The following is a 72,089-nucleotide window of genomic DNA, read 5'->3' on the forward strand; positions in this document are numbered from 1 at the left end:
TAATTTTCTTGAAATTGTCAACTGCATTTCAGACTTGTTCAGTGGAGTAAACAGACAGACATAGTCACATTGGAATCATATAGGAAATTTGGCTAAAAACTGAATAGAAAAAATGCCTATATATGCAGTGATATAAATTACCTTGACCATGAGTTCTAACCAGAATAAATGGCAGTGAAGATCAGATAGGAGGCATCTATACAGGCAGGAGTAGAAAATAACACTGAGGCCATTAAAAAGTCAGACATGTGTCTCTTATTAATGATGAACAAAACAGAGTCCTGCTCCCCTCCCACGGTGTTACCATTGACATCTGCTGCTCAGCAGCTTGGCATATTAAAGTCTGAGTGCCATTTTGGGAGGAACTGATTTCCAGAAGGAGGGGTGAACCTTGGGTGGAACAAAGCAAGATGTTTTCCATTGCCAAACCCCAGAATAGAATTTAATGTAATTAACAAGCAGTATAATCTGGTGTGTACAACTCAGGAGGAGTTCTTCCTCCTACTCTTTGGCTGGACTGTCTATTTGTATTACAAGGGCTTCAGGAGGGGACTGTCTTTCGGTATCCACTGGTAAAATGCAAAGCACCAAGGTGTTTGATTTTAGCTGGGGTTAAATAATGTCAAAAGGCAAATATGTTCTTTGCTGTAATATTACAGCTCTCTTTTTCTAGCATCTGTTTGACCCATGGAAATTGGTGGGCCAGGGTACAGCTGTATCAGGGCTTGACTACCAAGAGAATCTTGCCATCCCTGGACAACAGCACTAACTCCAGCAGTACTGAATCTTCCCATCTCCTCCCCTGTCATATCCTGACATTTCATATAGCATTGCTTTGCCATAACTGGATATATAAAAGCATTCACGCTCATCATATTTACCCACGTGTTGTATTTAGGATACCTGTGCCCCCTTCGCACCCCTGCTATGGCCATTAGCGTGCACTAAGGGGGGCTGCTAAGGGCTCACAGAGGGGAAAGGCACAGCCTGCCGCTGTTCTTAGGGCCAGTACTGGCACCATATGTCCTCAAGATCTTCACATCCTTCTACAGAGTGAGATCCTTCTGGTCAGAAGTCACTAGGAAGGTCTCTGTGCCATGAACCTTACAGAAGTTTGGATAGCACAATTTGAAACGTGATCCTTTGTTAGTAGTTAGATGGCAGATGCTAATTTCATAGTTGACATCCTCAGTGTGGATGTGCAAACAGGGAAGTAAATATAACCATTATAAATTTCAATCACTATAGCACAATAGGAGGAAGAAACTCAAATATACCTGGGGGAAAAAGGCAAAAATCTGATACAGACCCAGTATTTTCTCTTTCTAAGCCACCGAGGAATAAGAGAGAATTAGGTATCGGTAATTGAGGGGCCTTTTAAATGAAATGTGAACTTATTTGTTATTTTTATTCCTTGTTTATGTTTCATGAATTGGATTTCTCTGATACTAAAGCATAGAGATCTAAATAAGAAATAGTGAACTGATTTGGAGAAGTCATCTTTGAAGCTTACTAAAGGCAGAATAAGTGTTGTTTTCTAGATTTACAGGGCTTTGGTTTTCTTAGTACTACTTTTTATTTTATTTTTACCCTAGTTCACAGATAGAAAACTTTCACAGAACAGGGTCAGCAGCTCTTTGTGAAATGTAGGCTCAGCATTTGCCTTTAGTTCCTCAGTCCTCAGTAGGCAGCATATGAATAAGCTATGAGGAGAGAATGTTCAGACCTTGAAAATTATACAAGTAGTTTGACAATGCAAATATTAGCAGAAAAGAAGAAAACCCAGGTGTAAAGACGAGTTAAAATACAAATACCTCGATAAAATAATTTACCAAGTATCACTGTAACCTTCATCCCTAATCTGAAAGAAAGACAACGGAAAAGTACCCAAAGAAAAATTCCATATGTCATGCCTACTCCTCTTTCTGTTGACTTCCACTACTTAGTCATCATATATATCATAGAATGTCTGTAAAGATTTGGAAAGCACAGAAATCTCACTATGCATGAGATCTGGCCACTAGGGCTACAGCTAATCTCCATAATCCACATAAATTTTGGGAAGAAAGGGCAAGATAGGCTCCTATCTGATGTAAATTGGCAAAGATCTACTAATGTCAGTGGTGCTGGGCTGATTTACACCACCTGAGGAAGCAACCTTGCTTAGCCATTGACTAAACACCACTAATGAACAAAATGAGCCAAATAAACTGTAGCTAGGACTCACCACAATTCACTGAATTCCTTACAAAGTCATGATTCTAGGTACATGGTCCCATTACAGATAAATTTAGAGGTAGATTTATCTAGGAAATGCCAGCAAGCTTCAGATGTATAGGTATAGATTGCTATAGATACCACAAAATGTCTTAACTCTAATCTTAGTTGCAGTGCTGGAAATCCAGCTGGATTCTGCTGCTGTTTATGGAGTTGATTTTAGCCACAGAACCAGAACTGGAAAGAAACTTTACAAGTAACAGGTGAAAAGGTTTTCCACCCATGTTCTCCCGTCTTGTTCTGGGAAAATTTGCTATCTCAGTATGTTTCCCATGCTCAAGCCTTAAGCTTTGAAAATATATCCTCGCTGCTGAGCCAGCACTGCCATCAAGCCTGCTTTTCCTGTGAGGATAATATGTTGCAGTGGCACACCAGACTTACAGCACAGTCTGCTGCTATCGTCTCTCTCAATGTGCAGGGAAGCTCAGAGTACTCCATTGCCTTCAACCCACTTCTTCAGATAAGTAGCCCGCGGCATTCAAAAGAAAATCTTCCTGGCTTTCTTTGCCTCAGTTCCACAGACATCTCCAAGTACCCACAGGTATCTCACCCATTTCCTCCCTAATCTCTCTGCAGTCTACAGTCACCTCCTAAGATACAAGAAATTTCACAGAGAATTCCTCACAACAGTGACTGTTACCAGAACAGTGCAGGTTTTGGGTCACACCAAATTTCTTCATTTCTTATTATACTGTTACAGCAAATGGTTACAAAATAAACTGCATATATTTATGCAACCACAGTAATTGCATTTAAAGATGTCAGGTAATTTATCTTTTTGTTTTTTTCCTGGTAAACTTGGGTGGGTTTTTTTCTGGCTGACTACTGATCCTTTCAAGATATTCAGCCAGCTTCTGGCTCCACATAATGTTTAGTTTCTAAATTAGTATAGACCATTAAATCTTCACCACTTAACTCTTCCAAAGTCTTGATTTTATCAGCCATATTTGATTGATCACAACTGTTTATAGGTTATATTTCTGAGTTTAGGGACACAATAGACCTCAGCAACAACCCAGGCAAAGTTCTGACCTAGTTACACGTCAAAACTAGTATATTATGTCTGAGATATAAGTTACCCTTCCTGTCCACCTGTCTCATTTCCACTTGGTTAAGCAAAGCTTTGAGCGTGTAGTAGAGTGTGCTGAAGTGTCAGCAGCATTGAGGGTTATGCAGGTAAAGCACACCGCCTGATGCAGCACTATCCTACAAGGAAAACATTGCAGTCTATGTATGGACTTAGCTTTCCTGCATGACCCCAGTTCTGGTTCATGTTTCATCTGCATCCAAGAGAGGAGGCTCACACTTTAGGAGCAGAGTGAATGGACCAGCAGGTACACCTCCCTTTAACTTACTGAACTCTTCTGTTTCCTTTCCATAAAAGCAGCTTTTCACAGGAACCCATACACCATAAATCCACCTGTGATGGGCTTTACACTTTGCATGACACCAACAGCCCACCAAGACTTGAAAACTAATAGTTATATGGTAAGATGAAGGACTGACTAACTTTCCAGTAAACAAACAAGAGCTGATCGGTTTTCACCAGTTTCCATCCTTCCTCTGTCAGCTATGGCTCTTTGGAGTTTGAAGCTAAACTGAACATTGCTTATTTGATATCTGTCATCATCGCCATGAAGACTTTCCCTGTTGTCCCACACACATGCACTGTTTTCAGGATTTGCAGCCAAAATTTAACATTCTCTCTAAGTACCTTCAACCAGAAATTTGTCTCAGGTGTCAATAATACTGGAGATAGTTTTTCAGGGCTTTATCTACAAATTGTGCTTACAGGAGAGATCTTCCTTCAGTAATTACCAAATATATAGTGTATACACACACTATACACTACATAAAACCATATCTATAAAACTTTACATATATATATATCTAAATATGTAAGAGTGTAGCTCTTAAAATACACAAACAATCACAAAGTGCCACACTACAACACCTGAATCCCTTTAATAATTGCTTTTAACTGTTAAACAGATGAATACGCTATGATCCATTAGGAAACTCCTGACCTATTCAGATATTATTACATTCAATTTAATATATCTCAGATTAAATTTAGATGGGTGTGGCAACAAATAAATCTCAATTATCACAGTTGAGCAGAACAAGTAATAATAAAAGAGGGGGAAAGACAATGACCTGATGTGAAATAGTTTTTTTTCAAGCAAGTTATTGTGCCATGAATGGTTCCAAAGTATTTAATTAGTGAGGTCCATAAAAGATATCCAAATAAATTTGTTCTACTTGATTTGTTACATGCCTAGTTTGTCAAAAACAATCTAATGGAATGTTTTTGCTAAATTAATAATATTTCAGATTGAAAAAAAATTGTTAGATGATTGGAAATTTTATACATTCTATAAAGGGGCATATTTTCCATTTTTAGGAGAAAAATGGTTCCAGCATTCACCAGTTTACTCAGTATGAGCAAGGTTTAAAGATGTTCAACCATGTGCATCTAATAAAGTCGTAAGAGCGAGCTGGACAGCTCACAAAGAAACAGAATCTCTTGTCTGCAAATGCAAGCTTTAAAGGGAAAGTTAGGTGTATACTTTGCATCTCAACTAAATGGCATGGATACAGAATGCAATATAGTAGAAAATACATTGTTATGTGAAGCTGCAAAAATCTATCCTGCACAGTCAGTCATTAAACAGAGATTCTGTGGAGTATGTATAAACTCCACATTCTTGCCAGCAGATCAAAGGCAACTTGGTGAACGCAGAATTGCCTGCCTACTTTATCTTCATACAAATGAGCTGAAGTGCCCTTGGCAAAGAATGCAAAGTCATGCCAACAGAATACAGATTTAATACTGCTGTAACCAGGTATTTTATTAAAGCTGCAGTGGAGTGTCTGCGTGGACAGAAAATTCAGATGAGCAACATTTCAAACAAGTAGTACCTATGGTTTGTCCAGTAAATTACTTTGTTATTGTGATAAGACCCAGATGACCACTAGGAAAAGTAATTTCTTTTAAGAAAGCCACCGAACAGATTTATTTGTAGGGAGCTAGGAGACATAATTCATTAAAATTTTGTTACTGTGAAATTCTTAGTCAGAAGAAATACCAAGCAGCCAGGAGAGTCTTTTTTGCCTCTTTCTCATCGTTATATAATGTGATATGACCCAAAGAGCTGCCAGACCTTAAAAAAAAAAAAAAAAAAAAAAAAAGTGTATACAGCTTTGACCCTAATTCAAGACAAAAATTTTAAGTCCTCTCTAGTCAAGGCATGCAATGAGTTAATAACAGATTGGAGGAAAGCAGAAATACCTCTTTTTTGCTTTTTTCTTCATGTTATATACAGGTGATCACTTTTACTACTATTAGACATACAGCCAGCTAAATGTTCCTAAAATGCTGAAAACAGAAATTACATGAGCAATAGATGGTAAGAAGTGGATTCAGCAAATGTAAAGCAAGAACTACCATAACATTTCTCATGATGGAGATTGCTTTGATTTGGATTGAATTTATCCAGCAACAGAATATTTAATTTGGATTTCCTAATGATAACTTTCAAACAGCCTTAGAAAAGTAGAAATTTAATATTTTACTTTTAGAAAACAAAATCTGAATTTACCTTTAAAGAAGAATCAATATTGATGGAAAAAATCCTGTTCAGCTTTATTAATAAGTAATGTATTCCTAAGTCACAGTCTAAATTTAGACTAATTTAGGGGAAAAGGTACAGGAATCAAAATGCCAAATTTGTTGGTGTGCTCTTTTCAGCTTCTTTCAGAAGCTGTGAGAATTTTGCTCCCTTGATCTGGTGGGTTGTGCAATTTTAATCTACTGTTTAAAAAAACATTACATACTGTAGATCTTTAACCACACAACTCTGAATGTCTTATGAGTGTTATCTTTACATGTTTTACCAAGAATTCCTGTGCATAAGGTTGGCTTATCCATCATAAGAGGAAAAAAAAAAAAAACCACACAAAAAACCCACACAGCAAAACAAAAAATAAAACCAGAAAAAAACAACAAAACAAAAAAAATACGGAATGGAATCAAGAAAACCTAACCTGTGACCTAATAACTGTACAGACTATATAAGTGCATATATCTGAAGAGGAAAATTACCTTAGAGTGTTCTTGTTTTCAACAGCTTCCCTTCTCTGCCCCTCACAGCCTACTCCTTTTTTTTTTTTTTTCAAACCCCTCATGCCTCACTGCTGAAATGACCTCAGGTCCTCCGAGTTTTCTGAGGACCTATCATGGGGACAAGACTTTTAGAGGGATTAAAGTTATCTGAGGTGCAGGCTGTACATGAGAAAATATAGCAATTTAAATAAGATCAAAATCATTAATCCCTGCAGGTATTCAGAACTGCCTATCACATGATTGTTGGTCTTAGTATTCTCACATGAACTCTTCAATATACAGTAAATGCTTACTGTGCTACCATATAAATAACACTAGACAGGTAGTTTAAGACAAATACCTCTCTTTTTGCTTTAGTGACAACTATACAAATCATTAACAGTGCCTAGACCACTCTATTGCTGTGAACCCTGTGAACAGGAAAAATAATGGTATGGGATAAAAATAGTCTTTAATTATCTCTACAATGAATTTGCTGCCCCATAAACCGTGATGGCCTTTTACACTGACCAATTACCCCAGAGTACTACCATGAGTGTCTGTACATATTTTCAAAAGTCAGGGTATGAAAGCTATTATAGAAAGATGCAAGGAGGAGGTGCAAGGTAACCTTGTAGTAGTTGGAATAGAAATGGGGTAAAAAACTCTGACAAAACCCACAGGTGATTTATTTTAGCAGTATTTTTCGGTAAGAAAAACTGGACTGTCACTGCTCTCTATGTGCATGTGAGAAGCTCAGCATCACTCATGTTTCTGCACAAGCATTGCCACACATTTTCTCCGTGCTTTCAGAAAGGTCAGAAAGCAAAAGAAAATTTTTAAAATAAGAAGTTTCAATTAAAAACATTTTGAACTTTTGAAATTAATTTTTTTTCTGAATTTTCTGAAGCTTTCATTTCTTAGCCATGATTTCATATGTGGTATATATACATAATATGTATTTGTAGTAAAGCAAGTATGCCTACTGTGCTATTAGTGGGAGAACCCCACAGAAATTAATAAAAGCTTTGTCACTGGCCAGAGTAAAATTGGGATTTCATCCTGAATATTTCATTCTGGCATTGAACTCTTGACCTTCTCTGCTTTAAAATTTCAAATGCAAGATATAAATGAACTCGATTAATCCTACAAATTAAAAGACTCCAAATCTTTTAGCCTATTATACCTCCCAGAAGCTTCTTTTAATATTATCAAAAAGTGTGTTGGCTGTAGGATGTTATTTCAAGAACATCTAATTTTAAATTTCTGACATAACAACTCTGATCTTAAAATTAACAATGTAGAATAGTAATGACTGGAATGTTTCTGAAATTAATACAAACAGTCTGAAAAAGAGGGGGTTTTCCTGATACACTTTAAAAATATAAAAATGTTGTGCTCACCCGTTTAACCCATAGAAGCAACTTTAGGACCTACAAATAAGTAAGCAACTGCACAAAGTCCTCCTCATGTGTATACTATTTAGTGAGACAAATGCTTCATATCACTCAATTCAAAATGTAAAGTAAACCAAGGAAAACACTCATTTTTCAAACAAAAATGTTTGATGTATTTAGTTATCTTAAAAAGTTTATTTAACAGGATGTTGAATATTCTCAAAGAAAGTTTTAAGAGCAATCTTCAGTATTCATACAGCTTCATTATAAGCCTACACAAACTCTAAATGTTAAAAGCAACACATCCAACAGTTCACTGAAATCATTAATGGCATGAAAACCCAAATTTGCCCTGCTTGCCAGTCTATAAGAACGTAATAAATGCCCTACTATGTCTGACCAAGCATCCATCTAAGCCTAAGATTCTACCTAGGACAGTGGCAGAGGAGGTTCTGGAAAAAGGAAGCCCTCAAGCCTCTCCAGTTCCTGGGGTCCCATCTCCTCAGCAACTATTGTATTAGGAATGCTAAAGGTACATCCCTGCTTAGCCCTTTTTGTACCCATTTATGGATAATAGTCCAAGAATTTGTCTGCTTCTCTATCAAGATACTTACCTGCTGCCACAGCCTTCTGTGGGCAACAATTTCCAGATGCCATAACCTCAGAAACCATTTTTGCTATGCTGATTTTATCTGCTAGGATTCTTCTAGAAAATAGACAGATTTAGAAAATCTAACTACACATGGAAAAGCCTGAGCATTCTTCCTCAATGATTTTATGTTTGTTTTTATGTTTGACTGTTGATAATTTCACAGTTCTTATGCTAGAAGTACCTTAGAAAAGTGAAAATCATGAGAAACCAGAAATGTTACCAGAGTAATGCCAACATAAAATCAGTACAGTTAGTCACAATGTATCCCTGAGATACCTTCAGGCAATAAACCATGTGACTAAAGAGAACTTAGACCAGTGTAAATTAATCTTTGAACACTTTCCAAAGAGAATTTAAAAAGGATTTCTAAAAACTAAATTATGGGAGTTATTCCCAGTAAAAAGTAAAAACATGTTTCTTTGCAAAATAACCACGGTTCTCAAAGCTTGAATCAGAACAGAATTCCTCACTGTGGAAAGACAAAAACCACCACTGCTGACCTTTCAGGGCAAACCAAAACACTCATCATTCACAAGGAGTTAATAAAAATGGCAATGACTGAGTTCACTACTATGAAAAAAATTCCATTCAGAATGTAAAAATCGTATTCTCAAAAAAACCAGAAAATAAGTTGGTTAACAATGACACGGCACTGACATACAGAAAACATCAGTATTTTCAGAGCTCTGTAATATGATTTCTTATGGAAACTAAAACCACTTAGAAATCACATGATCTGAGTTTTCATTATAATGAGACTGAGCTGACTTTTAGTGAAAAGTACAGCTGGATTTGAAAAGTTATCTTCCCAAGTAAACATGGAATTTCATTGGTGTTTGTAGCTATAATGCAAAATTGTAAGAGCAGTTTGGACTGGCTTGGGTTCCAAGTGCCAGTCCAATTGCACTGAAATGATCAAGCCAACTTCTCAAAACTGAAGTCATGGTCTTAACTAAAATCTACTTCTATTTTGATTTTATTTTTGACAATTGCATTTTTTAACAGATAATTACTTGCAAATTGTTCTGGCAGTCTAGCATGTTGCTCCAAAATTGTCTCAATATACTTGGCAGTACAAGCATTTGGGGAAAACAAATCTTGTTGAACTGCAAGATGGCTCATATGTATCCAATAGATTTCACAGTGATATGTAGCTCATAACACTCACACAAAAAAAACTGGTTTCTCAAAGTTCCCTAGACCAGTGGGTAAGCCCACTGCAGCAGTCATATTAGAGGTGAAAATCCATGTCTTTAACCAAATGGCACCATTTCTCGTTGTTTTCATAACCTTAGCTAGGAGAGCAGAGTGATGAATAGTGAACACTGGTTTAATTGATGACACATGACCAGCAAAATTTGGAGGTTTGCACAGCTGATGGCATCTTAAATAAAAGAACTGAGTTCTTTAATTTCAAAACATTTTTAAATACTTGTTATTAACATTCCTGGAATTTGATTCTTTTCCCTTTCACTATATTAAATAGCTTTTTAAGATAAAGATTTTCCTGTGAAATCTGCTGGAACAGGCCAGCAACATCCTATACAAATACAGAATGAAGACATATCTCTGAGAAGAAAGTCCATTTTATCTACAGTGGTTTACCTGTTTACAAGTCTATCCTCTTTCTTATTTGAATTAAAAGCTTTGTGGGAGAATCCATTTTAACAGCTTGTGGATACTGTAATGTCTACATTAGAGAGCCAATGTCTTTGCAAATATCAGTACTTCAGATACTTCACAACTGAGGACTAAGTGCCAGAAATTCCTTTCAAAGTTATACTACTAATTTGTTTCCCAAAATACCTGACAATGTTTTTATTTTTCTTCACCTACCTTTTCTCCATTACTCCACTTTACACCACGTTCCATTAAAAACGGACCATTTTTCCGATCTGTTAAGCTTCAAGAAAAATCCTGATGATCAAAACCCCATTGTAAACCTTTTTCCTGCTTATCCATCCTGTAAGACATCTGATATAATTTCTGTAAGATTGTGCAATGTTGTAATTCAAGATTTGCAGGCTGTATTGCCTCATAATTGCAGTCCAACAGTGCCATCCTCTGCTTCTTCCAAATAACATTTCCCTATAACTCCAAAGATAATCTTAAGGAATTCTTATAATCAGTAAGCTATAGTTTCACCCTGTAAGCTTACTGGTAATAAAAAAATATCTAATCTTCTAGGTGTAAGACCAAGGCATTGTTTTTCTGGTTGCAAAATATATTTAAAAAAAAAAAAAGTGTATTCATTGACATTGTGATGGATTAGATTTATGAAATTTATTATTTGTGTTTTAAAAGTTCATTTGTACACTACTATATCCAATTCACTCTCCAGAATGTTGCTGTATAATTTATTTGATCTTTAAGTAACCCATACATAGACCAGATGCTTATTTTCCATAATTTCTAAATATTTAAAAAGAAGACCACCAGCACCCCAAAAAAAGCTTCTAATTCAAAATTAAGATAAAAGAGAATATATAGATACAAAGATGAATAGAATACCCAGAAAGAGATTCATGTGAGAATCAGAAATTATAGCACACAGACTGATTAATCCAGTATTTGTCTTCAGTGGTCTAAAAATACCCTGGCACAGGTGGATTTTAGGAAACTATACAGACGTGGATTTTTATACATTCATCTATTTTAAATGTGAGTACAAAGAAACCTTGAAGGCACTTGCTATATTTTATATAAAGAATCAATAAAAGCCTTGTTAGTAAAAACACGCCATGTGAAAATTAGTGTTAGGAGAGGATTAAAGCTCAAAGGTTCCAGATGTGACAGAAAATGGGGAATCAATGCAAACAGATATGAACACACAAAATTATTGTCCTAGCTTTTTTCTTTTCTACTTCAACCTACTTCAGTTTTCTCATTACTATAGCAAATATTTCTGGGACAGGTGCTTGATACCTTAGTTTATGGGTAAGAAACAGGGGGAAGGCCAACAAGGTGGATATCTTGTTGGGAGTCTTATAGACCACCCAACCAGGATGAAGAGACAAATGAAACATTCTACAAGCAACTGGGAGGAGTCTCAAGTTCTCTAGACCTTGTACTCATGGGGGACTTCATTCTACTAGATGTCTGCTGGAAATAGAACACAGTGGAGAGGAAAAAGTCCAGGAGGTTCCTGGAGTGTGTAGAAGGTTAACTTCCTGACACAGCTGGTCAGTGAGCCAACCAGGGAAAATGCCCCACTGGACCTACTGTTTACAAAGAGGGAAGGACCGTTGGGAGATGTGGTGGTTGGAGGCCATCTTGGGCATAGTGATCATGAGATGTTAGAGTTTATGATTTTCAGAGGAGTAAGGAGTGAGATCAGCAGAACTGCTGCCTTGGACTTCCAGAGGGCCAACTTTGGCCTGTTATAAGAGCCTCGTTGACAGAGTCCCTTGGGAGGCAGTTCTGAAGGTCCAGGAAAGCTGGACATTCTTCAAGAAGGAAGTCTTAAGGCCATAGGAGCAGACTGTCCCCATGTGTCAAAAGATGAGCCGGCAAGGGATAAGATTGGCCTGGCTGAACAGAGAGCTTTGGCTGGAACTCAAGGGAAAAAGAAGAGTTTACCACCTTTGGCAGAAGGGGAAGGCAAGTCTGGAGGACTATAAGGATTTCATTTGGTTATGCAGGTTGAAGATTAGAGAAGCAAAAGCCCTGCAGAACTCAGGCTGGCCACTTGTGTAAAATATAACAAAAAAATGCTTTTACATCCAGTTGGTGGGTGGTCACAAGTGGTGTTCCCCAGGGCTCAGTATCAGGGCCAATTCTGTTTAATACCTTTGTTGACCATCTGGACAAGGGGATTGAGTACACCCTCAGTCAGTTTGCAGATGACATCAAGTTGGGTGGGAATGTTGATCTGCTTGAGGGTAGGAAGGCTCTGCAGAGGGGTCTGATCAGGCTGGACTGATAAAGCAAGGCCAATTGTATGAGGTTCAACAAGGCTCAGTGCCAGGTCCTGCACTTGGGTCACAACAACCCCACACAACACTACAGGCTGGGTCAGAGTGGCTCAAAGCTGCCTGATGAAAAAGAACCTGAGGGGTGCTGGCTGACAGCCAGCTGAACATGAGCCAGCAGTGTGCCCAGGTGGCCAAGAAGGCCAACAGCATCCTGACTTGTATCCGAAATAGTGTGGCCAGACTGACAGGGGAAGTGACTGTCCCCCTGTACTTGGCACTCGTGAGGCTGCACCTCAAATACTGTGTTCAGTTTTGGGCCCCTCACTGCAAGAGGGACATTGAGGTGCTGGAGCATGTTCAGAGAAGGGCAGCAAAGCTGGTGAAGGGTCTAGAGAACAAGTCTTATGAAGAGCAGCTGAGGGGGAGAAAAGGAGACTTACGGGGACCTTCTTTCTCTCTACAACTACCTGAAAAGAGGTTGTAGGCAGGTGGGGGTCAGTTTCTTCTCCCAGACAACAAGTGACAGGACAAGAGGAAACAGCCCCAAGCTACACCAGGGGAGGTTTAGATTGGATCTTAGGAAAAAATTCTTCACTGAAAGGGTGACATAAAGGGATTTTTTTTCCTAGAAGAGTAATTTAGCACCAGAAATTATGCCCACACGTGTGGTTGGATCTCTGTCCCTGGAGGTTTCCAAGACCTGATTGTAGAAAACCCTGAGCTGAGCAGCCAGTTGGACTAGGGACCTCCTGAGATCTCTTCCCAACCCAGCACCTCTGTGATTCAAGGTTTCTAAAATATCACATCAGCCTTATAAAAGTTACGTTATCTGAAGTGAGAATTTATAGACCACTTTGTAAGTCACTGCAATCACCTTGTGTGAAAAACCTTTAACATGTAAGCATTTATGTGAAAAGAAAGACAAAAGGCTGTGAGAGAGAAAATTAGCAGTGCTAAAACATCAACTACAGAGCTAAAAGCAAGTGATATTAGAAATTCTTCTTTTTAAATTAGATTAAAGCTTCTAAAGCCAAAGTGCAATTGAAATCAAGGGAAGAAAAGGAAGCTTTAAGAACTGTATAAAATCTTCTATAAGCACTCCCCAGTATCCCTCCTCCAGGAACTTTGAAATTATTGAGTTCCTTCCCACTGATTTCAACGAGCCTTTCAACCTATACACAGTTACAGGCTGTTTCACACCAACTGCTTAATCTACACCATACTTACAACAACGTAGCATTGTATTGTTCAGGAATCAGTCTTTGCCTGTCTTCCTCCATCATACTGCTGATATCAGGTTGGCAAATACAATAACAGTTTACATGATACTGACAGATTGCAGCTGCACTTGGATCATGTGTCAGAAAAGCCATACAAGTTGCAGGCAAAGATTCACATTCATGCTTCACCTGTCAGACCATAATTTTTTGTTACTTGGTGTAAGAGTCAGTACAAAGAGAACGATATTATCTCAACATTGGTGTATTGCTTGACATAAAAGATGGCTCCTTAATCAACCGAGCTTGGAGATCTTCCCCACCAAGGATCACGACGATTGGAAGGACCAGCAGGACATTGCCTGGACCTGGGACCACAGGGACACCTTGGACGCATGGTGGTAGCTATAATCCTCTTTCCTTTTCTTTTTACTTCACCTTTTCTTCCCTTCCTGTCACTCTATCTATCGCACGCCGCTTTACAGGCAAACAATAAAGTTGTGCTGTTTGATCAAAGCATAGCCCCTTGGCATGGTCGCCTTGATATTTTGTGCTTCGAGATCATAGTAAATGAATTATCACGAGTCCACTGAATGGACCGTGACACTTGGGAACTTTGTTGTTGACATTAAACAGCAATAACTGATCCTCATTATGCTTCTCACCTGGCTAAATGATACTTAGGGGTACAGGTGAGGTAACCTCCTTCTTTCAAATACAGCTCATGTTTCTAAGCTCTCACACATAATGCATTTAACAGCGCTGGATACACTGTGTATTTATTCCATGCTGGTAACATAAAAGCACCCCACAGTGAGGGAATTCTGTACAAGAGCCAGAAGGTCACACACAGGATCTTCATTCTCAGAAGCAAGCAGCTCAAGGACTCTGAACTCAAGGGAAAGACAACCACAAATAAGAGCAGGCAAACCAGGATCTTAATGTCTGTTTCCAGGACATAAGAAAATTCACCCTGCACAAAAATACTACAGGTTCCTGTAATAGAAATTTGTGACCTTCAGCACCAGTAGTCTCTGGAAGAGAAAGAGAGCAGAAGGAAGTCGAGAGAGGGAAATAGGCATATGTGAAAACCACTTGACCTTTCTGCCATTTAAACTAGCTAGCACCACTGCTACAAGGCTACTGCACTACCTGTTTTCCACTCCTTGAATATCCATTTTTCTTCTCAGCCTGCAGAGCAGGTGCAAGTCACCCTACTATGTTTTTTCCAGGGTGGAGTTCCCTTCTATCTGGAGCAGGTCTGCCCCATCCCACTTCTCAAGGCCATATTACACGACTGGACTGCAGACAGATGTTCATTTCTGGACTTAGTAGTGATGATGGAAAAGAAGTAAACTCCTCCTCAGGGACTCCCTGACTGACTCCTGGTCCGTTCCTGTTGCATGGCTCTTCAGAGCCACAGATCTGATGTTACCATTGTCTTCTTCAGAGTGAGCTAGGTAGGAAAGATCTGCTGCTTAAACTGTTTTGAGCTAATCTGGTGCATTTTTACTTACAAAGATGCAGAAGCCATTGTGGAAATTTCTATGATGACAGGATGTCAAGGCAGGGAGTCCCCTGGCACTGCCTGTGCCTCTTCCACAGTCACAGTGCCATGCAAAAGAGGGCATCTGTCAAAAGCCTTATTCAGAGGACATTTTGCTCACATAACAGAGGTACTCAGGAATATTTTCTCTACTGATTTGAAATATTTCCAAGGTCTTGGGGGAGGGGTGGGGTGGGGAAGGTATTTTTATTAAAAAAATATTTATCTTTAGTCATTATCTCAATAAAATTACTCAGCACACACTAATAATTATATGTATTGGGTTTTGTTTCATTCTTATTCACTGAGTTTCACTTATTCACTTATTTCACAGATTGAAGGGGTTTTCAACAAAATAACTGATTATATAAATCCTTTTCCTCTGACATTCCTCTTAGAAAATTCTGACATTATATGATTAACTTTAAAATTAATCTCTCTAAGAAAAATTTTAAAATCCTCTGCTGAAAGCTACCAAGTTACCAAGCTGAACACCAACACCCAAATCATCTATACATAAAAAAATATCTCCCTCACATGGTAACTTCATATACATTTTGATTATGCAAGGATTTTATGTGTTCTTTTTTTCCTTGCCATCATGGACAATTTCAAATATGAATTGATAGCGCAGTAGTGATTACAGTTGGTAACATTATTTAGAGACATAATTTCAAGGACCTAGCAGTGAAACACCCTTAAAAAGTGACACTGTTGAATGTGAATATCTGATTATTAACTGTTTTTAAGTGTGTCTATATTGAATATCACTAGAATGTCTTGTTAACATATTTATAAGACATTATTTATTCTCTTTATTGGCAATTATATTTCAAAATTATATTATATTTTAGATTATTCACTATGTAAATGAAATGTCACCTATCAATTCAGCTTCAGAAAATGGCTCTCAGAGCCATTCAATGCAACTGTTCTAACAGACTGTTATAGCTCATTTATGATGAAAATGTTCAGTCTTTTTTACTGAAATTGTGTTTCTATATTCAGCAACCAAAGGTATATTCATTAAGGTTGGCACAGTCAGATGTACAATACAGACATTTCTAAGCTACACAAAGAAATGTCAAGGTCCAGAACCTGGGCTTTATGCCAGATAATGTCCTAAACTGGGTCGAGACAGTTTAGGTACTTTACTACTTCATGGAATGAGTAGTGAGATGCTTGTGAATGAAGGTGATTTGTTGCCTTATTTTTTTTTCTCTATTTATCTACTCCCAGAATATATTCTGAGCATTTATTATTTGACTAAGCCAGGATTCAGGTATTTATTTATTTTCTGACATCTTGACAAAAAATGTAGGTAACATATCCTGATCAGCGGCATGATAGCATGTGGGCAGGGATTTCCAAAAGAATTGTATGCTGGTATAATTTCAAGTTTGTCCATTGGTTCTGATAGTGCATATATTCTGGGATTGCTAAACCCTTTTGAAAATCCCACTGGTAATACTCTCTGAATAGCAGCCACTGTGACAAAGTTTCCAGTAGGTTATTTAGGTGTACACATAAAGAAGCCTTGGTGTTAAGTTCACAGTGGACTATGTGATGGCCAAGAGTTCTTTGTTACACTTCCTATAGTCCCTTTCCAAAGAATTAGTTAATGCCACATGCTATATTAGAAGATAAAAAAATAGTTCTAAAGAAGCGTGCCTAAAAACTTAGTCTGACCAATACAAATGTGTATATTCCATTGCTTTCTCATGCATTCTTTTCAAAAACTCCTAATGGCATAGCGAGGAAGAATGGATTACTGCCCCAGTGATCTTCTGGCAAGTCTCTGTGGTGAGTGCCATCCCCATTGCCATACAGAAGCAGAGGTGATTCTGCCTAATGTACAGAAAGAATAGAGCAAAGTGCTCTGCCATCTCATACATCACCTTTGTTACAGCTCTGTGGCAGATTTCAGCCTAAGCTGTTATTGCTGCATGTCAGTGAAGTCAAGGGAGATCTTCTTAACTGACATAGCCTGGTCTAAGAGTAATAGTCACAAAAGATGTAAATATTAATTTAGAAGATGAGCTAAGTGGTTTAGAAATGACATCTTTGAGGCTAGCCATGCCCTCATAATTCTTGAACCACATTATAATTTGTTAGAGCAACCCAAAGCTGCATACTCTTCATTGATTGTATTAAAATAGATGAGCAAGCAAATATTAATTTAAGGCAGCTAATTATGAAGCTAAAGTATTACAGTTTTATTTAGTTAATTAGGGATGGAACACTGCACTAGTAAAATAAAGGTCACAATTAAAGTAAGCTCAAGAAGTCTAAGGTCTGAGCCACCAAGTAGAACAAAATGTACGTACATTGAAATGTGTCACTTTCCAAGAAGGTTCCATCCCAGTGAGCAGGAAGTCAAGCAAGAGTGGCAGGAACTCTGCATGGATGAACAAGGAATTCCTAGTAAACCTTAAACGTGAAGGCGAAGTGTCTGGCAAAAGCTGGGACACGTGGCCCAGGAGGAGCATAGAGGCATTGTCTGAGGGTTCCAGAACACAGTTAGAAAGGCCAGACCTCTGTGGAGTTGAAGGTGGTGAGGGATGTGAAGGGCAACCAGGACTTCAGCAGATACATCAGCAGCAAAAGGCATACTGGGGAAGACATGGGCCTGCTGCTGAATGGGTCAGGAGACCTGGTGACAAATGACACAGAAAAGACCAAGGTGCTGAATATCTTTTTTGCCTTTGGCTTTCAGCAGTCCCAGGCCTCTGAGACCGAAGGTAACGTTTTGCCCTCAGTAGAGCAGAATCAGATTAGGGAACGTTTAAACAGAATAGACAGGCACAAGCATATAGGACCTCATGGGATGCATCCACAAGTGCAGAGGGAGATGGCCAATGTCACTAACAAGGTCACTCTCAATTATCTTTGAAATCTCATGGTGATTGAGGGAGGTTTGTGAGGACCGAAAGGATGTAAATGTCACTCCTATTTTCAAGAAGACAGGAGGAATACCTGGGGGCCCACAGACTAGTCAACCACACCTCAGTCCCTAAGAAGGTGATGGAAAAAATCCTCCTGTAAAGCCTTTCTAAATATATGAAACACAATAATGTGATTGAGAGCCATCAGCGTGGATTCTGAAGAGGAAATCATGCTTGATCAACTTGATAGCTTTCTACAATTGGATGACTGGTGGATGAAGAGAAAGCAGTGGATACTCTTTGTCTTTACTTCAGTGATGTTTTGACACTGACTTCCATATCATCTCCACAGACAACCTGATGAAGTGGACAAGTCTAGTCTAGATAAGTGGAAAGTGAGGTGGATTGACAATAGAAAACAGGGGGGAGTAGCTGAAACACCAGATGGGTACACAGCCAATTAGAAGTACCTGAACAGGCTGGAGAAATGGGATGACAGGAACTTTATGAAGCTCAGCAAAGGGACATGTCAAGTCCTGCCCCTGGGAAGAAATAAACCCAGGCACCAGTATAGCCTGGGGGCTAACTAGCAGAAAAGAAGTTTGACAGAAACGGCCTTGGAGATCCTGGTGGACATGAAGTTTGACAAGAGCCACCAATGTGCCCTGGTGGCAAAGAAGACCAATGGTACTCTGGGCTGCGTTAGGCAAAGTGTTGCCAGCAGGTCAAGGTAGATGGTCCTTCTCCTCTGCTCAGCACTGGTGAGGCACATCTGGAATGTTGGGTCCAGCTCTAGACTCCTGAGTATGAAAGAGACATGGGCATACTGGAGGACATCCAGTGCAGGGCCATGAAGATGATTAGAAACTAGATCTGTCATATGAGGAGAGGCTGAGAGACCTGGGACTGCTCAGCCTGGAGAAGACAAGGCTCAGGAGTATCTTATCCGTGTGTATACCCTGTTGAGAGGGAAGCAAAGAAGGCAGAGCCAGACACTTCTTAGTGGTGTCCAGTGACAGAATAAGAGGCTGAAGGTACAAACTGAAACAGAAAATTCAAATGTAAGAATGAACTTTCTTTGTGTGAGGATGATCAAGCACTGGAACAGGCTGCCCAGAGAGGATGTAGAGTCTCCATCCTTGGAAACATTTAAAACCCAAGTGAACATGGCCCTAGGCAACCTCTCACTGAATCTGTTGGACCAGATGATCTCCAGAGGTGGCTTCCTCCCTCAGCCATTCTGGGAACCGGCAATTCTTTTTAATTTAAATTAAATTCTTTTTTTGAGTTCTATCTCACAAAACCTTAAGAAAGGCTTATTCATTTTGCTCTACGATCCCAGATGTGATTCCAGCTAATAAATTACATTTACTTCCATGGATGAAGAAGATAGCAGTGGGCAATGTAAGGGTAAAGCTTTGGATAACTGGCAGAAAAGAATTCATTTAACATATTAAGAAATATATATTTATAGGTTGGTGTTTGTCTGACCTTTTCTTGCTGTCTACATCAACTTGGCATGAAGTATATCCTAGAATGCCTAATACTCTCCTGCTGGCTATACAGCACAAGTTGATGGTTTGTTTTTTTTATTTATTTTATCAGAATAAGTGGAAGATAGTTTTCATAATGATGTATTTGCAATTTTTCCAAGTTTATCAGTTTAGTATTTATGGTTCACATATGACATTCCTTCCGCCCTCAGCCCTAAAAGAACTCCTAAAAGAAATTATTTCCTTGCTGACCTGTACTAGTCCTCTAGAAAAGTGCCATCTGTTATTTATCATCCTCACTCTGTCACTCATCCTCACTCCCCTGCTTGGCTGTAGAGTTTTATTTTATTTCTTCCATTTGGTGTCATGATGTTATTAAGGTTTTAGGCATAGCAGCCATAAGTAATTGCCCCAGAGCAAATGCAAGTATTGAATCTGGTGCACACAAGGCTGTGAGCATGTTTTCAAAACCTAAAATGCTGTGAGCTGTCAGACTCAGTCATTTGTTGTGTACGGTCCTTATAGTATATAACAGAACTGGTGATATTTGTATAGCTCTACAAGAAGTGTTCAGAAACTGGGTAGCTGCCAGTAGTAATTCAAGATTTAAAATATTCTATTAAAAAGAAAAAAATTACCTGTTTTGATAGATGCTAACACTAAAATGTGTTGTCTATCTTGTCTTCTTTTATTTTATCCAGAAACACAGACATGTTCCTGACTGCCAATTTAAAATGTTTACTTTCATTGGTCAAAGACAATTATAAATTATGCATTGGTGCATTGTTAATATATAATTTGCCTATGCAGGGCTGAATTTTCATGCACTGAATTATTATTTCAAAAAATCATTTTGTGTATTGTTAGTTAACCCTATATACATATTGACATAACAGAAGACAGACTGTAAAAGAGATGCTAAAAGCATTAACAGCTTTGCAAGATCATTGATAGGTTTGAATCTGATAGCCACCCTTTTCAAAAAAAGCTACTCAAATTCACATTAAGCTGATCTAGAATAGGAAGCAAAACCACTTCAATTTCTTTGTATTAGAGACAGGCTGCAACCCAAAACTAATTATCAAGTAAAGTTACTTGAGTTAATCTTCTGATCTTTAAACCCTGAAACCCTGTTCTATCAAGTAATTACATTAAACCAACTCAGAAATGGTTTTCTCTTGTTAATCTCCAGCCAAAGAAGCCATTAAAAACAGAATAATTAACCATAAACGATTTTACTTGCCTGATTATATTTAAGCTTCAGATGGACTGTTTTAAATGCTAGCAACATATGGATGCATCTTACCTCTTACCCCAACCCTGAAAGGCAGAATTCAGTGTTTTGATCCCAGCAGACACAATGTTTCCCTCTTCTTCAGATTCTTTTTCTAATACTTCTGTTTTCTCATTCACTGCATTTGTTATAATGTATCTATTCAATTTTAGCACCATGTTATTCCAGTACTCTCCAGGAAGGAAACGAAGTTCTGTTCCCCTCTGAAAGGGTCTAGATTTCTAAGGAGATTTTTTTTTTTAAAGGTCTGCCCATAATGCAGTGGGAGGCACAACAGGCTGACAATGACAAAATAGAGAAGACAGAAAAAAAGATCAGATACATACATTATCTGTACAGGTCCTCCTTGTGTTTTAAACTATCCATGTGAAAGAGATTGAATGAAGAATGACTACTTTATCGCTTCAAGTGATCATTTTTGACATAAACTGTGATTTAGAGATTTCTGCCCCCAGTTAAGTATGTTTATGTATGAAATGACTTTCACACAGTTTAAAGGGTGGAGGTAAAAGAATCCGTACTACCTAAGCATATACTCCCACCTCAATGTTATCTTTCCTGTGTTCATTTTCCAGTTTACTCTGATTCTGTTTCTTTTCCTTATGCACATTCCTCATCTTTTTCTTCTCTTTTTTGTACACTTTTTCACCCTCTGCATCTCCCACTCTACCAATGGACATATAAAGGTGTCAAACATGTTGTCAGAATAAATGTATTTTTGTGGGTAGGAATATCCAGCAAGAAAAAAATGAGGTACATAACTGATTTTAAGATCAACTCTGCTCCCTTACCTCCAACTAAATCAAAAACTTCAGAGATTTTCCAAGTCAGTCTTAATATATGATACCTGACTTCAGATCTCACCTTCTTTCCTCACAATGAAGCTGAGCTGCATCAGAACATGCCTGGACTGAGCCCTTTATATCTTTAACAGGGCCTGTAAAAGTGTTTTATCAGCTTCCTTGGCTAGTTTTGCTTTTAAAAAAACATTGCTTCAGCCAAGTTTTGCTTTTAATTTTCCCATCAATTCAGTCAAGCGAGTCAGAATGAAACTCAAAGAGCTGGAACCAAAGTTAAAAATAATCCATCATAATTCCACTGTTCTAGTCAAAATTACCACATAGCCCCCACTGGAGTAGAAGCCTGGTTTGTTATGACAAGAGGAGGTGGTATTAAGTGTCATTTAAAGTTATGGGAGGCACATTTTTAAGTTTTGAAGTATTATTTTACACTTTTGAGAGGGAGGGGAGGGAAGAATGCAAATCACTGTGATTCAGTTCAGGAGCCAAAGGTGAAATGCAGATTTTTTAAGTTTAGCTCTGTGATATTAATTGTTCCACTTCACCTTTTTTCTCCAAAGTCTAGGTAGTTTTAGACATTTTTAAAAAGAAAACATACTGTGGATCGTGGATCACGCTTAAAACAATATAAAAGGGTTCTCTGTAAGCACTGCTGTTACTAGGACCACTCACACCCAGGTATTTCCTGCCCTGTGTAGTTCCTGACAATTCAGCAAGGGTTACAAGAAAGAATTATTCAAACACGTGTTTTAAGAGAACTGGGGGTTGATTTTTGGTTGACTGTTCTCTTTTCTTTCTCCCCATCTTTATGCACCTACATGATACTACATGTAAACTGAAAAGTAACTCTTTTCCAGCTTTGTTGCTAGGAAGAAGTTAACATCATTTTTGGTCTCCATTTTCCATTTCCAAGTCAGGAAGGCGAAGATTATTATGTTAAGGATAAGAATGGGATTGTGTTTGTTTTTGAACAGAGTGAAAAATAACCATTTTTCTTCTTTACAGCAGTGATAGGAAAGACATCTGTCAGATTCAACAGGAATAGCCCCAGGCTGTCTATTTAAACAGTGTCCCTTTTGCTACCCCATTCCTTTGTCCCCTGAGATCCACACAGTCTTCTCTGGGAAGGATTCACTTCATCTATCTGTGAAAGGCAAGGGGATCTTCTGGTATCCTGGAAAGAAGGAAAGTCAGGATTAAGATATGTATTTTCTCCACTCCCTTGAACAATGAAAACAACACTGAAGATTGTGATACGAAGGAAATCCACCAGTAATTTTAACAATCTGACTCTACCAACAGGTACGGAAGAATTTCCTGCCTCTTGGTGAGTTTTACAAATGTAAAAATTAATCAAAGAATGCTCTGGACCAATAATAATACCAAAAAGTAGAGCTAATAAATCCCATTAATTTAGCAATATATACATACCATAAAGTATCCTAGGAACTTCTGGGCTGACCATCAGGTGACACCAGCTAAGAATTTGACTGTTTATTTTTGCAGCCTGTTTCATATTTGAGACAGTAAATTCTCTTATCTTTAATTTTTTTTTTATTTTTAATTAATTTTTTAAAATGTATGCAACAGTAAGATTTTGTTCCTGTGAACTAGCATATATATATATGCCTAAGGCAGGGCATCTTCAGCTTTCTCTAGCATCATAAAGATGGAAGCAAATGTTTGGCAAATCCAGGAAGAGGTGTGGGATTTTTACAGGTAAAGTGACTGTAGTAGTTTCCCGACACCTGAAACAAACTGCTATTTAGTATTCACAGCCATACCTGACTTTCCTTAACCAAGCATTTGGATGAGAGAAGGCTTATCTTCAAATTAAGGTCACTCTCTGGCCTAACCAGCTTTCCCAGTGTACATGTAATCTTCAACAAAATGCTGGTATATTTATAGCTTAATCTCAGCAGTCCATTTGAGAGTTCAAAGTAGTTTATTGAAATGGAAAAGAGCTTAAGTTTTGTTCCCTCTGAATATCTGTTGTGTAATGACCATTCCTACATTTCCAAGTCAACTCATAACAGAATTATACTTCATGTTCCCTTTTTTCCTCTCCCTCTTACTGACGATTTGGTCAATTAACATGTCCAAGTATTACATCTCTTAGAGAGTCAGGAAAGTGTGAAATTGCCTTATAGTAGTGACAAGGATGAAGAAATCTTCCAGAGTCATTACTACAGCTCTAAATCTGGAGTCAAAATTAAATATAGCATATACTATGAGCTAAAAGCCAAAGAAATGAGGAAATATTTGAGTCATTTGCTCCAAATTATTCAATAGCCACTGATACAAAAAGATTTAGGTCAGAATCGCAATATGAAATTTGAGTTGCGCTTCACCTTGTCTCATTGTTCTAAGAGACAGTTAATTAAACTAATTTTTTCCCACTAACATTATATTCAGTCCTACCTTTTCTGTATCATTGTGGTTGGGAAGGTGTAAAAGAGAAGCAGATATGCAGACCTGAAATAATTGGAATAATCTGAATACTGCTTACGCCGTCTTTGTTAAAACTGCTGCTGCATAGCAAAACTGAGTTATTAAAATGCCTGCTATAGGTATATGTTGATGTATTCCAATAGCAAAGGTGCTTCGGGAAACATTTAGAAAGGCAACACAATGCCTTTTGATGAGTAACTTTCCAATATGGAGAAAAATAATGTTCTTATTTAGCTGCAAAGCAGGTTCTTCCAAGCCACATTTCTGTTTTTTTTTCCATTATGGAAAAAGAACATATGAAAAGAACACCACTTTTAATTGAGATCATAGAATCATAGAATCACAGAGGTTTAAGTTGGAAGGGACAATTAAAGGTCATCTAGTCCAACCCCCCTACAATGAGCAGAGACATCTTCAACTAGATCATGTTGCTCAGAGCCCTGTCTAGACTTACCTTGAGTGTCTCAGGGATGGGACATCTCTGGGCAACCTCTTGCAGTGTTTCATTGCCCAGGTAAAAAATTTCTTCCTTATAACTAGTCTGAATCTACCCTGTTTTAGTTTAAAACCACTACCCCTTGTCTTATTGCTACAGGCCCTATCAAAAAGTCGGTCCCCATCTTTCTGATAGGCCTCCTATAAGTATTGAAAGGCTGCAGCAAGTTGTCCTCAGAGCCTTCTCTTCTCCAGCTAAACAGCCCCAGCTCTCTCAGCCTTCCCTCATAGGAGAGGTGTTCCAGCCCTCTGATTATTTTTGTGGCCCTCCTCTGGTCCATGTGCTTCCTGTGCTGAGGACTCCAGAGCTGGATGCAGTACTGAGGGTGGGGTCTCACCAGAGCAGAAGGGCAGAATCACCTCCCTCATCCTACTGGCCACACTTCTTTTGATGCAGCCCAGGATGCGGTTGGCTTTCTTCCAGCTCACGTCCAGTTTTTTATCCACCACTACCCCAAAGTCCTTCTCCACAGGACTCTTCTCAATCCCTTTATCCCCCAGCCTGTACTGATACTGGGGGTTGCCTCAACCCAGGTACAGGACCTTTCACTTGGCCTTGTTGCACCTCACTGAGGTTCACATGGGCCAACTTCTCAAGCTTGTCCAGGTCCCTGTGAATGTTATACAATCCCTCAGGTGTGCCAAACACACCACTCAGCTTGATGTGATCTGCAAATTTCCTGAGGGTGTACTTGATTCCAATATGTCATTGATGAAGATATTAAACAGTACTGGTCCCAATATGGACCCCTGGGGGACACCGCTCATCACTGATCTCCATCCAGACCACTACTCTCCTGATCTAGCCACTTCCTTATCCACCAAATAGTCCATCCATCAAATCCATATCTCTCCAATTTAGAGAAAAAGATGTTGGGGGGGGACCATGTCAAAGGTCTTATAGAAGTCCAGATAGATGACAGTAGCTCAGTTGCCAGCAAGAAAATGGAGCATCTGTCAAGGAACACGGTGATTGAAACACTGGACTTAAGAAATCATCTGAAACCTTAAAATCTTCCTAAGCTTTCAGATATGGCATACTTCAGTAAGACAAAGATATGTACAGTTTATTTGTGCATGTATGGGGGGGGGGGGGTGTCTAATGCCTTACTGCATTCCTAATGCCAGGGTCTGAAGAAGATTTCAGGTCTCTGATTTTAACATTGACCATAATCCCAAAGAAAATGTTTACTAAAATGACGCAGAGAGATGTGTTGGGTTACTGGGAGGGTACATAGATTATCATGCAAGACATAAATAGGGAAAAATCATGGGATTCCACTTGCACAAAGATAAAGACAACTAGAAAGCAATCAGAGGTATGCCAAATCCTTTAACAACAACAGAGAACTGGGTATAGCAGTGACATTAGACTGTGCAGAGGCAGTAGATATACCTGTGTCTTGAGCACAAGTTGTGGAGCCAAATGAGCTTAGCATAGGGTTAGAAGATACATGGATGATAGCAAACACCACATCTTTGTTTTCCTCAATTGTCTTACAAACAGAAGGAATCTCTGTAAAATAAGCGGTCAGAGGAAAAGTTCTCACCACTTTCTGTGCATGAGGGAATTGGTATACCTTTTGGCAGTGCAATGGTTCACTAGTTACACTGTAGCAGCTCTTTCTCCCGTATATGACTTCTTGCTTAAAACCTTTTTACAGAAATTCATTAATTGTTCCCTCCTCCCTGAGTTATGACACATCATCATATGCAGGACTACGCTAACACATTAGAAGGAAATTTGATGTGTTGCATAAAGTTACTACCTGCGAATTTTAGTGGAAATCTCCATAGAACCAATATCATAGTGAGTTTCCAAAATTTTCACTGTCTTTCAACTTGGTTAGCAAGTACAGAGCCTCATTTTCCATACTGAACATCGTGTCAGCTTTGGAATTTCAGTTAACAGCCTTTAGACAGAACATCTGAAGAGGAAGACATATTTTACTCTGAAGGACCTTAATACAGTCAGATCAGGAGTGTCAGGATCTCAAATGTTTTACGTCTTGCTTGGTTGCATAAGGCAAATGATGCATGTGAAAAAGACACAGATTCTAGATACAGATACTGTGTGAAACTTTTGGCAATTTGTGAGTAGGCTGGATGCAACATTAATGTAATTTATTTTTTTATCTACTGGGCATGCAGTTGGAGCAATATATTATTGTGAAAATCAGAGAAGAATTTAGAAGATGTCACTTCATTAAAATTGCAGTCACTCATGGCAATTTGATAGAGAAAAACCAAGAAAAATCTGAAGTAGATGATATCCAACAGAAAACTTGAATTTCACTTCAGGTTCCTGGTGTTACCTCCTTAATCACCTGGACAAAAAAATATTTGAGGCTAAAGGAAAAAAAAACAGGAGAAAAGGTGAATAAATAACCCAATACGTAACATGCATTTCCCAGCTATGATAGGGAACTGTTCTATCCATATTTGCAAAGTGTTTTCTCAAGAATCTGGATGTGAGTAAATTTGTCTGAAATAATCCAAGTAATTTTAGATTAACTGGTCCTTATACATCATTGCTCTCCAGTAGAAAGCCTCATATCTAATGCTGTCTCAGTGTTTCACCACCCACTGCTCTCCTAAGTTTCTGTTTTAAAACTGGTATAAGTTACTGCAGATAAGAAGAGCAGATTCTATTGGTGAAGGCAACATCATCTTCTCTTCCATAACTGGTAACAAAACTGATTCCTATATGAAAGGCTAAGATGTTTGGCCTGGCAGCTATATAGAAAGACATTGCATTGGTGCCATGTTTTTACATGTCTTGAGTTCTGGTTTTATACTGTTCCAGTTAGTAATTTCTTGTTCACACATTGCAATCTGATTTGAAGCAATTGTAAAAAGCTTTTCCCATAATTCTTCTTGACTAAGTGGTTAATTAATGTTCATACTTTTCTCTATTTTATATATGCTATAGTCTCATTCTCAGGAAGGAGTATCTTAAATCATAACACTTTTATCACTGGTAAATTTAGCTAGTAGAGCTTGCTGCGGAGAAAAAGAGCATGAGTTATTTATATTCTTTTAAATGTTTGAATTTGGCAAGAAAATAGAATGAGATAAAGAACAAGCTTTGACTGATGACAAAACTGTGTAAAATGCAACGACAAAGAGACTAAACTCCATTCAACAGGCTTGTAACAAAAAATAGTTCCGCTTGTTCTAATAAGATATAAATTACAAGTTTCATCACACTGCTAAACCCTCATAGATGCATAGTCAGAATAACCTGGTTAAACTAATAATTTAAAATCTCTTAACTGAGAGCTATAGCAGTAGCTTAGAATAAATATAGGTAAGACAAACATTAAGACTAAGGCTGCTTCTGCTTTGAGAACAATCAGGCTGAAGCAGAAAACCATAGTAGAATCCCCCATAAATTTGAATTGTCATGTTTTCTGGCTTCATTATCAGACAGAAGAGAACATTTTCTATAAAATGGGTAACTAAAATCCACATTATCTGTTCCATCAGAGCAGAAAGTAAATATTCAAGGTTAAGGGAATATTAAAAATACCAATATGTTTCATCTCAGAAAACCATTTTTGACCAAAATACTTTATGTTTAATTTTCTCTGTGTATGTGTATGTAATGTATATGTAATAGATAAACAAAACACAAAATTATTTTGGCAATTGGATTACTGTGGTTTAATGCAACATAATCAATACCATGGTTTTGTTTTTTCCTTTAATAATTTACTAAACATGTTTATTAGGAGGATTACTCATAGAATTTGTGAATTTAAAATGGTATTGTGTGTGAATTCCTAATTAGTAAAAATGTGAATGCACATTGCAGAAGTATGACTGAAGTGTCATCTGACCAAGAAAGATCATAGATATTGTAGCATATGCCTGCACCAACTTGAGACTAACCAATATAGTACAAAACGAACAGAAAATTCTATGAACTGAAGTTATATGGGGCAATGGGAAAACATCCAGCAGCAAGCATAGTTTATTTTTCTGAGCAGCACAAGGACTCGGGACACACTGAGATCTGAAAGTATTTCTATGAGTTTTCCACTGCTGTAAATGTAGGAGCAGCTGAGGGCATACATAAACCAGGGTGCTAGTAGGCTTGTGGATGCAATTGGGCTGGTCCATCCGCCCTAGCCAAGGTACGCCAACAGTGGCCACCCTTGCCATAGCATGCCCTGGCACATCCCTTCCCAGCTGGAGATCAACAGCACAGAAAAAGCTACTTCTGCTCCATGGTGCATAATTTTTCAGGTTTATGTCCCTAGAAAACATCTTCTCATCCTTTTTTCTGCAGCCCTCAATACAAACCGGGAACAGTGATCAGAGTATCTTTAGGTATCTCTCTGCTAGCAACACAGACAAGGGCAGTGCACATGCAGGCCTAAGCAGTGGCACATGGTCATCCATATAGATTTACGTTTTTTCAGCTGGGCCACCTATTAGTCCCCAAACCACATCCAGGTGTTGCCAGAGTGCTAGTGTAGACCAAGGACCATTCCCTGTGGGCAGCTGTATGCAGTCCTCTATTCAGGGGGTAGGGGAGGACTGGGGTGCATACAATCTGTGACATGCTACTCATGCCTTATGCCCTGGCCTACTTGTTTAGTAGAATCACTTTATCAAGGACCTTGCTCAGTATGTGATACCTATAGCTTTTAAGTAGTAAGATCAGAGAGACCTCAGGCACTGTATCTTAGGGAGGACAGAGGACTGGAAATGCCCTCCTCTGATTTTCTTTGGGCCATTATAGAACTGCTCCCTTGATGAAAAAGTTGGGGTATTTTACCAGTACTTTAGAAAAGACATTTATTTGCTGGTGTGAACTATACCTTAGGATTTAATATTAGCTTTGCAGAATAGACAAAAATAAATTCTTATTCACTAAATTTCAATATACATCATACAGTGAGTGAATTGTTCTGTGTCTACAGACTTTTAATTCTGCACCTTTGAAAATATTCTTATAAGGAGCTATCCATGCTCAAACAGGAATAAAAACAGGGAACCAATTTCCCCATGCTTGTAATAGAGGATGGCACAACTGTAAGCAATTAACACTCACCACATTCTAGATTCTTAGTTTAAGAGATGTCTGATGTAAAGTAAACCTATGCTTGCCACCAAACAGTTCTCAAAAAGAAAAAAATATTAATATTGTTATAGCAGCAATTTGTGAAATTTATGGGTCTATTAGATCAACATATATCTCAAGGGAATTCCTGTAGATTCTCAAAATATTTTAGAAAGACTCTCTTGCTTCATCTCTTTAGATTATAAACCCCAGCAGAGTATATAAAGTATTGTTTATCCCTGTTAGCTCTCTAAAACACACCCTTTGTCAGTGAGCTATTCTAACTGTAATTAAATGTTTCCTAGTGAATTTATGAACAGTTAAGCAGACTGTTACTGGTTCAGCGAAACAGCTTTTCATTTAAGAAATGTGAGACATCATCATAAAGCACCTATTTAAATATGGTAAAACACATATTTGAAACACCTATATTTGTAAGACCTTGGGCATATGTTCAATTGAGTATTGTGTGTTTACACAGCAGATATTAAATGTGGGTTTTATCTCACCGGGCTTGAGACAGCCAAAGTGAGGAAGACTACCTCAGCAATAGTCAACTTTGGCTTTCTTAAGAGAGCAGTAAGCATGTTTTTTAAAGACCAGTTTGTGGGATCTTTGCTAAAAGTCTTTACTTGCTCATATGAATCCCACCAGAAAAGACAGTGTGTTTTCAGTAACGTTCTGACCTGTTTTCAGGCTTTGCAACATTAATTGAAACCAAATCAAATCCTTATTAACCTTTTGCAGTGCACAGTACTTTTCCATATAAACTCAGAAGTTTTGCCTACTTATTTTATTCCTTTTGTGATTTGTTTTATTGTGAATATTGGACAATTTGGAGTAAATTGTCTAGCTAAAATAGTCAGAGGGGAAATGGATGCCAGAGATCAACTCATCCAGTTGAGTTAAATGAGGGATAAGATTTTCTTTACTAGTTTAGTTAAACCAAATAACACCTGAAAGAAATACCTACCTACCTACCCTTTAAAATGAAGTGGCACGTATGCAATAATAGGATTAATTCCAGGACTAGCATCAAACCTTACGGAATTCCAATCAAAATGATAAAAGTTACAGTGCTGTAAAATAGGTTTGCATGCATATATTCTGTGATTTCTATGCTTATAGATATGGGAAACAGCACTTTTTCTTTCAAAATGGATGTCTAAAATTGATTTTCAAAGCTAAAACCACAAAAAAACACAGTCATGTTATATACTGAGGCTTTTCTGTTTACAGGGATAGAGATTAAGAGAATTTGTATTAATAAAAACTTCTAAAAATACAGAAATATCTATTTCTTTTTCTCAAGCTCTTCTCAAGGTGAGGGGACCTCATTTTCCTGCTCTGTATGTACTACTCTTAGAGTACGCAAAAACTAAGCAAATGAACAAATATATATACTGCAAAAACATTTGGTATGCAAAATTTCTATAAGTATACTTCCCTGGAGTCAAAAATATGTTTTTTAATGGCAATTTTATGATGTTATTGATGCAGATATAAAAAAATAAGAAAACTAACCTATTAGCTAGAGTTTGGGGAGGAATTTTGTGGTCACTTTGTATTACAATTCTGAATTCTGAGTAGCTCTTAGAAGCACATTTTGCATGTTAGCAGTATACAATACGCTCAGTTATAAATATACTAGATAAGACCATTCTATTTGCTTACAAGCTATTATAATAAGTAAGCTCTTTCACTGTTGCTCCCTATAGCAGCTGATTTTCAATAGCTGACCAATCATTAAAACATATATCTATAGTAAATTATATATATATATATACATATATATATAATTTTTTTACTAATTTTAAAGTAGTAGTTTTCCAGGTAGTTCCTAGTGGTACCTAGCCTAGGTACAACACATTGCCACTCTGCCTAGTACATATTGCTCTTAATATGAAGTAAATTTCTTGTTTGACTTACTGGCTGGAAAACCACTATGTTTCTAATAACCATAAGGAAATAGTTTTGAAATTTTCAAAAAAAAATATATTTATACTGAGAGATCTGACCTCAGACACCAGACAAAATATTCTCTATCAGGTATGCCTTCATTTTTCTTTGCATATGTTCATTCAATGTGATTGGGTAGATCTTGCAAAGCAACATAAATGTGAAAGAACTATAGAGTATATATTAATATGGGTGTGGGTTGTTATAAAGAAAGGAACATTTTACCATAAAAAAATATTCAATGCTTTTGAAATGTTTGGCACATGCCAAAAATGCAGCCTAGTATGTCTGATGAAGCAGATTTCATGTTCCTATAAGCCTATCCAATGAATGAGCTCTCACTTTAAAAGGAAAGGTACTGTGTTAAGAATAGTTTATTGTTTTTTCCTAAAATACCAAGTCCATCAATGACCTAATGGACCAATGTTTGCTTTTTAAAAGGTAACAGTGGATGTCATGAGTCTTCCTTCTAGAAAACAAAAATCCCAGCTTCCACCCTCTACTGTCAATGACCTCTCTTCTGCACTGCATACAGCACACAACCTCAAATCTAATTTGAAATGGGTTGCAAATGAACTCAAGGAGAAAGATAGTATCAAGTTAAAACTGACAAAAGAAGCCATTCTTTAAACTTTGTTGATAAGAGAATCAATAACTAGTTGGAATCATTCTAATTTTCATTGTGAGCTGAATCATGAAAGGAAAATTCTCTGAAATCCAGCTGCTTGCAAAGTAAGTTACATAAAATGAATAGTCATACAATTCTGATAGTATATGTTAATTTACTTTTCTAGTAAGAACCAATACTGCTGCAAAGCAACCTTACAGTCTTAGATGTAAAGATCCGTGGAATAGTTTGCCAGATATTTTGAAATAGCCAGGAAATAGCTTTTAGGAAGGATTTTCCAGGAGATTATTGCAAAGACACTATATATCATTCTCCTTCTAGCCCAGGATGGATAAAACTAAAGAATACCTATAGAACATGTATGGTATAGGTGGATAGTCACACTGCTCAGGGAAGTTTGGCATACTTCCACGTTTTCTCTTCTTGTGTGGTATGTAGCACACAGAAATCACACCAGTGGTGTAATATATTGTTACTCACCTGGAATAATAGCAATTGCTTCATTACTCAGGAGTTTTAAAGTCAAACAGCTGAAATACTTAATTTTCCATTTTAAATTCACCTGCAGTTGGTAGTTTACAAAAGACAAATTCTCCCAAAGTACTGATGACATCTATAATAACGATTTTGTGACCAGACACAGCAGAACATGTAAACTCTACTTTAACTTTCTTGGACCTGTAAAACATTATTGATAAAGGAGCCATTTTACCACCTAAATCCTAAGAAAATCTGATTAGAGTTCATATTGTATGCCACTTCTCTCAGCATGTGTGCACATACTTTCGCATTAATGTGTTTTTAAACATAATACTGACGGAGGTACCCAGAGTAGCATAACTATGGCTTAGATGGTGTGTGTCACAGAGGCCTGAAGTTCTTTCAAACTGATGAGACTCCCACCAGAAAGACTTAAGATTTTCCCTAACTGTTTGATAAAAAGATTAAAGAAATTACCATGGAAGACAAAAATTTGAAGTACCCTTAAAATCAGCAGCACCCTAACTCCAATAAAGCTAAAAAGAACTGAGAAGCAGAGTGATACTTTCTTGTGCAACAGTTGTATTTGGTAACTAATAACATTAGTAAGAAGCTTCTGAGAGTACTCTTTCTGATGGAAGACACTTTCTCTAGCAGTATTGCAACAGAACATCCGACATGCTACATTTTGCAGTATGCTAGATTTCACTACTGTAAAAGGTTTTAGGAGACACTCAAAACATTTAGGTGTTTCATACAATGACTGAGTGGAACCGTCCAACTGGGTAACAAAGTGCTTGTTATTCCAGTCATTTCACTAAGTACCTACAAATTTGAGTCCTTCCACAAAGTGACTGTCTGAGAAAGTAATTTTACAGTCACAGAAAATTTTAATCGTTAGTGAAGTGACTCATTTCACAATGTAACTGCAACATAAACCAAACATGAGACTATGACCACATTCAAGTAAAAGCATATTAATAATAAACTCAAAGAGGTAAGAATATCATCCCCTGTATATGAATCTTTATTTGTCTTAATGCATATAAACTTAAGTGTATATACAAATAAAATTCATGCTTGTAAAAAAATGGAGGCAGATACACAGAACATGTTAATGTCATACAGTACAAAATGTCTCTGGGCATACAAAAGATTTCTGGACATACAAAACTCTTAGCCCATAACTTGGGATAGCTGGATTTAAAGGGAAGTAAAGTGACAATTTTTGTCATCTCCATTCCATATTTAATAGTGTGGTTTCTATATGACTGGAACAAGATGGGGACATCAAGAGACATGCTGCATCCAGCACAAGGGGATAGCACCCTCTATGTTCCATTGTATTGCATCAGGTTTTGTTCCACCATTCTGAATGCCAAACTGTAAGGATGAAAATCCTAAGTAACTCCATAAAATAACTCTTAGGTACCTTTCTCAAATATGTTTTTCTGCTCTTTTCAAAATAACCGCAGGAAAATCCAAACTCGGCCAGCAACAAAACAAGCTTTAATATAAAACAAAACACTTAATACATATGGAATCACAATGTTGAAACTGCACATCAAATATTAAGTTTTCCAACTTGGAAGAAAGGGAGAATATACATTATAAGAAGGTTTTAAGTATTTGAACAAGTGTTATTTATCCTTCTGGAACTATGACATATTGTGATCCTGTGCCAGCAAAGCACTTAGGTATGTTCTTCTCTTTAAGCCCAAAAGCAGACCACTGAACTATATATCTGCCTGCCTACAAATTTTTAAATTAACAGAATGGTCTCAGTGTAAATTTGGAAGTTTAGTTTAATGCTATCCATATAATAATGAACTGGATCATTTCAGCACATAAATGTAAAAAAGTGCCAAATGTAATGACATATGGCAACCATAGCAGTACTACCACAGAGCCAATGACTTGAAGGGAATAGCTCTTATAGTAAAAATTAAATGTATTCTCAAGCTGGTTTACGAACCCATTCCATCATTACACTGTCCAGACAACATGCAGTGAAAGTAAGTCAACAGGCCTCAAATCCCTGATTCAGTGTTGATCAAATCATACGAACATTGCTACCAGGGCTGATTTAGAAGCAGTTCACAGTCTCTACCTGGAACTATACTTTGAATTGAATATTATCATTATGAAATCTGGTAAATGAATGTAGGTACACAAGGTTTTGAAATGTTCATAAACTCATAGAAGATGTGCTGTATACAGGTTGAAATTTTTTTTCATTATTATATTAAACCTATTTGTTGTTCATATATAGTCTACTCTGCAATGAAAGAGGCAAGATTTCTGAACCAATGTTATTCTGAGGTTCTGCAATTACCATTACATTGTAATAGATGTGCTTTAAAAAGAAAAGGTAGGGTTATGAGAAAAGTGATTTTTCTAAGCAAGGGAGATGTGTTAGATATGCACTGAGGACTTTCAGTGATGCATTTGATGATGTGTCTTGTAGAAAGCTCTTGAAAAATCTGCAAATGATGGAAGTTCTAAAGGAAATGTATGCTGGGTAAGAGACCAACAAAAATGAGGAATCCAACAGAAGTGAGACAAAATATCCTACTCAAAAAGGATACATACATTTTTTCAGGAGCATTAATGGAGTCATTCTTGCTTAGTGTTTTATCCATAGCCTTGAAGTAAAACATAGGAGTATGCCTAGGACATTTACTGGTGACATGAAACTGAAGGTGGATGTCAGTACAAGGCAAGATCAGGATACCATACTGACAGACTTTGTGATTTTAGGACTTAAAAAAGAAGAAAAAGGATGAAAGTCAATGGGAAAATGCAGAATTGTGCATTTAAATATCTCAAAACTTTTGCAGTACTCTGGGGAGGCTTGAATAGCACAGAGAGCTCAGTGGATCACTGAGCTTCCACAGGAAAGCAAATTATTAAATACTGAATGTGATCCTAGGTCATAAGCAGAAATTTTTTCAATTAGGAAACATAAAAATGAAGGAAGAAATAATGAAAATAGGCAACTGATAGAGGTATAGAACAAGGTAACTATGAAAACATTGCAAAAATTTGGTATACAACTCTGGCCACCGATGCTAAGGAAAAATTTACAGAAGCTAACTGACAAAGATAAATGAGTCTTAGGATGGTCAAGTGAATGGCAGTCCCAGGCTAGGAAAGCTCAGCTTTTTCAGTCCAAATTAGTTGTTTCAAGGGGACATGACTTTTTCATAAAATATATCAAGAGGGGAAACATAAGTCCAAGAAAACTTTTAAACAAAAAATGCTATTTTTCGCTTATGAAGAACTTACTGTATAAAGACAAGCAATATACTTAGCCTAGAAATTACAAATTTTTCTAACTCTGGAGCAGTAATGTTCTGTAACACAGAGCTACTAACTGGAGTGAAAATGTGCACCTTTGTGTGAAAGCTTCTTAGTGAGATCGCGTATCTCTCTTTCCAGTTGTGTGATAACTTTGCATGAGCAAAACTTGAAGAGGCAGCAAGTCTAAACAGTTTTAAGTCCAAATTGGTAAGCTCCTGGAAGTGACTGGGGCAAGATATCTCTAATGAATACAATGGGTTTTGAAACAGAAGATCAAACCCAACATTGCATTTTTAGTTATACTTCCACACAATTTGATACTTTTTAAAATCACAATTTTAGCATTCTTGTGATGCGTCTATACACACACACACAAATAAATAAAAAAATATAATATACTTAGCTATATTTTATATTTTAGCCAGCTTTACACTACTTCAGATACTTCATTATCATGATTATGCCATCAGGTAAGATCAAATAAAACTTTTTCAGCATTTCCAACTTAGAGAATTGATTACAGGATCAAATATGACTAAATCAGAGACAGAAAGGAGTAAAATTAATAGCTCAGGTTGGGTTTATTTCACAAAGCTCAGTTCAGCAGTTTATTTTGCTTTCTGTTGAATAGGTTTAACCAGTACAGTGAAATTAATAATAAATTAATTGATTTTTAAGTCTTGTAAGCAGTCTGGATCTCACACACAGGCATTGTTCTTAATTATAAAAGGTTATAGTTGAATTCCTTCAATATATGTGACTAACACAGAGCAGGCTTAAAAAGTAGGTCAACTGTTCTTCCCAAGTACAAAGCAATGTTCATATTTCAGTACAGTGTGAAAAACAGATTAATTTATGATGCAAAAAATCTGCAATCACATACCTGACAACTGAGTGAAACTGCACCTTATTACTAAAAATTAATTTTAGGACTGTAAAAACAGCTTTTTTCACCCATGTTTGATCACCATATCTCCAAACCTAATATTTTACATACAAACATAGGATGCATTCTTAATAGTTATATATGCATAAGACAGTTCTTTTATCTAAAATTCTTTCATCAGCAAATAAAGTAAAAGTACCTGTGCCTGTACTGCTTTCCTCATAGATTCATCTTGAAGAAACTGTATTTTTAAAAGTCTAAATGTTTAAATACATTCTTACATAAGGATCTGGCTTGCATTTAGCAAAGCTGATTTTCTCAAAAACATTATAGGTAAGATTATGCAGTCCATTATAGACTTAGTAAGTGGTTTGATATGTTTTGTGCTCCCTGTGGTTGTTCATTTTTTTGACCACTGTGTGGTTGATCTTGGTGGCTAGAATATTAATTTAAATTTGTGTTTAAAACAGTAAAGTTTCTAAAAAGATGTCTTCAAAACATAAATCAAATTAGAGAAATGTTTTTTATTTTAGATTTCCTAAAAAAAAAAATCATTCATTTCATCTTTTTTCCATATTATTTTCATATTTAAAACTACTTCATTGTGAGTTTACAAACACTTCTGGAAAACCCATGTGCACTGAATTCAGCCTTCTGTCAACTAGGATCTCATGCTCTCCACTTTCTGCAGGAGATGGAGCTTAGAGTTAAAGCTGCTTTTAGTCTTTATCCACAGTTATTTATGCATTTTTCAACTGATTTAACTCTAAATGAGTGGAAATCTCTACTCCATTCTCTAGGCAGTTATAAGATTTAAAATATTTTCAAATTTTTTTATATGTTGCTTTTTGTACTGTAAATGCTGGCTCACTTAGAAACATTAAGTAAAATTTAACTGTCTGTCTAAGAATAATGTGTGACTATATGAAGAAGAATGCTTGGGTCTGATTATGCATCCTATTAGAGTGAGTTTAGGATGATGAAACTTCAACAAATCCAGTTAGACTACAAATAAATTCTAAGAATTTTGATTAAATTCAAAGGCAGAGGGTGGGGTTGGGTGGCTATCCTGCATTATACAGAACTCTCTGCTATTTATTTTATGGTATCCCTGGAAGAAAAGATGACACCTGTCAGTTATACCAGTCTTGTATTTACCTGAAAACTGTTGATAACCTCATGTCCAGCATCAAGCAGCTGTCAGGCTTTCAGTCTTTTCCAGTGTTTGCATCAATTATGGCAATCTGCAAAGTGATAATGAATGCACAGCTCAGTGGATGAAGACCTTTCATGCTGAAAGGTGTATATTGAGCCTCCAAAATCGGTGGAAGAAGGTGGGGTTGGGAGTTGGCAAGGTGGTTTTACCCCTCATTAAAAATGAGTAAAGCAAGTACAGGAAATAGTACCTAAACTGACAAAGGAAGTGATATGGTATTTCAGTCCTCAAGACTATGTCCTCAGTAAATTACAAGTAACTGTGTTTTGGGAGAGGAGGCAGGCAGAAAAAAAAAAAAGGGGGGGCGAGGGGAGGGGGTCGGGGGGTAGAACGAGAGAGAGAGGAGGAAGGAAGGAAGGCATAGGAAGAAAAAAAAATGGAGGGAAACGGTCAAATTTGTATGGTGTCCCTGGAAAAGTTACAAAGGGAAGTTACCTATAGACACAAACAGCTTCTGGCAGCAAGGAGAGTCCTGTTACGAGATGCAACCTATACCATACATACTGAGGAAGGATAGCATCCTGCTAAAGGCAGTGTTATGAGACTTCTACATCAACAGTGAGACATGGTTGTTCTGATTTAATTTAGGGCCACATACATTAACTGTGGAGGGTTTGCTTTCTCTTTTTTATTTTATTGTAGGTGTTTTAACAAACTCTCAGAGTATCATTGTTCACTTTATATGTTGTAGACAAATACCTTATTTGCATGAATTCATAATGACTCCAGAGAAAATGGCTATCAGTGAGCAATGCCTCCTCACTTTCATATGGAGAATTTCTAAATCAGGGCAGTAGGACACCCTAAGATTATTAGTGCCCCAGGATATTACTCCAGGTATTAGAGTAAAGCTGTCTGACACCAAAGACAGCTCAGGGATGTTTTTACACCTTGTACCATGAGAGTCTGTCAAGCAAGCAGTGTCTTGCAGCAGTCTGTCCTAAGTTGGGATGCTCCCTTGGGTGGGGTAAAATGTTGAGGAGCTTGCTGTATTCTAGGTGAATGTTCACACAGAAATTAACCTGCTGTTATCTTCCTTTCCTGATTTTTTTTCTTTGTTTTGACTCTTAACTCATTAGCTATATATTACTACCTAGTAACTCCATAGTTTATCAATTCTGTAATCGTAATTTCCTGCAATCCTCACTGTATTTCTCCTTTTATGCAGTATATACAGGGAGATATGCCAAAGATCATACAGACAGAACAACATGAATTAATTGATCTCAAGAGTTTTGACTCTCTTGACCAAAATCTCATCCTTTTCTGCCCAGTACAGATGGCTCTTACCAAAAATCGCACTGAAATCAGTAAATGCCAGAAAGCAACAGCATGGTGCACATTTTTAGTTCCAGATCCAATGAAAAAGCAATCAAAAGACATAAAGCTCAAAAAGTAAATGAAGCTGTAAACAATGAAAGGAAACATTGGGCCCCAAAGCAGTTAAGCAGTGAAGTCAACATTGTAATGGCACTTAAGCCACAATAACAGTGCCAAGCATGACATTTCCTCAGTTTTAACTTTCAGTTTGCCTTTGAAAACTAACCATTCAGCTGTACTTCAAAAAAAAAAAAAAAAAAAAAAAGGACAAAATAATCTGGGTTTTCTCATGTGGGTAGCTGAGGTATCTGGTAGTGTAATAGAGTTTCTGAATTGAGGCTGTACAGGAAGAAACAGAAAGGGTGCAAAACAGAAAAGCCAAAGAAGCAGAATGAGAAAATAATAGCAAACAGAAAGGTGAGGGTATCTGTGATGTCCAATGTGGTCAACTTACCAATACCAGCTTCAGGCTTGCTAATGACGACCAGTAGAGTTATACAACGTACAAAAGCCAAAACTGGGCACCCTGAGGATGTAGGCAGGTTGTTTGCTGTGGACTGAAGACTGTGCTGCTGAGCCAGCATGAACCAGGAGCAGGCTTCTTCCTGGACAAGTTTGTGGGCTTCATGGAGCTTATCTGCTACAGCTTGACCTATCAGCAGCCTGAGCAGCCAGCGGAAACTGGCTGAAGAGAAGTCAGAGAAAAAAGATGGCTGAGAGGCCCTGACTGCACGCCTGTATGCAGCTTGTAAGTGGAGTGCGTGAGAAGTTTCTGTCTTTCATTTGAACCAGATGGTCTTAGGTTTTATCTTTAAGCAGTGCCTTACCCTTTTTCAGATCTTCCTAGAGGAGTGTTCTGTTTTGTCATTTCTGATGACTAATTCATGTTGATGAGTAATAATTTCAGGAGAGTCACATGGGTTACAAAGGTTTTCAGTATTGCCTCTGTGAATATCATAAATTTGTAAGTCATTTCACAACACAGAATCTGAGACTGGGTAATCAATAATTCAAAGAGGAAAAAAGCTGAAGTACATGAATTAAAAAAAAATCCTTTTATTTAGATACTGTTTTCCCACATTTATTAACCTTGATTGTAATGCACAAGAGAAACTAGGTCTGCTCTCTCAAATTCTTAACAAAGAATCCTATTAAAACAGAGCCCTAGGAAGTGTGCACAGAGCACAGAGCATATTGAGGCAGGAAGAGATCAGATCTGATCAGAATCATTGTTTTCCCGCCTGCTTCAGTGCATCCCAGGGCTTTTCAGAGACAGGAAAAAAATAATTTAAACATAGTACTACAAATACCTCTGAAATGTGGTAGATCTTCTTTTCTTCACTGCAAATGTTTTCTGTAATTTTTCACCAATAAGAAATACACAAGGCACATATAAGCTCAATAGACAAATGAAACCTGAATTGCAGAAAAAGCAGATTTTAGAACTTTAATGCATCATTTTCTCCCACAGGTACTCCTTCATCAGATTTTCCTCAAGACCTGTAAATCAGAGGTTTGTCATCACAGTGGTCTCTATAGATAGATACAGTCTAATTTTTTCACTAGAGAAGGAAATGTTAAACTCAAAGACAATAAAACAATGCTTTTTTAGATGTATTATTTGTTTTTTCTCCATATCTATGTACTTGGAAAGAAAACAAATCAAGCTATCAGCCTTAGGGAAAATAACAACCTTAGAAGAAAATGTATTATTTTAGGGAAGTAGAAATTTGATCCACTTTCCAAAACTGGACTAACCTAAACTGCAGAATTACATATATCTCATTCATACAGTCATCTACAGGAAGTCAGGTCATCAGACCACTGAATTTAGGCATTCATGCACATTCGTGCAACGGCACTGAGCTTGTTTGTTTGAAGACCTATGTGTGTGCTCAACCTCCACCATTCTAGAACTGTTCTATGGAAACACTGAGCTAACCTGTGCCAGTAAAATACAGTACAATGCAACACAATACAATAAAATCCCCCATGCATCATCCTTTTATCAGTTTGGTGGGTTTCTCAAAGGAAATTAGTCTTACTTTCATGAAAACATTACCAGATATGATATGTCAGATATTTCTGACATGTCATATATGTTTATGTGAGAGGAGAACCTGGGCAATATGTAGCCTCCAAACTGCCTTCTCAAGCCATGGATACCTATCTTCTATCATACCTGTGAGAGTCCTTTCCAGCCCATTTATACACTTTGTCTCAGCAGCAGCACATTTGTTTTGTTTAGGGGCTGCCAACATTGTAAAAAGTCCATTTTTTTAAACTGTCTTATTAGTGGGAGCAATGCCCATTCTCATTCTCCCATTGTCATTGTATAGGTAGATTTACATTTCCCTCCCCTACCCAGTGTTTGCAATTGTAAGAAAAGAAAGCTCAGGGAACAGAGATGAGGAATTTCAGTACACGGGGAGACTGATCGGGCAATATCTGTGAGGTGTTCGTTCTATATTTTGTCACTTTAATTCCAATCTATAATTGGGGAATTAACCTTGGCGATCTATTATAGAAAGGAGCACACAAAATCTGCACAGCAACGGAAAAAAGGAAAAGAAACAATCGTGTGGCTTCTCACATTTAAAATAAGGTTGTATAAAAGAGACAGAGACAAAGAGAGATGCAGTCATTTTTGTGCATCTTGCAATGTTTATATGCACTCCCTCCTCTTTCAAAAGTGTGCATCCCCTTTATGTTCTTCACCTCTTCCAAAGTGTGCTACTCGCCTTCATGCTACAGACATAGAGGTCGCAAGCATGAGAGCGAGGAGACATCTGAGCTAGCACAAAACTGCCTCGCTCAGCTGTCAGAGGCATTTCAGCCACGGAGGCTGAGTCATGCTGCTGTGACCTTTGTGGGCTGCAGAGCCTGAGGTTTCTCTGCTGGCTGTGAGATAAAACCATGTCTTTTGTGCACACTGCTGATGTGAGGACACATCCATTAAGATGGCAAAGCAGTAGATGTATGATAATGGAGGTGAAATAGAGAGTAATTATTTTGTTTAAGTATTTGCTTACTTCGTAAATTTAGGCCTTTTGGGTATTCAACTTTTGTGAGACTACAGTAGGCTTTCCTGTTGGAAAGGTGAGATTTTATGGTATTCATTACAAACTAATGACCTGAGCTTTCAGGCACTTTTAAAATCCATTTCCTACACACCTGTGTGTATACCATATGATAATGTCAGTGGAGGTAATTATTTTCACTCTTCAAAGTCAACATAATGACAAGGTGTGATTTGTTATCCATTACTGTGCTTTCTATATAATTCATTGCAGAATTTAACAATATATTTACCCATCTGACTAAATTAATTACCATTCATTAGCAAAATATATAAACAAATGAAATCAGGCACAAAATCACACCTATCTAACTAACAGCCCTCATTTTAATGCTGTGTTGTGCTTGCTGTGATTATCATTTGATGGTTTGAGAATTAACTGATACTAGACTATAAGTATGAGTTAGAATAATAACTTCCCCCACTATCTTGATATACATCTTGCTTAGCTTCTAGACACCAAAGTTGTTTTCAACAGTTCCAAAGAAGACCTTGAAATTCCCTAGGAAAAATGAATAGCCTCCTGAGCACCCTTCTGACTTGTTTGTCAAACACATAGATTTTAAGGACACTTATTAATAGAGTAAGAAGATTCTTATATACAAGTACTTCACACTACATTATAGAATGTTAACTTATATCATCCAATGTAATCTTGCAGACTTCTTCTGAATCAATAAAGTATTGTAAAAAATATTCCTGAAGTAGCTTTTTTTATTGGAGACAAAGATCAGTCTAAAGCTATATAAGTTATATCAGATATACTATTAAAATGAGATACCGTGTATACCATAAGTGCTTTTTTCAACAGGATAGATCAGAAGGGCACATGTGAAGCCATCAATTCAGAAAGAAAGGTAGATTAACAATATATAATAAAATTAGATAATAAAAGATTTAGCACCTCTGCTGAGTTTTCAGTAGATGTTGAAAGCTGACCCAAAAAGGTCATACAATCTGATTTCTCATTCTTAATAAGGAGTCAGCAGGAATTTCGATGTCTTAAATTTTACACTCTAATTCTAAGCAAGTAATATGTTATGTCACTCAATCAAGAATACATAAAAGTGTACAGAACAAAGGTCTAGGGGAATCTTAAAGTTAGTGTGACTAAGATAACAAAAGGTAAATACATTTCCCTAGTGATAGCTCAAAGCTCCTGACAAAAGTAATAATGAAAATTATGATTAGCTAATGAAAATGTTTCATATCCTACCCAGACAGATTACAAAAGATCAAGGAAAAGAGCATGAGCTGAAGTATGGGTCAGTGCTTGGTCATATGTGTGTCAGAACTTCACTTGGTAAGATTGTTCACTGAGGACAGTTCATTTACCTAACATGCTTTTTTCTCACAACCCATGCAAATTAAACTATCCATAACAGTAAAGACATCACAAATATCATATTGATCACACTAAACATAAACTTGATCTCTGTCTTTTCTCATTGTCTTCACAGATCTGTCTCGGCTTCCATTTGGAATTCAAATTGGAAATGCTGGAGTTCCTTTAGCTGGCAACACATAACCAAGTAGCTCTTTACTACTTTGTTCACCCTCTAGCTTAATCTTTTCTGTGGCTTTGCAGACCAATGCACTTCATTAACACAACACAAGTAAAGCAGCCACCTGCCTTTCCAGAGAACAAAGGCACAAAGGTTTCTTGAATCTTCTTGTCTGGCAGCACTCGGTGGTTTTGGAGAAAGAATAGAAAAAGTATATATAAGTCTGCTTTTCTTTCTGCCCTAGGAAAGCTGAATTTAGGAAGAGGAACAACATCCATGTTAGCCTTTTTCATCTTAGATCTTTAAAGTTGTGTAGTCATTCAAACATACCAATGATCTAAATTAAACTGTTTAGCTTTCCATTGATAGCTACCAGGAATGACTTTGTATAGTCAAAAAAACCTAACAGGTAGTTTGAGGTATTCCTATCACTCATCTTGTAGATGCCACTTTCAAACTGTAAGTGGAGACAGATTTTGCCAGTATTTCCTGTTTCCACTTCTCCAGACTACATCTGGGTTGGTTTATTCCTTCCTACCCATGCATAACAATGGTGTGTGCTCACTCTCAGATCTGTGAATTTGGTTCATTTTCCTGGACATGCAGCTTTGCTGACATTCAGCTTTGAGCCAAGTATACATTAGCATAATACACCGTCTAAATGCAAAGCATTTTAAAGCTGTATCCAGCTATCTGTGCAGGAATATTCTAATTTTCATTTAAATAAATGTAGGTACCTTAATATCTTCAAGGTCAGAGATTTTAGTGTTTCAAGGTCATTATATCTTCTGTTAGATGGGATGATAATACATCTGGCTCAGACCACTGGGGTGAGGACAAGTACAACTGGGCTGGGTCAAACCCTATAAACACACTGTAAGAGTGAACTAAAATTCTGTTAAAAAGCTCTGACAATCATTGAACCACAACCGTGGCTTCAGGACGTTATCTTGAGGTAATTGACTGTGAGGAGGATCCCATGGGAGGCAGCTCTGAAGGGCAAAGTGGTGCAGAACAGCTGATGATCAAAGGCAACTTCCTCAAAGTGCAGGGATGACCCATTATAATGTGCAGAAACTAAGGAAGAGTGGTCAAAGGCCAGCATGGGTGAACAAGGGACAAATGACTGAGCTCAAATGCAGAAAAGGCTTGAGGAGCAGGGAGCAAGGACAGGATTCTTAGCGGGAATACAGAGAGTTTGCTCTAGCTTACAGGGGTGGATTTAGGAAAGTCATAGCTCAGCTGGAGCTGAAACTAGCAAGGGATGTGAAGGGTAACAACAGGGGCTTCATGCATACACCACCAACAGAATTAAGACTACAGAAGGTGTGGGGCCACTGTTCAATGGGACCAGAAACCAAATGACAAAAGGTACAGATAAGGCTGTGGCTGAAAACAGCCAGCATGGATTTTTCAGCTATGCATCATGTCATTATTTTCTGCAAATAACGAACAAGAGGACTACTGCTGAGGTCATTCACCTTAAATTTAGCAATGCTTTCGGTACAGAATTCCACAAAGTCCTATTGCCAAACCGGTGAAATACAGCTTTGATAGGTGGACAGTGTGTGGATAGAAAATTTTCCAGCTTGCCAAGTTGAAAAGTCTGTAATCAGGGGTAGAATGGCCAAGCAGTGGCCAATTTCCAGTAATATTCAGAAGGGGAATTCATACTGAGGCCAACACTGTTTTTTGGTTTTATTAACGACATGAATGATGAGATGCAATGAATCCCAAGAAATTTTATGGCTGATATCAAACTGGGGGAGTGTGGCTGATACTAAACCAACAGCAGGACAAACAGCTGAAGGACCTTGGCAGTTTGGAGAAACATGGTCACAGGAAAATTATCAAGGTCAACCACAGGAAATGCCAAGTCCTGCACCTCAGAGGGCCAACCCAAGAATTGGTAAGGACAGGTGGATGACTGGCTGGAAATTAGATTTGCAGGTGACTTGGGTGTCCCAGTGGATATCAAGCTGAATGTGAATCAGCAGTGTGCCCTGGTAGCAAAGAAAGCAAACTATATCCTGGGCTGTCAAAATTGTAGCCTACTGGGTTGAGGGGGGGTGGCATACCCCTCTTCTCAACCCTAGTGAGACACATCTGGAATGCTAGGTCTAGTGTTGGGCTCACCAGTCTAAGGGAGACATGGGCATACTGGAGTGAGTCCAGCAGCAGTCCACTGGTCAGGGGTTTGGACTACATGGCACACAAGAAGTGAGAAAACTGTGTTTGTTTGGTCTGGAAAAGAGAAGAGTAAGAAACTAAAGGAAGGGTGTAAAGAATATAAAGCTAGGCACTTTGAAAGTGCACAGCAAAAGGAGAAGAGGCAATGGACACAAATTGCAACAAGTGGAAATTTAGTAAGAGAGAAAAGAAAAAGGTCTTCGTAGTAAGAGTGGGAGAACACTGGAACAGATACCCAGAAAGGTGATGTAAACTACATCCTTGGACATACTCAAAACTCAGGCCCTGTTTTGGGTGGGGAGTTGGACTAGGCTGCCCCCTCAACCTAAATTACTCATGGTTCTATCATCTATTTTATCATTCCACTGACAACATATTATTCTTTACAATTTGCAATAAAAAATACATATTATTCTGATATGAGACAAAATATATTCTGACACTGCATATGATGGAAAAAGAAAGATTGCATTATTTATAGCTACATCCTGATGGAGGGAAACAAGAATTAATTCCTTGGGATTTGATAACAAGACTGGAACCACAAATTATTTGTACTTACTTATTTTAAAAGGATAACTATATGCTTCATGTTCTAATTTCTAGAAGTTGATGAACGTTGAGTCATTTTTCATAAAACAGCTAGTGGGCTGATCAATCCATGAGGATTTTGACTTTCTGTTTTAACAGATAACTTTCTGGATCTCTTCTTATAGTCATAAAACCCCAGAGAAACGTTCCCAGTGTAGCACATCTACACTTCCTTCTTCCTCAACAACTTGACACTTAGAATATAACTGCATGCAACTGAAACTGTCAAACTATTCCTACTTCTCTTGCTATTTATGAATGCTTTTGGAGTGTTCACTGCCAAAATTTGTTCATAAAATTGCTTACAGAATTTTAAGCAAACTCACCATGACTATGCAATGACATGTAGAAATTCTTAAAAGGACTTTCTGGCAAATAGGCATGCCAATAATAATAAAATTTAAAAAATGAATCGCACGTTAACTCTGTGAATTACTTCATGTTTCTTTCCTCAAGAGTCTCCATGAAGATCCTGAGCTTAAGTATGGCGGTCAAAAATTTAAGGAACAGTGAGACAATGTGCTTTTCATTATGAAGCAGAACAACTTATTTTTTAAATGGTAACACATTTGTATAACAAGTTGATCACAAAAAAAGCAGGAAACCCTATCAACACACTTCAACAAATAAATCTGAATAATGAAAACATATATGCTGAGATTGTACTCCATTCATACACAGTTCATTAACAAATAAATTACACAGAGTAAACAAATTAAGTTTTGCTGACATATTTCCCAGGCATTAATTATCATTGTGAGACCATTTACATTAGCAAATAGATTCCCTGAAGAAATACCAGGACAATTGTTAGGTACCAAAGTACACTTTGTGTCTGATCAGTGATAAAACCTATCTCTACAGCCATGTCACAGGAACCTATAGTTTTGAGGGCAAATTTATATTTGTCCTTAAAACAGAATTGCATCTCAGCTCATCAGAAAAACCTCATTACTCTGTACTTTAGGCCTTTCGCATGTAAAATGAAAAGATTTCTCAAGCGTATCTAAAAATCATTTAAATATTTACTCCCCAGCCTGTTGCTAACAAATGATATAAGAATAATGAGAAAAGAGACTGAATAATTTTGCAAACAGAAATAAAAGATCCAAGAACTTCTGCTTTAATTGACATAATTAAGGATGAACATGAAAAACTTTCTTGTGTAGAAGTACATCATCAGCTGTATCATTAGCATACCTGATAAAATATCTTTTTTTTTTTTTAATCACATCATGAACTTTAGGGTGAATGTGTACTTGAAATAAGGTTAGACAGCGCTATGCTGACCTTTCAGGACCAATCAGTCTCATAAACTGACTTCCCCAAAGCGAATATCCTTTATTCATTTCCCAGAAATCCCAGGGTCAATCTCTTATCAGTTCTGATTCTGCAGTAAAGGTTAGGATAATACTGTTCACTCCATGGGGACTTGCTTACAAATTTGGATCATGCATTTTTTCTCCTTCCAAAAGACAGGTTCCACAGAGCCACTTCATAAAGGCCCCCAAACACCTCCAATCTTTACAGATCTACAACTTCGTGTTCTCTCACCCAGCACTGTTCCCACAATATCAACATTATTTTGCTACAAAGTGTCTGGAAAGAGAAAAAAAATGCTGCATTAGCTATGAAACTCCTGTGGCATTCTATACCTCTGAGGCAGAAACACATATAACATCCTTGGTGTCATGGGTTCAAAGTGCAAGTGGTTCTCTGTATCCTGTGAAATGACAGATTTTCAGAAAAATTTTTCACATGACATAGGAACATGGCAGGTTCTGCACAATATTAGATTTCCATATATAACTGAAGGATGCTTAGATGCAGAGAGTAAAAATCACTCCAGAACTATTAACATGATTATTTAGTAGTATTTTAGATGAAAGTGATGGACATGCCTCATTATCCTCAGTATATAAAATGTATTGCAAAGAATGCATCTGTACTCAGAGCAATTTAAAATATAATTTGGATATGACAGCAACTAACTCTAATGCTGCTGTTTCTCATGTACACACCTCAACAGGCATGGTAGATCTTGTTTTAAAATATTTGTCCTCCTCCATTAACAAAGTTCACCTGTGCCTTTTTTCTTGTGAGGCAGAGAGAGCATTCAAGTGGCATGTATTTGTGAGCTTAATCACACTCTTTGCTAAATCCTTTATACAGTAAGTCAGGAGACTGTGTTAATTGGACCAAACCTTTATACCACACACCTCTCTCTGAACTGATTAACTATGAGCAAAGTATATTTATAGTTACCAGTTGTGGTGTACCTAACCGCTCACTCAGAATCAGATGTCTCCCCTGCGGGCTAAAGGACTCCACAATGAACTGCTTTAGTCTCCAAAGACTAAGTCTAATAAAACCTTTCCAGCCATTTCCATATTATTCAGGTTCCCACCATTGTTGATCTTGTTTCTAACTCTAACCCCTTAGAAATCGCATAACAGGTAGAACAAATGTTCACAAAGAATTTCTTAAACACAGTTTTTTATACAGAATCTACTCAAAAAATACTACAAAGCTACAAAGTAATTAATTTCAGGCAATACCCCTCAGAGTTTTCACCTCTCTGAAGGGTTCCTGTGTTTGTATCAAGGTCTCCATGGAAATTGTCTACCATACCTGCTTCTTCAGGTGTTACCCCTACCAGCTGGGCTGATCCCTTGCTGTGAAAGTGCATTATATTTGAAAACAGCCTCCAATACTTATACCTGAGGTAGTCACCTGAGGTTCTAGTCACTATCAATGGATAGGAATAAGATTCACAAGGTATTTTTTTCTTCATCCTAAGTATAAAGTTCTAACACAGGCTAGGTAAATTGTGCCCTCTAAATGTGTATTTCTTCCACTGTCTATAAAGAGACCCTGGGGTGACTCACTCAGACATCTATATTTCACACATTGTATAAAATCCAGAGGCAGTAGTAGCCCCATCCTTTACAACCTCTTGTCACTCCATCTGCAAAGAAGACATTGTATTTTCCCAGTGAAAGTTAAAACTGTAAAGCTGTGTTGCAAGCATGACAGGAATCTATAAGATGACACTGCACAGTTCTTAAAATAGCACATGCCTCCTGGAAAGAATGCATTACTGAGAGGGATTTACATGAGGAGAAGCTACAGTATATTCGGGAAGAATACACACTGTGTAGCTAGGAATAAGAGTTAGAAGGACTAGGGTGTCAGAAGAGGAAAGAAACACTACAGCCAGCAGTCAGCTGTTCAAAGAGAAGACAAGATGAAAACTCAGATTTCTTATAAATATTTGAAGTAGAGATTAAAGAAAGAAAAAAAGGTAAAGCTTTCTCATGCCATACTTGGGAGAGATAGAAATACGTTTATGACAGGCAGAAATGTCAGCCTTTGGACAGCGCTGCTGTGGGCAGTTGGAGCAGAGCAATGCTGGCTAACTTCAAAGCCAGACGTGGGAAGCTGCACTCTATGGGGCAGAAGACCAGCGGAGGAGTTCATGCATCAGTTTTCAGGACTGCAATAAGAGGTCAGTCTGTCGTAGTGTTTTAACTGAAAAAGCGGAGTTATGCGACATTCAGAGGGGTGGGAAGGAGAATCGGAAAAGAATGTAAAACTTGTGAGATGAAAACAATTTAGTAGGTAAAGCAAAAGCCACACATGCAACCACAGCAAAACAAGGAATTCACTCACCACTTCCCATGGGCAGGCAGGTGTTCAGCCATCCCCAGGACAGCCGGGCTCCATCACATGTAACAGTTACTTGGGAACACAAATGCCATAATGCCAGATGTCCCCACCTTCCTTCTTCCTCCTCCAGCTTATATGCTCAGTATGATGTCCCACAGTATGGAATACCTCTTTAGCTAGTTCGGGTCACCTGTCCTGGCTGTGTCCCCTCCCAGTTTCCCGTGCCACTCCTGCTGGCAGGGCCCAAGGAACTAAAAAGTCCTTGACTCAGTATAAACATCACCCAGCAACAACCAAAACCAACAGCACATTATCAACATTGCTCTCACATCAGAGCCAAAGCACCAGCTACTAAAAAGAAAATTAACTCTATCCTAGCTGAAACCAGGACAGTCTCCCCCAAAGTTTGGCACCAGCTCAGCCAGGGTAGAGACACACAGAGCCATAGCCTCTCCTGACCCTCTTCCAATAGATTAACAACCAGCACTCACAAGGGCACCAATTACACTCACGCGGTGACACTCCTCTAGGCATCTTAAACTTTCAGCAATGCAATGAATGAAATTAATTGTGAGGACACACGACACCGTAAAGACTGCTGACCTAGAAGAGATAAATGAAAGGCAGGAGTGTTTAAGAGGTATTTGTTGATCCTTTAGCTAAACCTAGATAGAAGTCAGAGGATTTGGTTGACTAGACACACTTCAACAATAAAATGCCTGACTCCTTGAACAATTTATTACTAAGGCCTTTTACTATTCTGTGACAATTTAGAAACTCTTAGTCAGGAAGTGAGATGTGATATCGATAAATAATGAGAAGAAAAAAAAGAGTATGTGAGTACAGCATGTTTTGATGACACCAACAGTTCAGCCAAGGAAAACCCTGGGTGAGGTGAGAGCAGTAAGAGGTTGCTTCTCTGGTATGAGTGTTCACCCATAGGCATGGGACAGAAAAGACCATCTAGATAGCAATTTTTAATCCTGCTTCAGCATGAAAGGAAATCATACTATGTGGAGAAGTTGAATAACTGCATATGTCAGTTTGGGGAAAAAACACCATTTGAAATAAGATTGGCCAAGAGACAGAAATGAAAACAAAATCTGTTTGCCCAGGAAAGCAGACACGATGTTTCTGGGAAAACTGTATACAAACTAATTTTGCTTCAAGAAGGGATAGTTGTATAAGGGTGTAGAAATATGTTCTGTAAACAGTTATGCTGGCTGAAAGAAGCATGTCCTCCACCACAGCCCAGACACATGTTGTTGCCCCTTTGAGAAAGATAATTGCTGCCCTCATGTCTGTCAACATGATTACACGAATGGTGGCAAGGAACAGGCATACTGCAATAGGCCATTGCCTGCACCAGAATCTTGGAAATCCTGGATTTCTAGTGCTGTTAGTGGGAGGAGAGATGATGACATGTGGGGCAGCTGCAGCAGAGGTAGAAGCATGATCTATCCAAGGCTCCTTTCCCTGCAATCTCCAGATGATATTTTAGCTCTCCACGAAGTATTTTATTTTAAATAAGCAAGTTTTGCAAGGTCTAGCTGTTTAAACTAACCCAATTCATTTTGACTCAGGAGCTCAGCTGAAGTCATCACAGACTGTATCAGAGTCAGGGACAAGACCTAGACCTGAGACAACACATCAGTCCATAGTCCAAATGTCAGATTGCAATGGTCAGTAGCCCAGCTAGTGAATTCCTAACTCATACATAAGCACGTACTATAGCTACACATAGTTTCTTTATCCCTACAGTGTTCTGATTTTTCAGGAAAGCTTATTTTCTATCACAGGCTTGTATTTTGGACCTGAGGGAATTTACTACAATACATTTAATTATTTTATTTTAAAGTGGGGGAGGGGGGGGAGGGGATTGTTTTCTGTAGCACAAAAGAAGAAAATAATAAATGTTGACCTGAAGTCCTCAGTAAAAACCATACAACTGTCCACTACCCAAGGCACATCAGTAGGATCTTGCTGCTAAACAGCAAGTGTGTGTTGACTACAGCACATTTGACATCCCAGTCACTGTTTGTATTGGCTACCAGAGTTGAGGGTAAGGTAGAAGCACAGTGTTGCCATGGGACTTTTAACTGTACAATATATCTATAGCACACTTTAGCCCTGAACCCTTCTAAAATGGAACAGCTCCAGAAGTCTTGCTCATAGCTTCTAGGGAGATTCAAAAAACCATGAAACCATCAATGGAGATGACATTCATATGAATGTGAATGTCTATCTGTGAAGGTGGCACCTGTGCAGCAACTATCTGCTCTTGAACTCCGTTGCTAGGTTCCCTAGTCCTTCTGCTAGCTCTTTTTTCATGTACATTCCCAAAACCATCAATGACACTTCCCTATGTACACTGGCCATGCATATACTTTTGCTTCAAACAGACAGATTTTGACTGGCAATTGCTCTAGGATGTTTGTGCCCCTCCAAAAAGAACAGTGTAGAATATGTTTGGTACATCCAGCCTTGACTAGACCCAGTCAATTTAAGTTTTTCAGATTATAGTTACCTATCAGTTATTTATTCCAAGGTGTTCTCCAGTTTAATGAAAATAATATTTGAAATATATCGATTTTTCTTCTCTACAAGACCATCTTGAGTTTTAATTATTTTTCTCTGACACCAGATGATAAAACCAAGACTTTCCAAGTGCTTGGTTTCAGTTACTTATTTGTAGAGCAGAGGTAAGAGCATTTTCTACCCTCATAGTTGTGTATTACAAGGAGTAATAAATCAGAAACCCCAGGATGTTTGAAAACTAGGAGTGAGTTAAATGCTTCTGATAAAATTTCATTTTAAATTGTCATTGACTTTTGGCTTTTCAGGTTTACTTTGAAACACCTACTGTCTGAATAAAGTTTTATTCTGCCCAGAGATGGCTTTAGAATGAACCAACATACAGTAACTTATTTTTTATTCTTTCTGGTATTTTTTTCTGAGAAACATTTCTGAAATTGTTCATTATATTTTGGTTTCATACTGGATCTGACTCCTTCATAATCTTTATCTAACTTTATGTATTTACACAATCTCTTCGATATCACTAACATGAATTTCATATGGAATTAATTCTTGATTCCACAGCAGAAAACTAGAAATATACAGGGGGAAGGAGGAAAAAAAGGAAGATATGTTCATGTGCAGGGGAACTCAAATGAAGCTTACTCTTCTATCTACTTTGCCCACCTAAACTAAAGCAAAAATAAATATTTGATAATTAATCGTTCAATTCATTTCATTGAGGTTGTTTAGAAATTATTATACAAGATAGTTCTGTGACAGAACAAAAAAAAAAAACAATCAGTTTCACTAAAATCCATCATCTTCACCATCATCAAAGTAACAGGAATTTGATGTGACTTCACCGACCTCCATTACTTTTTAGTTCTCAGTGAGTATTTTTAATAAATAAATAAAAAGTCCAAGAGCTCTCACAGCTGAGACAGCTTGCAGAAGCTTGTTCAGCTTACCACATGTGGGATGTGGTACAAAACACTTAACTGGAGTGCCTCATGGGTTACATGCCTATGATTAGAATTCTGCTGCCATCAAGAGTATTTTTCTTTTATAGCAGATCACAGACGTCAGTAATTGGATTATTGTCATGGTGAATTTTCACTGAAGCAATAACTTCACCTCCCTCTATATGGAGAAGTCTCTAAGTAACAAATTACACTTTACTTACTCTTTTTGTTATGAAATACATCATTTTATTTGATTCTAATGTTGATGCTGCTGCCCACTTCTTGCAGAAAATGTTCAGTGGGTTGACTGCAGAGACCCTCATTTCCACAACAAGTGGTGAAACTGCCTGTGTTCTCTTTTTGAAACCATAATTTCTGCAGTATTATTTTGCTTTTACAAAAGGAAATTTCATGTGTAAAGGCCTATTACTGGATAAATAAACCAAATAAAATCAGATCACATTTATTTTCTTGTCTTCTGTCCTGAATGTCTATGACTCAAGGGAACGATTCCCAGCTTTATTATGCTTTGAATGCAGAACAATCTCTTCCAAACCATTGAAACAAGCACCAGAGCTTGAAGGAACAGGCAGGTCACCCCTGCTGCGTAAACTTCATCTGGGCTTACCACCCACAGTACTTTTTGTACACTGCAAAGTCAGTTAATTACCTTAAACACATGTGACATGGCTCTCAGTCTCTGTTCTAGCAGTCTAAAACCAGAGCAATTTGTTTGAGGATTTTATTAACAAATGCTGTGGATGTCTTCCTATAGGTAGGACAACTCTTAAACAGTACCTTCACTCAGGAGGCTACTCCTAGGGTGGTCATGTATCAGGGAGAAAAAAGGCAAAGACAGCAGCAACAGAAAAGATGGCACACGTTCTCTTTCCATAGATTGAAAATTGAGGCATAGAGGATGAAAGGGAATACCTGAATCATTCAGTTGCTGGCGGAGCAGAAAGGAAGCCTGGTATTCTGTCTTTCCCCATAACATCTTACCCACCAAGCTGGTCAGAGTTTCATCCATCCTATAATGAATTCCTTGTTCTCCAAAACTTTAGTACACATAAAGATACAGAAGAAAGCTAGCCATTAAAAATTCAGTTCAGATAAATTTGAAATGTTGCTGATGCTAGCTAGCTTCTGCCCCTTACCTGTCTCTTGACTAATGTGTTTGTCCACACATCATCAAAGTCTTTTGCTCGATACCAGCAAAAGTAAGGAAAATAGTCACTCTTCCTGCTGCATTTCAAAAGTTAATCACATCTAACTTGAGTTATGGCTGCTTTCCAAACTGTGGCTGTTCTTCCAACCCAATCACCAGAATGATTGGCCACTCCTGCTACTTGACTCCTCCACCAAAGTCCGATCCTTATGTAACCCTTTAAGACGAGAATCTGCTAAGGAGGGGTAGAAGCAAATAAAGCATTACCACAGGCAGGCCCTCACCTCAGAAATTCAGCCCTGTGAGATTTGTCATGCAAGACACCTGAATCCCATGCTGGAAACATTAATTTCAAAAGATGTGAACCATCCATCACCTTATTTTGAATTAATATTAATGGGAAGATTCCCATAACATTCAGCTGTTTGCAGTCTGATTGCTTTCAAAGATGTCTTCCTGGAATCTCACTGCTTCAGAAATTCAGAAATTCAGAAGTTCAGACATTCCTATCACAGTGCCAGAGCCAAGCTTGTATCTGGAGCTTCTGGATTTTGTGGATTTTGTGTCAAATTAATGAGAGGAATGTGAGTGGTGTGGAGACCATCTAGCTGTAAACACATCGTTGTCTAGTAATATTGAGATATCCATCGTTCATTTCAACAGCAGTCTTTCTGAATATAGGTCACAGTACTGATCTCTGTAATATAATAGCAGGCAGCTGGAGTAAAAAGAATATAACCAAATAAAATGTGCTGCTCCAACAAAGGCCTTTGAGTTATAGCTACAGAAAATAGATCAGGTTGAAACATTGTGTCGCAGAAGCTTGCAAAAGCTTAGGACAGACTGAGTAATAATGTGCATTAAGGTAGTTTGCACCAGTAACATGCTGAAAGCTTTGCAGAATACTAACTAAACATAGGAACAAAAAGCAAAACACAGCTGGAACACAGCAGAGGAGAATGTGGCACTGAAGTTGCACATGCAGTTTCAAAATCACACAGGAAAGTGATGAGAGCAAATGGTTGTACAGTCTGTGATAAATATCAAATGGTAGCTGTGGAAAGAAAGGGAAATAAGGAATTCGGAGACTAAACTAAGACCCGGGATTCAGAACAGAACACTCTGACACATCTGACCAGAACAAACACTCTGACACATCTGACCAGATGGCCCTTTCCTTTTTCTGTCATAAGTTATGTTCTTGGAACCTGCAGAGCCTAAAACTGATTTGGGAGGCAAAAATTCCCCCTCTCTCAATTGACAGGCATTGATGTTTCTGGCTTTATTTGTTCCATTTCCTATCCCCAGTGATTACAGACCATAGAGACACATCTCACCTTATGCCCTGTGTGGGAGGAATTGACTTACAGAGATAATAATTTCAAATGTAAATTGATGATAAAGAAAGGACTAGCCTGGATCTTTAGGCTCAGGCTAGAACAAGGAGTCTTGCATAAATCCACAGTGGCATTGCCTCTGGAGGACATGCTTCCTCTAACTTGGATGGCATTTTCTGGCTGGTCACAGTAACCATCACTGTAATTACTGTTTATGATGGGGAACATCAACAACCGGTGATCACACTGACTGAGTTTTCATGGCTCACTGGACAGGTCTCAAATACATTTGAGTCAGTGAACTGAAATATGCTGTATCTCCTCACCTGGAGAGAAGCTGTGGATATCTCTGTACCATGGGGTACATATATCCTGGATATCACATATACACAAATAAAAGTTTTCCCATTTCAGTTCAGAAAAATAGCATGGGTCACACTAAAAGCTCTGAGGATCCCTCCTACAGGTTAAGAAGGCCCCTTTTAGATGTGCATCTGTTGAAATTTGTGTTCCCCTCAATGTAGGAAACATTTTCTGTGATTACAAATTAAAAACTTATTATGGACATTAGCAAAATCATTTGGAAATACAGAACAAGCATATAGCTATTGACTAAGCTATCTCTTAAAAAACTGCCACTTCCTGGGGGAAAAAAAAAAAAAAAAAAAAAAAAGCCAGTGATTAGTGACATTTTTTCCCATCAGAGAAAAAGTTTTCTCTGTGAGAAAATCATTGATATATCAATCTTCATGTGTGTTCCTCTATGCTCACATGAGCTCCTTCACCTGTTTCACTGTTTCATAGAAACATAGAATCATAGGATCATAAAATCAGAATGGTTTGGGTTGGAATGGACCTTGAAGATCACCTATTTCCAACCCCACTACTATGGACAGGGACACCTTCCACTAGACCAGGTTGCTCAAAGCCCCATCCAGCCTGGTCTTCCCTCTGTTACCAGGGTGGAGAAAGGTGGGCAGGAAGGAGCTCTCCTATGTAATACTGTGGTCTTTTTTCACTGAGAAAAATATGTTATGAAAGTAAAGTATCCACCTGTGTACCATCCAAACTTGTCAAGCTTGACTCCCAAATACACAGCCAACTGGCTCCCATGCATACTAAGAGCATCATGCCAGAACCCAGGGTATTTGGCATCTAGACGTCGTAATGACATCTCTGTGGATACAGGTTACTGGCATGTTGAATAGTGTACTACTGTTTAAGACAGTGTTAGTCTCCTCATTGTTACACTGAGCTGCCTAATAGTGGATTATGGCATGTGATAGCTAAATCCTATTGTACTTAAGTCTTCCATGTGGGATCTGTTAAATGAAAAAGTAGCTGAGTTTATCCTCTGTTAAGCAGATGCAGTTATAATTCTGTCTAAGGAAGCTCACAAACAGCAATTAGAAGAAGAAAAATGAAGATGAGGGAAAGCTGTTGGAATACATATTCTCTTACTTTAAATGAATACATTCCTAGTAATGCTTGTTCAAGTTTAACCATTTCCATGAGTGCAGAATTTGGTGAATGGGTTGAAATCTGTGCAGTCTGCAGACTGCAACATGAACAAGCTCAAGTTGCTTATGACTATTTAAAACTAGAATTTGCATAATGAAATAGCAGGGGTTAGGAAAAGGGAAATAAATCAAGTGTGTATATAAATATATAAACACACATGTGTGTGTGCTTAATGGTTTGTATTATTATATTAAATTATCACCTGCTAAATTATTGTTGTAGTCACAGACACCTTTGAAAAATGAAACTACATAGTATCATAAATTCATTAATTAAATCTCTGAAAATAGGTGAGCCTTTTGCAAATTTCCTGTGGTGCAAATTTCACCTTTCACGTCTCCAAATAATACTAGTACCTGTGATCACAAGGACTGAAGCACACAGCCTTTTTTTTGTCTTTATTTTCCACTAAGATATTCCCCTTGTAAAGGAAAATGACACTTCTCACATTCTCTACTCTAGCTACAAAACAATCTTGAATTGGCACTTAGGCCCTATTGAAACCGTTATGACACCTTATGAGCAGGCACTATGCCATCTAGACAGATGGCTATGAGTATAGGTGCAAGGCATGCCAGAGAACAGTGTGTGCATCAGGGTTGTGTGGAAAGGCCAGGCTCCTCCCCAGAGATATTGAAAGGGCAGTCTGTGCAGATCATCAGCACTTTTATGAGGTTAGGGTATACCATCACCATTCCAGTTTGGTGCTGCATTGACAATGAAAATGCAAAAATATATTTCAAAGCCATTTTAAGTGAGCTTTTAGCTTTCTGAACTCATGATTAGGGGAGAAAAGAGAGATTTTCCCCTTTTGGCACTTTGCTAGAACCTCTCAATTAGCCTTATCCAAAATGTTTCAGCAGTGTTGTCTATTTTCCTGCCAAAAGCCAATGTGTGACCTTCTATTATCTTGTATACCCTGAAAACCCTTTTGCCAGCATGGGTCTTATTTACATTTTGCACAATGGTAGACTCTATTAAATCTGTTACTCAAAGTAAATGGGGATGAAAAATTACCTTCTTTGTTTATCACTAAATAGTTCACAATTAACACCGAACTGCAAATGAGGAAATAACATGTCTCTTTGAGGAAACCATATGCTTTGTGTTCTAAAGTACTTGTGGTAATATTGGTGGAATAGTTAATGTACAATGAATGCCATCTGCTGACTAATACAGAGTATTTACAAGGGCAAATAGTCCGGATAACTGCTCTTCTTAAATGACTATACGACCTAACATGATATTGTTTGGACAGTTATCTGAATCTAGTCCAACTTTTTCCTTTCTTCTTACCCTCCTGTAGCTGTTGTGATGTGGACTGTTTATGCAGAACCCTACTGATGATGGCAGATCTAACAGTTGCTTTACATTCAGAATTGTGAGAAACCATGCAGTACCTCCTTGGAACAGAAAGACTGAATAATGGAAAACATCACCCAGAAATTCTGGCACATGTAAAATGGGCCTACAGTCTTGAATGTGGCGGGCAGAAAAGCTGTATTGGGAGATGGATAAAAAACAAGTTACTAAGCTCTGCTTACTCGCCACAGCATGCACAGAAAGCACAGCAAGGACATACAGATAAGTCGGCAGTGTTGTCCAGGGAGTGGGGTATGCTCCCTGCAAAAAATAAATTGGAATTGCTGGCTTGCACACTGCCTGGAATTTCACTGAGAAAAGATATTGCTGCCTGATATTTGCTTTCTACTTTGTTCACAGGAGCAGGACCTTTTGTACATTTAGGACTGCATGGAAAAATGCTGGAATCCATCACTGGTTTCTCATTATGGCAGACACAGCTTGCTTTGCTTTGGTATTTGATCTAATCAGAAAAAAACAGACTAATGCCTATGGGATTATAAATAATCTTAAATTATTTCTACTGATGGGCAAAGGTATTGCAACAAATATATGAGAAATAATTGAAGGTGAACCAGACCTGTTTGTCATCTGCTTTGCTATGACATGTAAAGCATTTAGTTGAAATGCATAGTACCCTGGGCTCCATGAAGCAAGACGCCTTTCTGCCAGTTCGCCTCTCTCCAAATTGCACTGAACTCAGTTACTATCTTCTATTATGTCAGCAATAAAGGAATGGCAGGTGAATGCAAGCACTCTGAGTAGATGGCTTGTGCTATCAATCCCTCAGTATGTGTTTTGCCTGCAAATAAACCATACTCTTGAAGACATTTACAGCCACAATATTTTTACACAGGGAAAAATATCTTTTTGCAGCTGCAGGCAGATCTCTAGGATATTATATAAGTTGAAATTATCTGTTCAAAAGCTTGAGTTGCTGCTCCAGGCACTAACTCCTGGTACAAAGTAACAGCATGGATCCCAGTATCTTTTCCTCAAAGTAGAGAGTTCAGAGCTTATTTATCTGTTCCAAAGACTTCTGTACCACCTTGAATCAGCAGATTTTGAGAGGTTCCAAGCTGGGAACTTTCCTGAAAAGCACCTTCCAGTGACATATTTGAAAAGCCACCAAATGGTAGAACATGAAACTGAATCACATGCTCACACACAAGTACACTGTTCATTCCTGTCAATATTTTCTCATAAAATTGTATAATCAATGTCATAACTATAATAATAAGTGTGATATGTGACATCCATCCATAAGGATTTATAGCTGTCTTCCAAGTTCTTCATAATACTCATTTCTCTGAATCTGCTGATCACAGGGGAATTCAGGGGTGACGTAGCTGCAGAGCCAGAATCAAGACACTCAGTGATATAACATTCAAAATTTTTTCATTAAGTGAGGTAGATAGAATGCAGATAGCAATTTCCATTCCAAAGTTTCTATTTTATGGCACACATGAATAAGAGAGCTTCACACCAATCTTTACCTCTGCTGCTTCAGTCCAGTTTAGACCAGTGTTGTGGCTTGATCCCAGCCAGCAACTAAGCACTCACCAGCCAGTCACTCACTTTACCTCCTCTTAAGGAATGGACAACCAGGAACAAATGAATGAGCTGGCTTTTGATTTCACAAGAAGTAAATCAATTTGGGTTTTGAAGTCAAAATCATTCTCTGTCTCAAATTCATTTGAGTTTAGGTTGCTAGTTTGTGACAAAAGCACCAAAATAAATAAATTTTCAGCTTCAGCCCTACAGGTATAAAGTGGAAATTAGTAGGATTTTTTGGAAAGTCTAAATAAACAATAAGTCATAGGTTTCTCAGTCAGTAGCCTCTATTCTCCAAAGCTATACCTATGGAGAGAAACAGACCTCTCCAGAGAGTGTGTCAGAGATATAGGTAAGACCATGCTACTGCCACACAGGAGTCCTGAGCCACCCCACAGACCCCCTTTTTCTCTCCAGTGACCATGATTCAAGGCTCCTAAATTAGGTAGCCAAGTATAGACCCTAATGTATTCCCCTTCCTTCTCCTTTTATTCTAACCTGATCAAACCCTTTGGCAACTCCGTATTCCCACCTGTGATCTTTTATTTCAGAACTCATTTGACAAACCATCCCTAGAGCACAAGGCAAGCCATCAGTCTCTTATGAAATTGATTAGCCAAAGCTAAAAGAAATAGAATCATCAAATGTTTTGGGTTGGAAAGGACCTTAAAGATCATCTAGTCCCACCCCTCCTTCCACGGGCAGGGACACCTTCCACTAGACCAGGTTTCTCAAAGCCTCATCCAACCTGCCCTTGAACACTTCCAGGGGTGAAGTGCCCACAACTTCTCTGGGCAACCTGTTCCAGTGCCTCACCACCCTCACAGCAAAGAATCTCTTCCTTATATCTAATCTAAACCTACCCTCTTTCAGTTTAAAGCCATTACCCCTTGTCCTATCACTACATGCCAACCACCCTATGATATTGCTTGGTATCTGTTATACAAACATGTTTACATTTACACTAAATATTTTGACAATTCCATGTTAGTCCAACAGATTTACAGGCTTGAATCACTAAGCAACATCCAGTTTCAGGAAAGAAATTAACATTAACAAACAAATTTATATTTTCAAATGTATTAATTTTTTTCATTCAGTTTAATTAGCTTACAATAAACAGCATGCATTACAGAGCTTTAAGGTACCAATAACCCTGATCATTTGGTGTGCATTGACATTGTCATCCTAAAATTTTACCCCAGCTATGAGATCTGCTTTTGTCTCTCAGGAAGGAGAGCATGTCTCAGTAGAGAAAAACTGGATAGTTTTATAAATTTGCATTTAAGTTGTTCATAACCTGCTTGAAAGTCAGTTTACATACAATCTGATCTTAATTACAGTGGAGTAACTATAAAGGTGGTCTATTGCCTGTGTGAATAAATACCCACCTATAAACACTAATAAAACCAAGATCAGAATCTGGCCCCTAATATCTATTTTTACAATGTCAGATTTCTTACTTTTGAAAAACTTCTCAGTCCTTCAAAGACTTCAGAGGGAGGAAACTCCATAGGCTTCACTCCAGCATTTCTTTGAAGTATTATAGATGTGATACCGTTTCCAGGAAAAAGTTTGAACACTGTAAAAAAGACACACAACATGCAGGAATCTTTCTATTCATCCTTTCAAGGTCCTTTGCTATATCTTGCATAAAGTTTTTTGCATAACAATACCAATGCTTTAAAGACCCTATAGATTTGCGAGGGGGGAAAAAATGGGTTTAGTTTGGACTTCATTTGTACCATCTATTTATCAAAATTTATTTGGTCAACATTTATTTAAAAAATAAGCTTCAGTCTCTAGGACCGCAGCTCTCTCCTGAGCCCTTACGAGTGTGGATCCTGGGGGATGTGAAACAGTGAGGGGTTAGGAAGCAAAGTGTCTGGAATATTCAAAGAAAACAGAGAGAGATAAATTCCCAAATTATATCTGCTCTGATGGGAATTAGATATTCAGGCTTGCAGGATCCTTTGAAGATCCTAGAAGCCAGCCACCAGGCTTCCAGATCTTTTCACATAGTTTTAATCTCTTAAAAAACTCTGAAACAAGATGTGCATTAGGTGAAGTTCAAATAAATAAATAAATAAAAAGATCATCCCAATTTTCAATCTCAATAGTAGCATAGTTTGGTTTTGAATTTTAGCTAAAAGCTTAAATAATACTATTCTAATGCAAAATTAATTTTTCACCTTCACATCTCTCACAGAATTATGCATATGCATATACATATATCTATGAAAACATACATAAACACAGACATATGTTTAATATATAGAACTGTGTTCATTATTGTGAAGTCATATAATCCTCATTTACAATTAAATGAGCTTTTTGGTTTAAAATATTTTTCCAGGTACTGCCATACATATTTTTATTATTTTGCAAATATATAAACATCATTTGAGTTCACATAAAAATATTGATACAGTTTTTGAAACAATTTCTTAAAAATAGCTTCTGAGAAAGAGTAGTTACAATTGCTCAACCTTTATAAGGTTTTCTGCATATTTCAGGCTACTGTTGTCCTACCATTGTACTCCCAAAGTGAAATCACTAATCAAGAGTAAAATCATACATAGGTGATGGGATTGTCTCATCTACCACTAGGCATGTGCAGTGTAGTCTTCTACACAGGTTGTAGGTGGTTACATTAGGGCAGAATGAATTCTATCCATACAATGACTGGCCCAGGTTTACCTGTTATGCATTCAGTCCAGGTGTTGACCACTCCAGACTAGTAGCATACCTGACAGGTAGTGAAAAGCTCTGGGCCATATACTGTAGCATAGATCCTAACAACTCTGAAGAGCAGTTCAGTTTCTTCCCTTGGCAGATGTCTCTTGATCCTAGGAGCCAGAAAGAGTTGCCATTTGAAGGTATGGCCCAGAGAACAGTTTCTTAAGAGAAAGACATACATAAACTGCAAATTTCTCTATTGCTATTCTTATTAAAAAGTGGTATGATCTGACTTTCTCCAAATGACACCAGTACACCAGGACATGAGTTTGATGTTTGGGCTCTTCAAAAATATACATGAATATGGAATTTGTTTTGAATACTGATTTGTCACAATAAACGACAACATCCACATTTCAGAGCAAATCTGGGACCCTTTGGACAAAGAAATTCCAAATATATTCATTCACAAATCTTTACCTTAAACTGAGGTTTTTGTTATAATTTGATGCAGTGAAACAGCTAAGGGTATACCTATATTTTTCAAGGCCTGAAAAACTTCATTAAATGCATATTAATAAACTTTTCCTGAGACTGGTTAGTCAGCAGTATTAAGGACTACTTTGGAAACACTTGCTTCCATGTATGACCTTGTAAAAGTTTTGAAATTCTACATGCAGAAGATTCACATTGCTGTAAGATTTGTCTTCCTCCAAGTTCTTTCTGTATGACACATAATAATTTATGTGACAATCCATACTGGGCCTATGAGCAAGCACAGATGCACAAGACAATGCATGCCACAGAGGAAAGTCTTCTACCAAGACTCAATGACAGTTCGTCAACATGGCAGCCTGCCAACAAAGCATCTGTTGCTTGGCTTGCACAGACATGCTTTTGTGAGACTTCTATAAAAAGGAAACACTTGCAAGTTCCTTTTTCTTCTCCGGAATATCTTGATGCTATATTTGTTGCTGACATCTGGGGCTATAATGGGAGATTATAGACACACTGTCATTTTGAAGGAGTTCAGATCCCTACGGCATATATCTATCTGCTCTCATTGTATAGACAGACAGCTTGATGACTTAAACTGAGATGAAAATATGAAGCACCATAAGGTAGTGACAATGAGTCTAAGACAAAGAAACTACTGTCATTATGGCAAGAACAACAGATGTCAATATGCAGGATCTGGAAGGGTGAATCCAGGGACTTTTTATGAAGAGTTTCATTGAATGCCACCATACAACATACCGTAGGGTTGATAAGGCCTATGCCACATTTTGAGATACAGTCATCTCCTACTTTGTCAGTACTACGCAACAATTCACACTTCTAGAAATGTTCTTTGACTACTACACAACAATTCACACTTCTAGAAATACTTTTCATAGGCCATTTTCTGCAGTATATTCCCAGCAGAAGTCATCACTGAATTGGTTACTTCAGGTTCCTATAGAGATATGAAGAAAGACTTTCCTTTACTGTAAACCATATAGAGGCTTTAGGAATTCCTTCTGCAGAGCTACATGCAGGTAATAGGCTGTGAAGTGATTGTCACGAGGTCCTTTCTCTTTCTTTAGTAACCAAGATAAAAAATGGTGCAAGACTCGGAAATTGCTTTTAAAATGTTGATATACAGGTATGTGGTGGGTTGACCTTGACTGGCTGCCAGGTGCCAACCAAGCCACTCTCCCTCTCCATCGCTCCCTCTCATCAACAGGATGAGGGAAGAAAATAGAACAAAAAGCTTGTGGGCTGAGACAAGGACAGGGAGGTCAGTTAGCAATTACCATCACCAGCAAAACAAACTCAACATGGGGAAATTATTTTAATTTTTTGTTGAGCAAATCAGAGCAGTATAATGAGAACTAAGAACGAACCTAAAACCATCTTCCTGTCACCCCTCCCTCCTTCCCAGGCTCAGCTTCACTTCTGGCTTCTCTACCTCCTCCTCCTGAGTAGTGCAAAGGCATGGGGAATGGGAGGTTTGGTCACTTTATAACACTCTGCGTCCACCAGTCCTTCTTCTTCATGCTTTCCCCCTACTCCAGCGTGGGGTCCCACCCACATGAGACAGTCCTTCTTGAACTTCTCCAATGTGTGTCCTTCCCATGGGCTGCAGCTCCGCACAGATTGCTTCAGCATGGATCTTTCCATGGGGCACTGTCCTTCAGGAATAAACTATTTCAGCACGATTCCTGCACGGGGCCACGTGTCCTGCCAGCAAAACTACTCCAGCGTGTGCACTTCTCTCCCCAAGGCCACAGCTCCTGCCACGAGCCTCCTCCACAGCAGGTTCTCCACAGGGTCACAGCTTGCTTCAAGGCACATTCACCTTCTCCCATGCGGGGTCCTTCATGGACTGCAGGGTGAATAACTACCCCAACATGGGGCCTCCATGGGCTGCAGGGGGACAGCCTGCCTCACAATGGTCTTCACCACTGGCTGCAGGGGAATCTCTGCTCTGGCGCCTGCAGCACCTCCTGCCCCTCCTTCTCACTGACTTTGGTGTCTGCAGAGTTGTTGGTCTCACATATTCACACTCGTCTCTCCTGGCTGCTGTTGCACAGCATTTTTTACCCCTTCTTAAATATGTTATCTCAGAGGTGCTACCACTGTCACCGTCACTGATGGGCTCAGCTCTGACCAGTGGTGGATCTGTCTTGGGGTCAGCTGGAATTGGCTCCATCCAACATTTGGGAAGCTTCTGGCATCTTCTCACAGAAGCCCCACCCCATAGCCCCCCCCCCACTACCAAAAACTTGCCACATAAACCCGATACACAGCAGTAACACACAACCTTTTCTAAGTAAAGTTTAAAAGAAAAACAGATTTTCCCCCAACAAGAACTCAACACAGATAGTAAAGCTTCTCCTAGATTCCTATGGATTCACATTTCTTAGGTCTGGATAGTGGCATCTCTGTACACACTTTGGTTGTTTTTCCTATTTGCTGATTGTTCCTCTTTAACTAAAATCTATACTCAGATCTATTTGTTCTTGGAAGAAGCTGGAGCTACAGACATCACTAGCCTGAGATGTTGATTTACCTACTCTGCTTAAAAAGGTGTTGGGGGAGCAGGTTCTCTGATCACAGTCATGATCATGACACCTTCTCTGAAAAGGAAATTCTGAAACTTCTCTAGCCATTGGCCTTGCTAACAGCCTTGACCTATCTTGTAGGTAGGAAGGGCTCAAGGTTTACTGCCTTTTTCCAGTACCATTCTGCCTAATAGTGAATTGTTCCGAATGTCCCACAGCCATTTGATGCTCAAAACAATGTAGTTACGGGAGAGCTACACTCACTTGGTTTTGAATTGTGCCCTTCCATATTGTGGGGGGTGGGGGTGGGGGGTGGGGGGGTGGGATGGGATGGGATGGAATTTAATCTAAGTAATGATAGGCCAGTAAACTCCAGTTGGGCAGTGTCCCTCCTGCCCTCATTCCCGCACAACATGGACTCTTTTTGCACAGCACTGTGAGAACCTAAAACCTGATTGCTAGCAGTTCTGTTGTGTTTTGGGTAAGCTTTTTTCACCTGGTGGTGTGGGGAAATGTTTGGTCAGTGACTGCAGTAACCCCAGGGCTTCTCTCCACTCCAGTGATAATGTCCTGACTTCTTTCACCATAACAGCATCAGGTAGTCACAGAGTAGTATGAAGATTTAAAAATTTGGCCAAATATTAGTACTATTTAGTATTTAGAGTGCTCCATAAAGTTTGAGATGCATTGTGTGTAACAAGCAGAGCTATACAGCATGGCAGGGAAGAATACAAGAATGTGCCTGTGCTTGATGGAAAGCCCGTCCTGTTTAAGTCATTGACAAAATTCTCATTGGTTTCCACAGGGGCAAGTATTCACCCAGCGGTTTCTCCTTTACAGAGAATTTAATGAAGGAAATATTGGTTCAGGGACAGTCAGAACAGTATTGTGCCATTAACATCAAAATTCAGTCAGTTTCATTCTCCTTGTCCCTGAAGCTGGGTTCATTCTCTCACATTTTCTTTCTCTCCTTCAGGGAACATTGACAGCTTTCTTGCCTGCTCTCCATTGGGAACAGGAAGAATAAATTATTTCTTCTTTCTTGCTTTATTCTTCCTTATACCTGCCTCTATTGTTCTCTGAGGAGTTTTAAACCATTTAATTTCTGTATGCCCAGAGACATCAAGCAAATGGGGTACCTTCCAACTGTGTTTCATCCATCTACATCTCTCCTTAAATATCATCCTTCTGATTAGCTAGATTCACTAAGTTTGGCTCTCACCCATGTGGAGAATTTTGTCTTGTGTCCTGTGTTTTATATAGCCTAGTAACGTTTTCCCAGAGTACGTTCTTGAAGTCCATTGCTCTTGTTTTCCTTTATACTTTACAAAGTTAATTGTATTTCATCAGCAGTTTTTCTTCTATCATAAAACTGTTTAACACATCCCAACCCATCTCAGGCATGTGATTATCTCAGCAGCATAAGCTCACACAAGGTTGATTTACGCTGCATTTCAGTTATGTGAGAGGGATTTTCAAAAAGGATTCCATGCACTATTCTGTCGTGAAAGACAAAATCCTCTCAGGCTAGGGTGGCACACTGCATTGAAAAGCACATTCTGTCGCAAAGCTGCATCAAAAGCCCTGGCAAAAATTTGGGGGTTTTGTCCAAAAAAATGGACAGCATCAAACACACAGTTTCTGTAGAAAGATAGCATCTGCATTAGACAAATAGTATTTTTATATGTAATTATTACTATTTTAATTAGTTCTTTCTCTGAAAACTTTAGATTATTTTAGTGATACATTCATGTGTTAATTTTTCAGATCTTTCCACAGTATTAGATTAATTCTTGCTAACTCTTCTCCATACGTGCCAATATAGTGTATTGCCTCTGAAAATCTGACATTTATAGTACTACATTTGAATCTTGTTTTAAACTATTACAGATTGTAGCTATTCCTACCAGCTTCTGAATTTGTCTCAGTAAACATCTTAGCTAATTTCAACAGCAGACAGTCTTAAAAGGGAAGCATGTTAGCTGTAATCTTCAAAGAAAATGAATTAGGACAGCAGGAGGGACGAGGAAAGTTGTAGGGATCTTTGTGCATTGGTCAAAGAATACCAAAAGCATCTTCCAACACAAATCTGAAAAAAATACCCTGAGGTATAACTGTGGAAAAAAGATAATGACTTGATGCCATGTCCACATCTGAAATGCAATCTAAAATTCTTGTGGTTTAGGGTGTTTTTTTCAGATAAATTGATTTAAGCATGTTAACTCAATAGAATTTGAGTTAAACTCTCAGCTGGAGATATACTCCAAGCATGCCTCTTCCTAAAGAGGGGCTACAAGCTTGCATTTAATATCACAAAGTGTTTAATTAACTTTGCTGATGAAAACATGAAATTGATTAACAATTTTGTGTTCAAAACACATCAGTAAACATGGTCCAGTAAGAGCTTTCACTACAAAAACCCTAAGTTGTTCGCCTACTTTGAACTCAGAGCAAATGAGGTAAAATTTGTATCACTAAAGAAACTCTGCCTTCATTAATTAGACTGTCCAATATCTACTTTTCAGTGGCAACATCTGTCTACCAGCCAACACATAACCTAGCTGTGCCATATTAATTAAGAGAAAACTACTAAAACATGCAGGGCACTTGTGGATACTGAACTCATTTCACTATTCTTGAAAAAGGCACTGCTATATGAAAAAAGCCAAAAGATTTAGGCTTGGGGTCCAGCTCTTTCTACTAAAGAATGACTCTAATCTTTAACTTTGTGATAGAAATTCCTTTTTCTCACATGACATAATATTTCAGCATTATTGGCAACAGACACCAGCACACAGTGTTATCTCAAAAGTGATCTAGGAAGCTGTCTCTTCCAAAAATATCCTTCGTTTCTAGGCATAGATACTCAGAAATCCCTAAGACCAACATTTAGCTTTTCTTGGTAATGCCTGGATTCAGCTACAAACCAGGCACATATAGTTTAAGTGTCTAAATCTAGATGCATACTTGTGCACTGTTAGCTGCTTTAATGGCCAGCAGAGATCTAGGACTGGAATCAATTGCCTGTGCAGAAGCACCTGGGGCCACTGAGCCACCCTGCCTCCCCAGCCCTCCCACCAGAAAAGCAGGTGTCTCCAGCAAACCATGTGTCATATGTGCCAGTCTCATAAGGATGTCTTCAGTACCCTTAATGTCACCAGTTACTCAAATGTGGGCAACTAAATCCTTGCTCAGCACAGACAAAGGACTTGGAAAAGCTTTCCAGCTTACTAGGCATAGCTGTTAACTGCATAGTTCTCCAGATTCCATGTCCTGTGTAGGCCAGGGATTTAATTCAGGGGCTTAGCTGCCCAAACACATGCTCCTAGAGCCATTTCAGGTGTCCTGACATATCTGATACATCTGCATGAGACTAACAGATATGAAACAAGACTTAACAAAAAATCTTTGCCTTCTGGACCACTAGTTAGAAGCCAGGCTAGACCCCTCTGGGAACCTTATGTGTGGGACTGAATGGAGACTCCAGTGACTTCATTTTATTCTGATTTTGTTGGGGTAAATTCTCATAGCATGAAAAGCATGAGAAGACACTGAAAGCAAATAACATACTGATCAGATTAATCAGACACTGAGACCCACTTCATGACTGTATTATCTCATTCCCATTGAAACCAAGGTTTCCCTTGACCAGTCCAGTATTGCTATAATTCAACTTTTAATCCATTCCTGTCTGTGATAAAACTGATACCAGTGAAGAATAACAGGTTCATGATGTTGTGAGCCTGAGAAAAATCAGCAGCCCTTGTAACATTTATAATGAAAGAAACCCAGTTAAATGGTTTTGATAGATCAAACAAGAATGTTGGTTTTAGCAAATCAAATTTATCCAGTGTTTACCTGTGTGAATTGAGAAGTTATGAATCATTGCTTTGGCAACCACCCCTGATAGCAATAGGTTATGAGTATTAAAAGAGGATTAGATTATAAACCTTTTTAAAAAAATAAGTATTTCCCTTATGTCTGGAAAATTCCAGTTCACGCAGTCCAAAATATTTTGAATTTCATATGATCTAACCAACATTACTCTAAGTTAACAACCTTTCTACCATACATAACCTTCCTTACAAGTAACAAATTTTGTAGGCATTTATCCAAATGGATACTCATCCTGGAGTATAAATTGAAACAGATGTCAGCGAACAAACAAAATTTTTATTTTCTAGCAGGTTCATGGCAGCAAGCTTGAGAAAAGGCAGCAATGCCAAGATCAGAAACATGGTATTTGCTGGTACATTCACCAGGTGTTCTGAGAATCTATTCATACTGTCCTGACTGATTTGAAATCACTTAATCACCCACTAGCAGACACAAATATGAGTAATGTCTCTGAGACTGACAAGGGGAAGAGTTAATACAAAGGTCAGATACCAAAGAGCAAGCCCCCACCTTGAATACAGAGTAAAAATCAAGTTGCATCTTTCTTGACTTCAGAATGAATCCATCAAGGAAAATAATGATATAGCTCCCAAGAGCAACATGCAAATCAGGGAATTAATCTCTAGCAAAATGTTTTATGTTATAGAAACCCACAAAGAGATTTGATTCAGTGACAGTAAATCAAACATGGTGGGTAGTTCTGTTTGACTGATGAGTATACATACCACTGGCAGCAGGACAGTGACATATACAGGACAGCAATAAATACTTTCCCTGGCAGTTCAGCAGCCATTGCTCAGTGACACTAAAAGAATATATAGAAAGCTTAAGGTAAAAATGCAAGCCAGCTAACAAAAGGTTATTTTGCTTTGCTGCAGCTTTTTCCATGCTATACGTTTCTGCTGATCAGGAAAAGAGCAGCTTAAAAAGACGTGAGGAAAAAAAAATGCTATAATCTATCTACAAGATTTTTTTGCTTTTATTGCTTTGTGTTATTAGTGACTTGCTGCATCAAATGCATACCTCCATAATAACATGGGTATGTTATCTGCAACTCTTCTCACACTTACTATGCTCTCCAGCTCCGCTGGATTCTCACCTGACTCCCACCTTCCCACTCTCTATTAAAACAATGGTTAAGTTAGAAAGGGGCTGATGTTAGCGATATATACTGCCAGTAGAAAAGGACGCGTAATTGCCAGGAACTTTCAGAAGATGAAGTTGCTCCGAATCATGCTCTGATGCAGTCTGTGTCTTTCCATGGGAGGAGCCTAGGGAAACTTGAGGCTGGGTTATTTCAAACTACATCGCACTAATTGCTTGGCTCACCAGTGCTGACCTCTCCCAGCCACATGACTCCTTCAGCACATGCCAGAGCTCACAGCTCACCAACAGATACATCTGTGCCCCTAAAGTCACAGCAACTACAGCAGAGCCTACTAGTGTGTGCATCAGTTGAGGAGTGCCTTGGATATACTGTGCAAAGAATGGACTTTAGACTTTACAGCTAAACTGCACAATCTTGCCGGTGGCTGAAAGACGAAGAGCAGGGGTTAGTAGCAGGAGTGGGGAGGAAGGAGACAGAGGAGGCAAAAAGGAGTATCTGGGCTGTAGAGCAG

The 72,089-nt window shown here is 38.2% G+C and overlaps 1 long non-coding RNA gene across 1 annotated transcript; it reads right to left on the reverse strand.

The window, feature by feature from the left end:
* Nucleotides 1-20,491: 20,491 nt before the first annotated feature.
* On the reverse strand, nucleotides 20,492-40,115 carry LOC119142646. Its single transcript, XR_005102371.1, has 4 exons — nucleotides 39,844-40,115; nucleotides 38,012-38,097; nucleotides 26,296-26,454; nucleotides 20,492-22,754 (listed from the first exon to the last, which is right to left on the reverse strand). It is a non-coding gene; the product is annotated as an uncharacterized LOC119142646 (long non-coding RNA).
* Between the last annotated feature and the right edge of the window lie 31,974 nt (nucleotides 40,116-72,089).

This window comes from Falco rusticolus, chromosome 2, assembly GCF_015220075.1.
Source record: "Falco rusticolus isolate bFalRus1 chromosome 2, bFalRus1.pri, whole genome shotgun sequence".
NCBI lineage: Eukaryota > Metazoa > Chordata > Aves > Falconiformes > Falconidae > Falco > Falco rusticolus.